General features: G+C 37.5%; 1 pseudogene; it reads right to left on the minus strand.

Annotated features, from left to right (window-relative positions):
- Positions 1-7,934: 7,934 nt before the first annotated feature.
- Positions 7,935-45,203, minus strand: LOC114047879 (annotated as a pseudogene).
- Positions 45,204-72,089: the final 26,886 nt, after the last annotated feature.

A 72,089-nucleotide genomic window follows, 5' to 3' on the forward strand; every position in this document is an offset into this window, starting at 1 on the left:
CTATCTATCTACCTACATATATATACATACATATAATTTTTTCCCTCCCACTACCCTAATACTGACAAAGGACTCATGAGTTACAAATATCATCTTTCCATGCAGGAATGTAAACAGTTCAACCTTAATAAGTCTCTTATGATTTCTCTTTCCTGTTTACCTCTTCATATTTCACTTGAGTCTTGTACTTGAAAGTCAAATTTTCTATTCAGCTCTGGTCTTTTCATCAAGAATGCTTGTTCCCTATTTCACTGAATGACCATTTTTTCCCCTGAAAGATTATACTCAGTTTTGCTGGGTAGGTGATTCTTGGTTGTAATCCTATCTCCTTTGCCCTCTGGAATATTATATTCCATGCCCTGTGGTCCCTTAATGTAGACACTGCTAAATCTTGTGTTATCCTGATTGTGTTTCCACAATACTTGAATTGTTCCTTTCTGGCTGCTTGCAATATTTTCTCTTTGACCTGGCAACTCTGGAATTTGGCTACAATATTCCTAGGAGTTTTCCTTTGGGGATCTCTTTCAGGAGGAGATCGGTGGATTCTTTCAATTTCTGTTTTGCCCTCTGGTTCTAAAATATCAGGGCAGTTTTCCTGTATCATTTCTTGAAAGATGATGTCTAGACTGTTTTTTTGATCATGGCTTTCAGATAGTCCAATAATTTTTAAATTCTCTCTCCTGGATCTATTTTCCAGGTCACTTGTTTTTTCCAGTGAGATATTTCATGTTCTCTTCTATTTTTTCATTCTTTTGGATTTGTTTTACAGTGTCTTGATTTCTCATAAAGTCACTAGCTGCCAATTGCTCCATTCTAATTTTTAAGGAAGTATTTTCTTCAGCAAACTTTTGGACTTTCTTTTCCATTTGGCCAATTTTGCTTTTTAGGGCATTCTTCTCCTCATTGGCTTTTTGGACCTCTTTTGCCATTTGGGTTAGGCTATTTTTTAAAGTGTTATTTTCTTCAGTATTTTTTGGGGTCTGCTTTAGCAAGCTGTTGACTTGTTTTTCAAGATTTTCTTGCATCACTCTCATTTCTCTTCCCAGTTTTTCCTCTACTTCTCTTATTTGCTTCTCAAAATCCCTTTTGAGCTCTTCTAAGGCCTGGGATTGATTCGTATTTTTCTTGGAGGCTTTGGATTTAGGAGCTTTGGCTTTGTTTTCTTCTTCTGGTTGTATGTTTTGATCTTCTTTGTCATCAAAGTAAGATAATATAGTCTCACTCTTTTTGCACTGCTTGCTCATGATCCCAGCCAATTACTTGAGTTATAAATTCTTCGTTAAGATATAAGTCTGTTTCCAGTGTGGAGAATGTACTGTCCCAAGCTTCAGGGGTTGTGTTCAGCTGTTTTCAGAGGTACTTCTAGAGAACTGTAAATTTTCAGTTCTTCCAAGGTGATATGATCAAGGGCGAGGTGTTTACTCCTTTCCTGGCCTGTGCTCTCATCTATGAATGACCACAAGCACTCTTTTCTGTCTTGGAACTGTGAGGAGAGTTTCCTCTCCACAGCCACTACAAGCTTCACCACGCCAGCACTCCTCCTCACCCCAGGACCGCCACCCAGAACTGTGACCTAGATCCAAGCCCAGGCAAAGCAAGAGAATCCTGCACCAGTAGAGAGATCCCTGCAATCCCCCTCTGATCAACCACTGGACTCCCCCTCAGTCTGTGGGCCAGAAGCTCTGGACGCAGCCACCACCCCAGGGCCACGCTTGGGGAATGAGGCTGGAACCCCACTCCCCTTCTCTCTCAGCACCCCAGAAACAGACTTTTCCCACTGACCTTCTAAGCCGTCTTTGGTGTTTGTGGGTTGCGAAGTCTGGAAACTGCCACAACTGCCTGTGATTCAGTCCTCTGAGGCCTGCGCGCCCATGCCGAACTGTGCTCCTATCCCCACCAGGCGTGATATACCTTTCTGATCAACCATCCACGCTGTCTTTGGCTGGAAATTTGTTTCACTCTGTCTTTTTGTGGGTTCTGCTGCTTTTGAATTTGTATAGAGACATTTTTTATAAGTATTTGGAAGGGTTTGGGAGGGAGGCTTAAGCAAGTCAATGCTTTTACTCCACCATCTTGGTTCCGCCCCCTCCAGCCTATTTCTTTACTTTGTATTTTATAATAGAGTTGTATTCTGCTCATGTCTTGTGGTTGGGGGTATCACAGTCTCAAGCTTCTTCACCATGCTTTTTTCACTGTTACTTAAAATGGTCTTTACTTTTTAATGCTTCTGAGATGGTGTGATCTGGTGAGAGGTGTGGTCACTGTGCCCCTAGTTTTTTTCCTGGTTCATACTGAAGAAGGGTTCCTGCTCCCTTGTAGCCTCAAATCTAACATCCGTCTCTCCATGCTGGAATTATGACCTGTGGACTTTGGCTAATTTGTACTCAATGCCAACACAGCAGTCCCCTGTAAACTCATGACTAGTTGTCCAATCTCCTTACCATCTCTGGGCAGTGAAAACTCCTAGAAAGGTTATTTCTGCTGTCCCAGCCACTGCAGCCTTGAAGACTCATAGTTTGTGTTGTTGTTGCCATATGCTCTAGGTAAGTCCTCACCCCCATATCAAAGACCTCTCTTGCCAATCTCTTAAGTTATCTTGGACTAGAAAAATGTCTAATTTTAACTTTTGGTTGGTTATGATACTCCAGAAATGCACTCAATATATTATCTTAAAGTTGTTTGGAGGGGGATGTTGGGAGTTGAATGTTTCCTCTCCTCCACAACCTTGGTTTCCATGATGGCATTGTCTATTTTTCACACGGTAAGTGAGCTAAAAATATTTTGTTTTGCTTTATTTTTCTAGGTGATGGGGTTAAGTGACTTGCCCAGGTTCACACAGCTAGTAAGTGTTGTGTGTCTGAGGCCAGATTTGAATTCAGGTCCTTCTGAATCCAGGGCCAGTGTTCTATCCACTGTGCCCCACCTAACTGCCCCTTACATGTTTTGTTTTATATTTTAAATTTGTTTCCATTAAAAACTGTGAAAAAAATTGTTAGTATTGGGGTCATACAGAAGGTGGTAGGCTGTATTTGGACCTTTAAATAATCCCTGATCTAGACCTATGCCAAACTGCTGAACTTTCCCTCTCACTCTCATTCTCTCTCTCTCTGTCTTTCTCTCTCTCTCTGTCTCTCTGTCTCTCTCTGTCTCTCTGTCTTTCTCTCTTTCTCTTTTCTCTATGTGTTACATAGCATGAGTTTGATAAATGTTTATTGACTAATTAACTTACTAACTCATTGTCAAAAGTTGACTAGGTAATAATTTCCTGACTTGACTTAAAGACAGTTTTAGCTCTTAAAAAGCAGATGAGAAACTTCCAGAGACAGTAAGTTAATATAGCAGAGAAAGTACTCAACTGATCTCTCCCAATGTTCCCCTCCAAACAATTTTAAAATAATGCTGCAAATCACAATCTGGTAGGCAGAGCCAGTCATAGTAAGACATTCTTCCAGGCCAACACAATTTAGGAAAATGAAAGAAGAGAGCTGTGGCAGTTGGAGGCTGACCCAGAACTGACATAGATTAAATACCGGTAGTGAGACTATGTGGTGAAAACAGAAGCAATAATAGCTTCAGGAGTTCTCAAGCCAGAGATAGTTAGGGAAACTGGCAACTGCTCAGACAGAGATTACAGAAATCCCCTGCTAGCATTAGATGAAGAATCAAATGATGCTGGGCATATCCATGGCCTATATCCACTGATGGGTCATTCTTCAATGACAGAAAGGAGAATTTTTGGTTAAGAGTGAGTGGGAACTCATGAGGAGTTCTTGGTCACAGGGGATCAGGGACCCTGAGGAATAATAACTCTTCTGGTCCCAAGGGAGCAACATCACCTATGGTTCCAAGGGATCAGGGGTCCCAAGGAGTAGCATTAATTACAAACTCAAGGAATCAGGGGCCCTTCCCATGTAAGAACCAGAGTGCTGACTGGGAAAACAGTGACAACAACTCTCTCCAGGTCCCACCTCCTTGGAAGCAATGAAAACTTCCAAAACCCCATAATTCAGAAAATAGCAGTGCAGAAAAAGCTGGAACATTGACCAGAGGTCCCCAAAGTTATTTGGCCTACTATCCCCTTTTCAAAAGAAATTATTCCATTTCCCCTGGAAATCTACTTTTTTTAACCCATTAATTTTTTTTAATTTGTCATTTCAAAAATTATACACATACACACATATACACATAATGACACATCTTGAATTTAATGATTTTTCATAAATTTGTGGGGGGTTTTTCCTGCATTGAAATTTTGATGACACAGTTTTGCATCATGTAATCATATAATATTGTATTATAAAGAAGTCATTACATGCACATATTCCTGTCAATGCATGCTGGACTTCTTGACAACGCGTGATGCACTTGCCTGCCAATACTTGGTTATTAAGACCTGTCAGTGTACTTGACCACTGAATGGTTATAACTTGTTCTTCAGAATGATTGAAGTAGTTCACAACTCCACCAGCAGTGCAATGGTGTCCCAATTTTTTCCACATTCACTCCAATGTTATTTTCCTCTTTTATCATATTAGCCAATCTCATAGGTATGATTTAGTAGTTCAGAGTTGTTTTAATTTGTATTTCTCTAATTAGTAGTGAGAGTATTTTTTCATGAATCTATGGTAAAGTTTGATTTCTTCTTCTGAAAACTGCCTGTTCATAACATTTGACCATTCATCAATGGAGGAATGATTCTTATTTTTATGAATTTGGCTCAGTTTCCTGCATATTTGAAAAATGATGTCTTTAAGAAAGAAAATGGTAAAATTTATTTCTTTTCTATTTTGCTTCTAATTCTGTCTGTATTAGTTTGTGCAAAAGCTTTTTACTTTCACGTAATCAGAATTATTTATTTTATTTGTATACTTCATTTACTTACTTTCTATACTTCATTTGCTGTATCTCATTTATTATATATAAACTCTTACCTTATCTACAGACCTAAACAGGTTGCAGTATAAAATTGTGATGGAATACTATTGAGCTATTTTTAAGAAAAAAGCAGAAAGCAGTTGAACTAATGAGGAGGAATGCTTATTTGTCATTTGATTCTCATTGGTAAGGAAGTATTCATTACTAGATTGGAAATTATGGGAACTTTGGAGGCAAAATGGCACATCCCTTCATAAAGTTGCTGATAAAGGAAAGGAAAACTGAGTATAGACTGACTTGTTCCCTGAATTTTCAGAGAGAAGATTTCAAAGGGTTCATGGTAAGCTCTAAGATATGATAGGATTCCATGGACTAATATTCTTCATGAAATGTCTTTCCAAGAGGGTAGAAACCTCAGAATTGAAATTTTGGAGATACAGAAAAATAACTTTCATAAGGAGGAAAAATGCTAGATCTCTCAAGAGACCAATATCACCAATCAAATTATCTGTTAAAAACAGAGAGAGAGGGGGAGAGAGAGAGAGAGAGAGAGAGAGAGAGAGAGAGAGAGAGAGAGAGAGAGAGAGAGAGAGAGAGAAAGAGAGAGAGAGAGAGAGAGAAATAGAAAACAAGATCAGATAAGGATTTACTACAAAAAGTGTGACATGCTCCTATTGGAACAAAAATGTCAAGTGTTAAGCCTTAGAATGAAATGAGTCTAGTGAAGTGTGCCAATATCAATTGAAAGCATTATTTAATGCTAAACTGGGAGAAAGGGAAAGATCAAAGAAATTATAGGATTCCTTTTTTTCCCTCACTGGTTCAGATAATAACTAACAATAGAGAGAAGTCAATACCTGAAAAACGGGTACTATAGTACATGTTATAGTTTTTTTTTTCTTTAGAAAGAAAATAGAATAGTGTCTTCAAATTACAGGGTAATGAATTTTACTTTGAACCTTAGAAAAATTCAAGAACAGATCATTATAAAGAGCTAGCAAGGCAATTAACTAAGAACAGATCATGCCAGATTAACATATTAATTTTTTGTAAAAAAAATCAACTAAATTGTTAGATCAAGAGTATGATATAGATATATGTTGCCTAGATTTTAGCAAAGCATTTAACAAAATCTCTCATAAAATACTTGTGGAGCAAACAGATATAGGCCAGAAGATAACAGTATGTGATGCATTTGGAAATACTTGAATAGACAAAATCAAAAAGTAGTCATTTACTGGTTCAAAGTTAATTTTGACAGGAGATCCCCATTGGAAGGCCTTAGAAATAATTTCTCAGCCCTGTGCTATTGAAAATTTTTGTCAATAACTCAGATAAAGGCATAGAGGAAAGTCTTGACAGTGTGTCTCAATATTCTCAGGTTTTAGCAGATTGTAGGCTCAATGTGAGTCAGCAATATAAAGTGGCATGAAGTGACCCAAAATGCTAATTCAAACTTAAACTGCTGTGAGAAAGGCACAGCTTCAAGGAATAAGAAAAGAGTAGTCCTAGTGTACCCTGCACTGGGCAGACCACTTCTAGGAAATGGCATTTAGTTCTAGGTCTTACAGTTTAGGAAATACATTGAAAAGTTAAAGAAAGTATCAGGGAGATCTAGTCCTAAGAACAGTATATCTTTTGAATGAAGAATACAAGACTCCAGAGCTATTAGAGATGTCTTCAAGCATTTGAAGGTTTGTCATATAGGAAAGGGAGTTTTCCTGACATCAGGGAACAATTAATGGAAGTGCAAAGAGACAAATTTAGGTTGGACTCATCCAAAAGTAGAATGGGTTGCCTCATTTTGAGGATTTCACATAAAAGTTGAATAAAACCATCAGTTGAGTATATTACATTCCTTTACAATCATACATTGGACGTGTTGGACATTGAGGTTCTTTCCCATCCCAAAATTCTAGGACTCTGTATATATTGTGAGAGAAGGTCAGGAGATCCCTGATTAATTATTTCTTCCTAAATCAGTTGATAAGAATAGAATGTAAAGTGACAGGTAAGAGAAATACCTAAATATTCCTTTCCTAAAAAATGCAAAAAAGTTACCCTAATTACAATTTATGAATAATCCTCTAATCAAGCAAATTTGATGTAATAAGAAGGGGGGCCTAGTAGACAATATAAAATACTTGGAAGTCTACCTGCCAAGACAAACCTAGGAACTATATGAATAAAATTACAAAGCACTTATTACACAAAGGTGATCTTTATTTTCATGTTTACTTGTTGTTGTCTGTGCTTTCTTTCACAACCTGACTAATAGGAAATGTTTTACATGACTGCACATGAATAACCTATATGCCTCCCCTAATCTGCCCTCTCTTTTAACCCCCCTTTTCTTATCACCCTCCCCTACTACTTCCATGTAAATTAAGATAGATTTATGTATCCAAATGAGTGTGTATGTTATTTCCTCTTTGAGCAAATTTTGATGACAGTAAGGTTTAAGCCTCACCTGCCACCTACCCCTAGCCATTTTCCCTTCCACTGCAAAAGTTCTTTTGGGCCTCTTTTAAAAAAAATTAAATAAGATTCAATTTATTCAAGTAATCTTAAATCATTCTACAATGGAAATTATTATTAGACATGTACCATATTATGAACCATGTATATTCTGACATGCTTTGTCCAAGAACAACTCAAAACACCATAAAATGCCATTGATATCTTTAAAATCATGTGCCTGCTGGACAGCCGAGGAAGATGAGATAATTTAATGTTTCATACAGATCCTAAGGTAAATGAAATTACTAGATCCATTAGCCAACAGGTATTAGTGATGAGTAGTCAAAAAATGCTTGGAAAATGGTCATAATGGAACAGTTCAGTAATGTTTTCAAAATAGGAATGGCTTGTTTAAAAGTTCCAAGACACGACACTGTTCGGTATAAAACACTGGTGACCAACACGCTGATTCTCAGTTTTGGAGCATGGGGCATCAGTCTCCTTCTGGATGAAATGCACCTGACCACTGGCACATTTCTAGTCTGTGATTAGAATGTCCTTTTGAATGAACAGTGCTAGCAGGTATGGACTATAGGCTGTCAGTGGTAGTGGATAGCAGTGTAAAAGATGATCCAAACAACCATAAACAGTGCAAAAGATGACATAAAACCTTCTTTTGTTAGCTGTCACGTCCCACCATAATCTTTCTCATCAATTTGTTGGGAGCTGCTGAAGTAGAGGTACAAGATTCCAGCATTGATCAGACAGAATACTGCTATTCCCACGAAGTCCTTCAGTGGCTCCACTCCCCAAATGACGCCCCGGATAACTGCAACGATCTGTCAGAACCAGTAGATCACATCTAAAAACTTATCCTTGTCCTCCCAGGCCACGTCGTTCTGCAGCGCTTTGCTCCAAGCCGAGCTCTTCGGGAGCAGTGGCTGCGGCAGCTCCTTCTTCCGCCTCCTGCCACTCAGTCTCCCTCACTCCATCCTTCCGTCAATCCATCGTTCTTTCAGTCCTACCCCTGGGCTGAGCCTCCCTCTCACAGCGCCCAACAACCCGCCCTCGACCAACTGGCTCCGGGTCCAGCCGCCCTTCAACTAAGCAGGCTGTGTGCCCGATCGTATCGGAGGTGTTTTTGAACCTTTTTTATGTGAGATAATTTATCCCATTCTACCTCTCCCCCTCTTTTTTTCTCCCAGTATATCCCTCTTTCTCACCCTTTAATTTTTTTTTTTTTTTGGATATTTTCCTATCATAGTCAACTCACCTCCCTGCCCTCTGTCCTCTTCTACCTTCCCTAATAATGACAAAGTTCTTCAGAGTTACTGTTATCATCTCCCCATGTAGGAATGTAAATACTCTATCCCTATCTAATCCCTTATGATTTTGCTTTCCTGTTTACCTTTTTATGCTTCTCTTGAGTTTTGTATTTGAAACCAAATTTTCTACTTACCTTTTGTCTTTTCAACAGGAATACTTGAAATTCCTCAATTTCATTTAATGTCTATTTTTTCCCCTGAAGAATTATATTCTGTTTTGCTGAGTAAGTGATTCTTGGTTGTAATCTTGGCCTAGCTCCTTTGCCACCTGCAATATCACATTACAAGACTTCCAATCTTTTAGTGGAGAAACTGATAAATCTTATGTTATTCCTCCAACCCCCTGCTCCCATGCCCTGAGAAGACAAGCACTATGATATCAATTATACACATGAAATCATGCAAAACACATTTCCATATTAGCCATATTTCCAAAAAAAAGCAAGAAAAAATTAAAAAGTGAGAAAAGTATACTACATTTTGCACTGAGTTGCATCAGTTCTCCCTGTGAAAGTGGATAGAACGTTTTTCATCATGAAACCTTTGGAATTGTCTTAAATCATTTTATTGATCAGAGTAACCAAGTCTTTCACAGTTGATCATCCTTTAATCTTTGTTGTTACTACAATGAGATCCCAATTCTTTTTACTTCACATTAGTTCATATAGGTCTTGCTATGTTGCTCTTTTTTCCCTGAAACCACCCTACCCATCATTTCTTATAGCATAATTGTACTCCATCATAATAGTACTCCATGCAATAATTTATTCAGCCATTCCCCAGCTGACAAGCATCCTCTCAATTTCCAATTCTTTCCCAGTACAAAAAGAGGTACTAAAAATATTTTTGTACATAGAGGTCCTTTTTTTAAATCTCTTTGTGATACAGATCTAGTTGTTCTATTGCTGGGTCAAAAGGGTATCCACAGCTTTATTGCTTTTTAGGCATAGTTCCAAATTGTTCTTCAGAACGGTTGAACCTGTTCACTAATCCCCCAGCAGTTCTTAAATGTATTTATTTTTTTTCCTCATCACCTCCAGCATTTGTCATTTCTGATAAGTATAATGTGGTATGTCAGAGCTGTTTTAATTTGTATTTTTACAATCAATAGTGATATTTTTTCATTTGACTAATAGAAAACTTTGATTTCTTTTTCTGAAAACTGTCTATATCCTTTAACCATTTATCAATTGGGAAATGGCTCTTATTTTTTATAAATTTGCTGCAGTTCTATACTCAGTATATATTTGAGGAATGAGGACTTTATCAGAGAAACTTGTTGTAATTTTTTATATTACTTCATAGTCATGATACTTTTAGCAGAATTATAGTTTCTCTGATTATCTTTTAAAATTAATTCTATTTTTGCTTTTGTTTTGTCTGAAATCATGATTGCTACTCCTGCCTTTTTTACTTCAGCTGAAGCATATTGGATTCTGCTCTAGCCCTTTATTTGATCTCAGTGTGTGTTTTTCTGTTTCAAGTGTCTCTTGTTTCTAATCTATTCTGCTATCTGCTTCCATTTTATGAGTGAGCTCATGCCATTCTAATTCACAGTTATGATTACTAAGTGTGTATTTCCCTCCATCCCAATTTCTTCTGTTTCTTCTTCTCTCTTTTCATCCTGTCCCTCCTCAGAACTTTGTTTTGTTTCTAACCACTGCCTCCTTTAATCCACCTTCCTTTTTATCATCTCCTCCTTTCCATTATTGCCTTCCCCTGCTATTTCACTATTAAGTCACCTTTCTATACCCAATTTAGTGTGTGTGTGTGTGTGTTTATTCTTTCCCCCGTTGAACCAATACAGATGAGAAGATTCAAGCATTGCTTGTCACACCCCCATTTCTCCCTCCATTGTATAAAACTTTTCCTTTTGCAAGTTTTTTTTTGTTTGTTTATTTTTATGGGAGAAAATTGGCCCTATTCTTCCTTTCCCTTTCCCCTTCTCCCAATGAGTCCTGATTTCTCACAGATTCATTGCGGGGGGGGGGGGATATAATTGACTGACACACACACACATACCCTCTGTCTATGTAAATTCTTTTTAACTGCCCTTAATAATGATAAAGTTCTTAGGAGTAACAGGTATAATCTTCCCATCTAGGAACATAAACAGTTTAACTTTATTGAGTCCCTTATGATTGCGCTGTCATGTTTACCTTTTTATGCTTTGTTTGAGTGTTTTGTTTGAATGTCAAATTTTCTATTCAACTCTGGTCTTCACATCAGGAATACTTGAAAGTCCTCTATTTCTTTAAATATCCATTTTCCCCCCAAAGAATTACGCACAGTTTTGCCGTATAGGTTATTCTTGGTTATAATCCTTGTTCCTTTGCCTTTGAGAATATCATATTTCAAGCCCTTCATTCCTTTATGTGGAAGCCACTATATTTTGTGTGATCCTGACTGGGGCTCCATGATATTTGAATTTTTGTTCTCTGGCTATTTGAAGTAATTTCTCTTTGACCTGGGATCTCTGGAATTTGGCTATAATATTCCTGGAAATTTTAATTTGGGGATCTCTTTCAGGAGATGATCAGTGAATTATTTAACTTCTCTTTTACCTTCTGGTTCTAGTATTTCAGGAAAGTTTACATTGATAATTTCTTGAAACACAATTTCTAGTCTCTTTCTTTGATCATGGCTTTCAGGTGGTCCAATAATTCTTAAACTATCTCTCTTTTATCTATTTTCTAGGTCAGTTGTTTTTCCAATGAGATATTTCACATTTTCTATTTTTTCCTTTTGAATTCTTCTCTTCAGTGTATTTTTGCCTCTTTTACAGTTAGACCAGTACTATTTTTAAAGGAGTTTTTTTCAGTATTTTTATGCCTCATTTACCAAGCTGTTAATTCTCTTTTTCATAATTTCCTTGTATCATTCTCATTTTTTCCCCAATTTTTCCTCTACCACATTTGTCTCTTTCTTAAATTCTTCCAGGACTTCTTGTTTGGTTTGGGCCCAATTAGCATTTTTCTTTGGGTCTTTTTTGGTAGATGTTTTCACATTATTTTCTTCTGATTTTTATGTTTTTGTCATCTTTGCCACCATAGTATTTTTTTGTCAATTTAATTTTTTTGTTTATTCATTTTCCAGACTATTTCTTGCCTTTGACCTAAATTTATGTTCAATTTGGGCTCCATTTACCTGGGAATGGGGAAGTACTTACCCAAGCTTCAGACTTTTTTGTGCTACTATTTTCAGAGCTAATTTGCAAATCTTTGAGATTACCCCTGAAAATTTTTGGTGCTTCCAAGGTTGTGGATCCTGGGAAGGATATGATCACTGTTCTTCTGGTCTGTGTTCTGGCCTTTACCCAAGAAGGGCTTCTGGTCCTCTGCAGCTGCAAATGCTAGCACTCCTCTTTACTTTGATGCTCTAATCAGGGCCCCTACTTCCTTGTGACCTACCACCAGTGCAGTTCTCTTTCCTGGAACTGTCACCCAGAACTTCTTATGCACAATAGAGTCATCAATCAGTGCCAGCTGTACCTAGTGCCAGGGAATGGTTCTCTATAATCTCTTTTAGACTAGTTTTCTGAACCTCTTACCCTCTCTGGGATGCGAGTTACTGAAACCACTGCTGCTGCTGTATATGTATGGGTTCCAGAAAAGCCTCTACCCTGGTGTCATAAACTTCTCTTGCCAACCTCTTATGATTTCTTATACCAGAAAAAAAAAGTTTCACCTTGACCCTTTGTTGACTCTGCTGCTCCAAAATGTAACGTGAGGCATTATTTTAAAGTTGTTTGAAGGGGAATGTTTGAAGAGTTCAGCTGGGATAGCTGCCCCTAATCTGCCTTCCCAGCTGAGATGGCTCACCTTTTCAAATCCTCTTGACAATGGAACACAATTCTAAGGCTCCAGGCCAATGATGCCTTTAGAGTGATTTGCTTTCAGTTGCCAGCAGCTTCTCACCACCACAGCCAAAGCCAGTCAATTCCAAGTAGATTTACAAGAGAACTAACTCAACAGCATCAATTTGCCTTTCCAGATTTTTTATTGGGTAGGAAGTTCCATTCCCTCAGATTCCCTTGAGTTTACTCTCTTCTGGGACTACAATTAAAAACAAAAGGATTCACTAATGTGAAAATGAGTTTAATAGAAATGTATATGTATAGCCTATATCAGATTGTGTGCCATCTTGGGGAGGGTGAGAAAAATTTTAAACTCAAAAGCATATGGAAGTGATTGCTGATAAATCAAAATAAATTAATTTTAAAAATCCATAAAAAAAGGTTGAATCTATAACTTTCTGGGATTCAGCCCTTTCATCTATAAAATGAGTGATTTGGACTAAAGAATCTGAAAGGGCTCTTTAATATAAATGATCAACTCCTTAGAAAAAGTAAGCTCAAATATTTGGCTTAAGAGATATCACAAAGATTTAAACTAAAGGGACTGGACCTCCACACTAAAATCCAACATGCCCCTGTATTTATTTTTCTTTTTCTCTTTCTTTCCTTCCTTCCTTCTTTCTTTCTCTCTCTGTTTCTCTCTTGTCTCTCTTCTCTTTGTTTCTTTTTCACAATCTAAAAAGTATAATTTACTACTCTATTCAAAGAATAAAAATACTTCTCCCCAAATGCTTTCTAGGTTTTAGCCTTGTATTGCATATAATTTCAATGCAACTGTTTTCATTATAACTCTAGAAGTTTGCATATTTGGCACCATGTATTTAATTCAAAGTGTTTCAGTGAGAGGATTCTTGAGAACCTTTATCAATGAGCTTGTTGACTTTTTGTCACAGACCATTACTTTTTGAATAATATTTAAATAGGAAATAAAACCTCATTTATTTTTTAAATATTTTCATTTTTTTGACAAAAAGGGAGATATATCAAATATCCTCAAGACAGATCATTCAGAATAGTTGTGAAACATTTGAAACGGATTATGGCTATACTGCAAAAGCCCAGAAAATTCCAGGATATTATGTTAAGATACTTGGAAGCCTGTAGAAAACTCTTAGGCTGCCAAATCAAAGATAAACTGGATTAAAATTATGAACTAGTAAGAGCAAAAGATAATTTAGTCAGGCCACCATATTAGCCTGACTCTAACATGTACAGTTCAGCCAATTTAGCATTGGTTAAGAGAATGAACCAACAGAGAAATCATTAATGTTTTAATATCAAGTTGGAAGGATCCCTTTAGTGGAATGTCCAGTGGACCTGCCCTTAACCCTGTGCTGTTTACCATTTTTATCAGTGTCCTAGATAAAGCACAAATTGAATTTACAGATGTCACAATGTTAAGAGGTAACACATGAGAAGCAAGAGTCAAGATCTAAAAGGATATCAACCAATTAGAATGTTAGACTGATAATAAGATAAAATTTAATAGTGAAAAATGTAAAATTTTGGCTTCACAAGGTCAACTTCACAAAAACAAGATTGGGAAAACTAGGCTAAACAGCAGTTTGTCTGAAAATAAATGTGAGGTTTTCATGCACTGCAAACTCAATATGAGTCCATGGCAATATGACAGTTGAAAAAAAGTGAATCTATGATTAGGCTGCGTTCCTAGAGTCATATTGTCTAGATCAGCAATAATCCTGATGGTCTTTTCTCTAGCCAAACTATATTTTGGTTTTTATGTCCAGATCTGGGCACAACATTTTAGGAAGGCTGTTGATAAGCTAGAAGTTTGTCGACGGCTACCAGGAAACCAAAATGCCTTCAAGAACATTTCCACGTTCAGTTGACTTAAGGGAGGGTTGTTTTGCCAGGAAAAGAGAAGAATTATGTGAGACAGAAAAACTATCTTTAAGAGTTTAAAGGACTGTAATATGGAAAAGGTACTTGACTTATAGTGTTTAGTTCAAAGGGAGCAGAGAATAAAATTAACAGTAAAGGGGGAGGGGGAGTTGCTGAAACAGATTTAGGTTAATTATAAAGAAAAATTATAATAAATAGAGTCAGCCAAAAGTGGAATGGGCTGCCTTGAGTGGTAGTGGAATTCCCCTCACTGTAGGACTTCAAGCAAAGGTCAAACAATAATTTTTCCAGCTTGTGGTTAGATTTATTTCTCAAACATCATTTGGACTAGATAGTCACTGAGTTCCCTTCCAATTCTGTAATTCTGAGTTGGAGGACCCAAAAGGAAACTAACATAGGAGAGTTTGGACAAAGCACATGAAACTTCAATCATGAGCCACAGAGAGAAATTCAGAATGTTAAGAATGGGGAGTTTCTTGAGCATTAAATACAATAGTAACATAAACAATATCATGTATCTATAACATAAAGCCAAACTTCAGATAATATCAACTGCATTTCCAAATTATCACATATAAAAATCATTAACCTTATTACCTTTGGCACTTTAAAACTAATGCAGAGTTACCAGGTATGGAACAATTATATTCAATCAAAGAAATAATAATAATGTAGTGCTTACCATATGCCAGTCACCATGTTAAGCACTTTACAATCATTATTTTAATCTAACAACAAAACTGGGAGGTGGGTACCATTATTATTTTTCTATTTACAGATCAGAAAACTGAAGCAAAGAGAGATAAGCCAACTTGACTAAGATAACATGGCCAATAAATTTCTGCAACTGGAACATAATTCAAGTTTTCCTGCATTTTTCCAGCATTTTTTTTTCAACATCTTTATTTGGGAACCTGATCTGAGATGATCAAGGAAGGGTTAATAAGAGGTGGCTATAAGATACCCATTTTCTTTCTTCACTCTTGAATTACTTCCAAACTAGGTGCATTCTTTCATTGCCCTAGAACAATAAAGCTATCAATCTTCAAGGGAAAATGTCATGTACTTCTAACCTGTATAAATTTAATTCTTATTTTTCCTTAAAACAAATTCTAGCATGGTACCTCAAAACTTACTAAAATTTTTCAGAAGGGAGTGAGTTCCAATTACCTAAAGTCTCAGGAGTTTTTCCCTACAGTCTTAAAGTGATTAATCTTCAACTCCTTAATTTGCTAAGATGTTTTTAGCAGTTCTACAAACTTTAATTACCTGACTTTTTTTTTCTTATTACCTAATCTCCCTTGGAAAGCCTAAAGTGGGAGTTAGTACTGATTACTGGGACAATTGCTTCAAGAATGAAAGTTCATTAATCTTTCACAGTATTCTAAACTCTTTGGCTACAGCCCTTAGAAGTTTTTCTGGCTCACTGTATTTTAAATCTTTCAAGGTAACAGAATCAACAAACCATAAAACATGACACAGATATTTTACAAAGACAAAACACAGACAAAACAACAAGACAGATGTAAATGGACAAAAAGAATTCTAACAAAGTGTACAATTACAATTTTAACTTTACAGAGGCACATACTTAAACTTGTGCAGTTTAAGAAACCACAGAGGCACACAGTATAACTTTAGAATCCTAATCCCCCTGGGCTTCAGTTACTCCTGTGTAAAGTGAGTAGGTTGGACCAGATTGCCTTTAAGATCAATTCCACCTCCAGATATCTCTTCCTATGAGCAAATATACCCTCTACCTCCTGTTTGATACCTGAAATCCCTTTAGCAGGAACAAAGCCTTTCAGTCCATTAGCCCTTAGAACATAAGTCATTATAGCACTATTTGGTGTTCCCACAAATGCTTCTGATGTTAGGGTATAAGTATGTCATTTGTGGATAGCAGTGACAACCTGTAAAGTATCTCAAGGAGGCTCCCCACCACCACTTCACACTTTTATGTTTTGAGGAACTTCCAGCTGAACAAACAGGAAAGAAGAACATCAGAGAGAAGAAGGGAGCAACTAAACATAGAGTTAAAAAGAAAAACTGACTTGTTTTCTGGAATTCATAGCCTTCTTCACAAGATTCAAAAGACTTGGTTCACCAAACCATACTTATTTTGTTAGCTTCCTTAAAACACAGGTCCAGGAGACAATCCTTCTGGAAGATTATTTTAATTCTGAATACTCCAAACATGAAATCCTCATTGCCTATTGTCTTATTCCCATGGAGAAGTTGAGCTGCTACTTTGTCAATATAAGGTGAATATTGCACAGAAACCTTGCAGATAACAAACAAGTAGGATTTCTAGGCCATTAATAATACCTTCTGCTCATTACTTTTTATAGTAGCAGAGAAGTGGATGCAATGAAAGTGTCCATTAATTGGAAGAAAGCTGAGACATTTGTGAAAGTTGAACATAGTGGAATATTACTGAGGTATGAGAAATAATGAATAAGATGTATATAGAGAAGCATGGGAATACTTCTATGAACTGATTTTTAAAATAAGTAAGAACTAGGGAAATGAAATACACATTGAATACTAAGTCACATTAATTCAAAGAACAAGCAATCAATTGAAATGGAATGCCAGGAAATTGCAATGATCAGTCTTACCTCCAAAGAAGAAATATGAGAATGCACTTCCTTCATGTCTTTGGAGATGTGAAAGACTATCCAATAAGGATTTTGGGTATAATGTCAAGTTTTGTGACATATTAATTAGTTTTGCCAAAAAATTTTGCCGTCTGGGAAGTGGGGACAGAGAGATGCACTGCAAACTATAGGTGATATAATAGCAAAAAGGTATCAGTAAAAAAAAATAATAATAACATTTAAAAATTAATGTCCCCTTACCTAAAATATCTTCCTCAGAGTTCTGCCCCAGGTCCTGAAATTTTGCCATCAGAAATTACTCCCTTTGGACCAAGACATTGTCAGACTCAGAAAATCCATTGATCCTTACAAAGATAACCTTCATTGGTTAATATTAAGAATCTTTGATTTCCTTGACATATGGAAATCTCTCCACCAGATCAGGTCAGAAATGTCAATCTATACCTTAGTGTATGAATGATAAAGAGTTGACAAAAGAACATAGAGATTTAATTACTTCTCCAGCACAGAGCCAGTAAATATCCAGACCTCAAATTCTGGTTCTAAGCTCGACTGACTACATCACTCTGCCTGTTGAAGGATTTGCATTCATACTTTTGTATAAATTTACTTATAGAGTTGTTTTTGCAGTGTGACAGATAGTTGAGAGCATGTTGTTACAGGAATGGGATGTGGAAAGTTGTGAAATACTGAAAGGCAAAGTTGGACCATCTAAAGGAATCCAGGTTTCTAGCTAAGAAAGACACTAAAGGACCCAGAGCCCAGATTGAGTAAAAGAAAGTGAGGGAAAAGTAGTTGCCAGAAAGAAAGTATATCTGCTCCACCTAAATCCAATTGGCATTTGATTTATACCCTGTAGGATTAAATTTGGATTTTTCTTTCCATGTGACATATGCTACTTCTCAAAGTCTGTCATTTGAAAGTAGGAATAAGAAGCAAAGGGACCTTTCAAAGCACAAGGAAATAAGAGATCTAAGAGGACAGGAAGGAATAACTGAAAGGAAGGGGGATTAAATTATTTAAGTCCAGAAGGTGATGCTATACATGAGATCATAGTTATCAGAGTTTACAAACTAAGACTGTCTTGGAAAATGCTGAGCTGAGGTTTTGTTTGTTTGCGTGATTTTTATTTTGTATTTTGACCCCATCGATGTAATAAAAAAGGAAGGGAAGAAATGAGAAAGAAAAAGACAAAGAGAAATACAAGACAAAACAGTGGATTAGTAAGCCAAAAACCAGTAAACTCCTCTGGTGTGCTTCCCTCTGTCCAGAGAATAATATCTACACCACATTCATTCTATTTATTGCTCCAAAGACCTTTTTGTCTTTCACAATCTCCTTTTCTATTATTTTTTCTTAAAAGTCGCAGAATACATGTATGTTAAAAATAGGCTGAATTCTAGGCACAAGTATAATTCTAATACAGAGGAATATTGGGTAAATACAAATCCTTGCCAAATGCACACAGTTCTAATAATATGGTGATAGGTCCTATGCACAGATTTCAGATGCTACCTATCTCTGTCTCTCTATCTGTCTCTGTCTCTGACTCTCTCTCTCTGTCTCTCTGTCTCTCTCTCTCTCACACACACACATACACATACACTTGCAAAGTGTCAGAATAATTTCCTTCTATCTGACCTCTAGCCCTTGTTCTTAGATTTTCTTTTCTTTTTTTTCTTCCTCATATTAACTACTATGCTGAAGTTTTAACAACTTTTTATAAAAGACAATAAAAGCTTATTGTATGTTTTCACAGAATTCCAAAAATCATATTCCTTTTAAAGAGTTTTCACTATATCTTGTAGATGACTCAAAATGCAAAGAAAAAAGGCATGGTGGTCATGCGTATGTGATCAGGAAAAAGAAGTAGCCCGGTCATATATTATATACAATGGTTAACAGATGGGTAGCACAAGTTCTGCACTCATGCCCATGGAACTCAGAAAGACCTGAAGCACATTGGGTATATCCTTTATGTACAGTCTATGAAAAGACATGAACATGAATTGCACAGAATGAGAAATCATAAAGGAGTATCTCTCCTATCTGTACTGATGGACAGAATGCTTACATCCATAACTGATCCATTGAGGTATAAGGCTATGTTTAAGTTCCTGGAGTTCAGAAACTGTTTTTGTGGGAGCTTTTTTGGTCTTCATATTACCAGTGAATAAAATATTATATAATATACATACATTATATTTTATATATGTATATAATTCAATTAATGAATTGAATTTTCTCAAAAATATTAAGCATTTAGTATGTGCTAGTCATTGTTCCAAATGGGATAAAAATTTTTAAAAAAAGATATTCCCTCCCTCAAGCTACTCTTTGTATCAAATACTGAAAAGCTAGATGCCACACTAGATAGAGAACCTGACCTGAAGTAAGGAAGACTTCAGTTCAAATCTGACATCAAATATCTACTACTTGTGTGACCCTAGACAAGTAACAACTTCTGTTTGCCTCAGTTTCTTCACCTCTAAAATGGGGATTAGAATAATACCTATTTCCCAGGATTGTTGTGAGGATCGAGCATGATAATAATTGTGAAGTACTTAGTACAGTGCCTGCCATATGTAAGTGCTATATAAATTATAGATATTATAATTACTATGCTGTAGTTATGGTTTATGGTTATATATTATACAGTATGGTTAATTTGATTATTATTCCCTAAGCAATATCTGAAAAGTAGGAGTGAGAGGAAGAAGCACAGTTCCTTGTTCCTAGGAGTTGAAACCAAGTTGGGCAGCAGATGAAAAGTAAAGATAAATACTATTATCATTCTTTTAAATTCACCCATCAGATTTAGTCCTTTGGCCTAGCCAGTTGAAATCTTTTGGGATCCTGATTATCACTGGACCTCACTTATAGCTCCTTGCCTCATGTAACCTAACAATTTATTAAGCATGTCATCAATATGATCATTTAAATCATAATAAAATATTGAACCACACTGGGCTGAGAAAATTCTACAAGGGTCTACTTTACCAGTTGATCTTGTCAAATCACTAAGACTTTAAGTTGCAGATAAGGTACTGAGCTGCATAATAAAGGCAGTTTCTTGAAGTGAGGAAATCACAGATCCAGTCCCTATCTCTACCTCCTGGGGCTTGGTCCATTAGTCACTTCCACATCTGGATACCTAGAAAATCTTCTTACTCACATCTTTCCTTCTTCTCCAGAAAGACAGTGTGGGAGACTATGAAATGATTTACTGCAATCCATTTATACTGTTCCTTTGTTATTTCCCTAATCTGCCAATCTACTCAGCCTATAAGAAAAAAAAATGTAATGAGAATAGTGTAAAATAAACTACTCTTGATGAAGTCATGCTGGATTTTGGTGATCAGTTGTTTTCCTTCTAAATGTTTACAATCTATTCCTAGTAATAAAAGTTTAGATTAGTAGCCTTTGGATTGAAGAGTCTTTTTTTTTCTTTCACTTAAAAATCAGTGCATTTGCCCTTTTACAGTTTCTACTTCTCCTTATCTACATGGTTTTTCTTTTCTTTTTAGTATATTTTGTAAATATCTTTTTTCTTTTATCACCTAATTTTCTTTGTATCTTTTCCCTTTCCACTTTCAGAGAGTCATTCCATATAACAAAGAACTTTTTTCATTATTTTTTTATTAATTTATTTTGAATTACCAACAATCACTTCCATAAGCTTTTGAGTTTTAAATTTTTCCTCCCTTCCCTCCCCATGACAGCAGGCAATCTGATATAGGCTATACATATACATTCCTATTAAACATATTTTCACATTAGTGATATTGTAAGTAAGCATTAGAACTAATAGGAGGAACCACCAGAAAAAGGAAACAAAACACAACAGAAGAAAAAAAATAGCAAATAGTATGCTTCAATCTGCATTCAAACTCCATAGTTCTTTCTTCTTTGTGCGTAGCATTTTCCATCATGAGGCCTTTGGAGATGTCTTAGATCCTTGTATTGCTGAGAAGGGTTAAGTTTATCGATATTAGTGATCGCACAATGTGGCCGTTATTGTGTACAAAGTTCTCTTGGTTCTTCACACTTCCCTCAGCATCAGACCATACAAGTCTTTCCAGGTTTTTCTGAAATCAGCCTAGAACAATTTTTTGTTTTTTGTTTTTTGGGTTTTTTTTAAAGAAAAAAGGAAGAAGGAGAAGAAGATAATCATGAAAAAGAAGAAGGAGGAGGAGGAGAACTTCTGTTTTAAAACTTGTTTTCACTGGTTTTGTTAGATCTTTTTTTCAGGAATAATTCTTGGCAGAAAAAAGAAAATTGAATCAAACTAAGAATTAAGTAGCTCTATCTTCCTGTTATCTATTAGCATTGCCCCATCCAGCATGAGAGCAGTCCCATCTTTTTTTTTCAATCTTCCTTTTGACCCCAATATAGTTGAAGAAAACTTTCTTCACTTTGTCATTCATTTCTAACCTCAGAGTATTCTGAACTTTAGCACTCCTGACCCAACCTTTGCAGGGTACCCCATCCTCACATATTTATCTGTCTAATTATCTATTAGTCCATGTATTTACCATGCTATCTATGGTTCAGCTTGCCAGAGAAGTGACTTTAGGCACCAAACTTCTATCCCCAGGTATTGTTTTCCAGGAGAGGAGACATGATCCAGACCTAACCAAGAGATGAGTTTAGATTTCACTTGTAGGGTATCTTCTGAGGATATCCTCTTTCCATCATTTTGGACTGAGGCCAAGGAATTGTCATGAAGTGTTAGTTAGTCAGACCACCAAGGGTCCAGACACTAGGAATTTAGTAATCCAGATGTAAAACCCCAGTTTTCTATCAATGTTGCTCCAGCTTATACTAGGATTTGTCACTATATAGCCTACGTTCAGCAAACTTTTATTTCTTCTCAAATAGTATCCTAGATAGCATTCATATAGTTTTTAAGGAAGAGATATAACTAGGGATTTTTCCTCTGTGGCAATAAGATTGGCAGGAAAGAGATGGTTCAGAGAACAGGCTGAACTGTGTGGGACATAGAGCACTCTATCTCTCAGAGTGTCTGACTTACAACTCCATGGAACTGCAGTGGTAGAGGAATAGCTGGATTGGAGGGAAAGAGTTAGACCTTAGACAAAGTTTGAGCCGGTAACAGGGCTCTGGCTGCAGTGACACAAATCAGGCAAGGAAGGAGGGTCATACCACATTACAGTGACAAAGAGAATCAACCCCTCAGATATAATACCAATGTCACAAAGTTCTAAGGAAAAACTCTACTTTAAGGTTTTAAAAATATTTTTACATGTGATATCACAAATATTTTTTTAATAAATCCCCATGATTCAGAGTAACCATATATTAAAGACCCTTTTTTCTGAATACCTTTTCCCAAACATTCATACCAATATAGATTAATTTTTCCACTCCTCAGTGCTTATCCTCCTCTATCTAGTCCTTCCAGTAGGCCCTTTGGAACCCCTACTATACCACTAATCTAATTTCCTTCATCTTATACATCTTACTCTTCCCAAATTCTTATATGCTTGAAAACTTAACTTGCTCTGATGGACACTGCATTATAATCACTCTCTAAACTACAAAGAGCTCCTCCTCTCAAGCCCCCTACAAAAATAGTGAGCAGTGAAAATAAGAATATTCATTGTTCCTCCCTGCTAATTTTGAATCTCTGTTGCCATCACTTAGAATTCTCTCCTCCTATGCATATCATTCCATCAAGAACACATAGCTGATGCCATCTATGATGCCCCAGGTTGTTCTTGCTCATTTTTCAAAGCAGTTCAGTACCTTACTCAAAATATTCCTTTTTATCTCAGCCATTTCCCTCATTCTAGGGGACTTCAATATTCACAATGATGACTTTGAAAATCATCAAGGACCTTAATTCCCATGACCTACATCTTGATTTAACCTCAGCCACCCAGAAGGATGCTCATGCCTTAAATCTCTCTCTTTCTCAGCTATGCCACCCCTTTAATCTGAGCTCTAAGATTCTCTTCTCTGCTCATTTCCTTTTCTGCCTTATCCATTGTAAATCCATTCTTCGTCTTCTCTATTACTTCTAGTCCTTCCACCACAACTCCATTTGTCTCCTGCTCAGGCCTCACTCTCATTGCTTTTCAGTCCTGTCCCTGTGTTTGGGCAGTTCAACTATCTATCATCTTTGAATCCTTTGCCCTCTTTTTCTGAACACAGCTTACTGAACCTCATAGCTCTTTCTGCACTCCTATTTACATGTTGCTGAATACTATCTACCACTTTACTAAGAAAATTGAGACCATCTACCATAATCCCACTATTCGTTCCTACTCCATACTTCAAAACTTCTATTAATCATCCCATTTGCTTTTGTCCCAGGCTCTGTTGAAGGAATAGCCCTTTTTCTTACCAAGGTCAACATTTCTTCTTGTGCCTTTTATGCTATAACCTCCCATGTACTTTGATAATTTTTACTTTTTATCATTCTTTAATCCTCCCTCCTCATCTACCTCTTTCAACCCTGTAATCTTCAATCACTGACTTCTTTTTCATTGCCTATAAGCATGTCCAGGCCCCATTCTTCTTTAAAAATCCTTCATGACCCTACCAGGCCCTTAAACTACTGTACTACAGTCATTCTCCCTTTTGCTTATAAACTCCTGAGGGGAGGGGAGGAACTGTCTATAGTGGCCACCTCTAATACTACAGATTCTACTAATTTCTCAGTCTTTTACAATCTGACTTTTGATCTCACAATCACTAAAATTGCTCTCTGAAAAGTTATCAATGTTCTCTTAACTGCTATATCATATGGTATTTTCTCAGTTGTTATCCTCCTTGACCTCTTTGAAGCTCCCCTGAATACTCTTTCTTCTTTTGCTCATTTGAAATTACCCTTTCTTGGTTCTCCTCTTCTATCTTTCCTCTGTTTCTTAGCTTTCCTCGCTAGATCACCATCCATTTTTCCATCTACTTACCATGGGTATGTCTCTAGTATTCTATCATAGGCTTTCCACTGGTCATTTTATCAGTTTCCATAAATGGTTTTAATGATGACTTCAATGCAGACATCTCCAAAATTGATTAAAAAATAACAGTTCTAATCTCTTTCCTAAACTTCATTCCCACCTTGCCAAATGCCTGCTACATCTCCACCCAGAAGTCCCATTAATATCTCAAACTTATTATTTCCAAAACAGAAATTATTATCTTCTCCTCTAAATTTGTGCTCCCTCCAAACTTTCCTACTTCTATCTAAGATGCCACCTCTCTCCAAGTACCTCAAGTTCTCAAAGTCAGAGTTATTTTAACTCCTCCCATTTCTCACACACCATATCAGTTATCATGTCTTGTCAATTCTACTTTCACAACATCTCTGACATCTATCCCCTTCTCTTCACTCATAGGTTCACCACTCTAGCTCAGTCCTTCCTCACCTATTGCCTGGATTATTGAAACTATCTCCCAATTGGTTTTCTTCTATCCTCTTTGTCTTCAATCTATACGCCACAGAGCAGCTGCCAAATCATCTCCCTAAAGGTACAGGTCTTATTGTGTTACTACAATGCTCAAAACTCTTCAAAGACTCCTTTTTGTCTCTAAAATAAAATCTGAACTCATTAACTTGGTATTTAAGGGTCTCCACAATATAGCTCCAATCTACCTTTCAAAGTTTATACCATGTTTCTCCCCTTCAAGCATTATATGTTCTAGCCAAATTGAACTACATGCTTGTCTCTGAAGTTGACAATCCACATCTTGTTTCTATGCTTTTGCACAGGGTACCTCTCATGCTTTCAATGATTTCTCTCCTCACCTCTAACTCTCAGAAGCCTTATTTTCCTTCCAAGTTTAGTTCAGGTTCTGCTTCCTTTCAAGAATCCTCCTAAGCCCAGTTGCTAGTGCCACCTTCCTCTAGAAATTCCCTTCAATTTAATGTATTTACTTATCTGTGCACATGGTGTGTTCCCCAAAGAAAGTCAAAATATTTGCTGTGGTTTTTGCCAGTTTCTATTAGAAAGCCTTGCTTTGGGGGGCTAGAAGCTGGAGATTGTTGGCTTATGCCCTAGTACATGATCAATTTTTGTGTATGTGCCATGTACCGCTGAGAAAAAAAAGTATATTCCTTTCTATCCCCATTCAATTTTCTCCAGAGGTCTATCATACCTAACTTTTCTAATATTCTATTCACCTTCTTAACTTCTTTCTTGTATATTTTGTGGTTATATTTATCTAGTTCAGAGACAGGGAGGTTGAGGTCCCCTACTAGTATAATTTTGTTGTCTATTTCTTCCTGTAACTCCCTGAACTCCTGTAATAATTTGGATACTATACCATTTGGCGCATATATGTTTAGTGATGATATTAGTTCATTGTCTATGGTGCCTTTTAGCAGGATGTAGTTTCCTTCTTTATCTCTTTTGATAAGATCTATTTTTGCTTTTGCTTTGTCTGAAATCAGGATTGCTACCCCTGCTTTTTTTACTTCAGCTGAAGCATAATATATTTTGCTCTAGCCTTTAACCTTTACCCTGTGTGTGTCGCTCTTTTTCAAATGTGTTTCCTGTAAACAACATATCATAGGATTATGGTTTTTAATCCATTCTGCTATCTGCTTCCATTTTATGGCAGAGTTCATCCCACTCACATTCACAGTTATGATTACTATCTGTGTCTTTCTCTCCATCTTCCCCCCTCCCCCATTTATGCTTTTCTTTCTCCTTTCTCCTTTCTCCTTTTCTCTGCTCACTAGTGTTTTGCTTTTGACCACCGCCTCCCTCAGTCCTACCTCCCTTCTATTAACCCCTTCCCTTTTCTTCCCCTTTACCCTTACTACTTCTTCCCTCCCTTCTATCATCCCTCCTTTTCCTTTACCCTTTTTTGTCCTACTTCCCATAGGGCTAGCTAGATTTCTATACCTAACTGATTATGTTATTCCCTTCTTGAGCCAAATCTGATGAGATTAAGGTTCAAACAATGCTCATCTCCTTCCCTTCTTTCTCTCTGCTGTGCATTATTTTCTGGGTTTTCAGAGGTTAATACAGGAGGATAAAAGTGACTTACCTCTTACTCCACCATCTTGGCTCCCGGAAGCAGAACTCAATTGTTGGCTTTGAAATTGAAATGAGGAACTCCTAGTAAGGAAAGTTTTTCTAAAGATTCAGATTTGTCTTTGACAAAAGACATAAATTTGTCTTTGAGAGCTGCCTTAAAACATCCTGGTGGTCCTCCATAATGGATAAAGAGATATCCCTGGAATTAGAAAGATTGGAGTTCAGGTCTCACCTAGGACATGTAATGATGGTTTGAGCATGAGAAGTCACATAATTCCTCAGAGGCCCAAACAATGCTAAAAACCATGGATATTTTAAATGCTTAATAAATGTTTTTGTTGTAACTTACCCACCATCACAGACCCAGGAGGTAACAGAGTTTAAATGAGGTTTTATGACTTCAAGGTCCATTCTCCTTCTATTCCATCATACTTCCTTTGCTATAACCATCAGATTTTTTTTTTTAAAGGCCAGCTAGATGGCCCAGTGTATAGAGCATCAGGCTGGGAGTCAGGAAGTCTTATCTTCCTGAGTTTTAATCTGGCCTCAGACACAGACTAGCTGTGTGACCCTGGGTAAGTTACTTAACCCAGTTTTCCTCAGTTTAATCATATAGCAAACCACTTCATTATTTTGCCAAGAAAACCCCAAATGGTATCACAAACAGTAGGACATGACTGAAAAACAACAAAATTCTTCAAGAAAATAACTATCCCTGTGTTTCCCAGTTCAGAAGGTTTGGCCCTCTTCTCTCAGTTCTACTTCAAATATGGAATAACATCTAATCAGATTCCCAATGATTTTGCTTTTATGAATTGAAAAATATGTTTTCAAATATGATTCATAGGAACACAGATTTTCAGTTGTAGGATGGTAGTTTTATAACTAGAGAGGACCTTAGAGACCTTCTGATCCAACTTCATTATTTTGCAGATGAGGAAACAGAGATCTACAATGTAAAAATTACTTTCCCAAGATCAAACAAGGAAAACTGGAAGTAGCAGGCACAAGGTTAGTCTTGTCTCTAATCGACTCTCCTGAAATCAGTTTCAGAGTGCCTAACACTACATCAATGTGAATCCTAAGAATAGCTATGATAATGATAACTATTACCCAATCCATCTTAATTCTAGTGACTTTTCTCTGTTGATTATTTTCTATTTATCCTGCTTATAGCTTATTTGTACATTATTGTTTATATTTTGTCTACCCATTAGACTGTGAGCTCACAAAGGGCTGGGATTGTTTTTTGCCTTTACTTATATCTCCAGAGTTTAGCACAGCATCTGACACATAATGGGCACTTAATAAATATGTATTGCCCGATTGAATGAACAAAGGACTTTATGATTGCTAAACAATTTACAGAAATTATCTCATTCATCTTTGAGTGTATGAAGTAGATAGGACAGGACTGTTATTTCCAATATTTATGTATGAAGAAACTGAGGCTTCTAGAGATTAAGTAACTTGTTTAACATCGATTAAAGAGTCAGTGGACTTGACTTGAACCCAGGGCTGCTGAGTCCCAATCCAGTATTATTTCAACCACTACAGACTCTCTCTGAATAAATGAGGTTTTACTCAATCAAAATTGCTTTCACACCAGAGTCATTTATTTGGTGATGAGGCTCAAAAGTCAATCATGGGTGCTCTGAGGGGAAATTCGCAGAAGGTGAGATTCATGTATCATGGACAGCAAGGCCACGGAGTCTTGCATTTCTGATGTTCGTATTGTTCCACAACGAGGTAGAGGCAAATGAGCTGTATAATGCCAGCCCCACCTCATTGGCTTTCATTATTGAACAATTCAAATGAGCGGACTTTTCTAGGGCAGCCTGCTTCTGGGGATGAGAAGAGGAACATTTCTAAGAGATATAGAAGATCAGGTTCGCCCATTTTCCCGTCTTTATCCAGCAAAGTGCTAAGCACTCAGCTTAAAATTGTTTGATGGTATATTAAAAAGCCTTAAAAATTTTATGACTTAGAATTTTTATCTACAAGGAGAGTGAATTGAAGAATTGAGTAATTATTCAGTTAACTGAATCAGTGTAGACAACTTATCCAGAAAATACAGCTTTCCTCTCACCCCACCCTCCAAAAAAATCAGTTGTATCAAAATTGAAAAAGTACTCATAATCTATATGGCTATTTATGAAGAACTTTAGAATTTATAATCCTACCAAATATATTCCCCTATGAATCCAAAAATCTTCATTTTGTGACCATTCTTGGAGGTGAGATCAGGCTATTTCTCTTTCTTGTCCCATTTCTTTGTGTGAAGGAGTTAAGAATGATGGGGTATAAAATTTTTGAGGACCTCTTAAGAACACTGAGAAATTGGGAACATGCTTTTACAAGGAAATCTATTTAATTTGAATTTGGCTCACCTATTAGCTGTGGTCCATTCAAAATTGACTGGAGTTCCTACAGTTCAGGTAGTTTGCTAACATTTCAAGTCATACCTAACATAAAAGAAGCAGCTAGGTAGTACAGGGGGTAGGGCATTAGACTAGGAGCCAGGAAGGCCTGAGTTCAAATCCAGCCTCAGACACTTACTATGTGACCCTGGGGCAAGTAAGTCCCTTAACCACTGTCTGCCTCAGCTTCCTATCTTGTAAAAAGAGGATAATAATAACACCTAATTCCTAGGGTTGTTGTGAGGATAAAATGCGATATCTAAAAAGCACTTTTTAAACCTTAAAACTCTTTGTAAATGCTATTATTATTAATTATTATTACATGTGCAGAGTAAATAAAACAATCAATTTAGAAGGTATTTCTGAAACATTAAGGCTTTGACAACATAGCTTTGCTGACTTGGAAAAAGAGAGAGAAAAAAAAAAACAACAGCGGAACTCTATGCAACTAAGTTGGTTTATTTTGCTTCACCTAAATCCAAGAAATTTGTAGATTTTTCCTAATTCTTATGCATTTCTCTGAGTCTAGATAGCTCTCACTTGTACCTGGACAGATTGCCTTTTACAAATAGTGCTCATCATTCTATAGCTTCAGCCATATCCCCTTTTAAGGGCTAAAACGTTTAGCCAGGGATGGCAGAGGTATTTCACCTATGTGATGCAGAATGCCAAGAGGGAAATAAGGATGAATTTTAGTCTGTTCTTTTGAAAACATCCTATCACTGTCACCACCATTATTATAATCACCATCATCACTGACCCAATACAGATCAGGAGCTCTTAACCTAGAGTCTATGAATATTGCTGCTAAAAAAAAAATAAAAAAACCTTATAACTGTATTTCAATATAATTGGTTTCCTTTGTAATTTTATGTATTTATTGGAGACATTTAAAAACATTATTCTGAAAAGGGGTCCATAGGCCTCACCTGACTGCCAAAGGGCTTCATGGAACAAAAAAAGGTTAAAAACCCTTCTAAAGCACTTAATAAGTGATTATTGATTGGTTGTCATCTTCATCTTTATCATCACCCTTAGTTCCTAGCAGAGTGCACTATAGACAGTAGTCATTTCTTGTAACTGATGTTTCAAAACAGCCTGGACTCTTGTCTCTGCAATTTCCTGGATCTTTTAGGTGCCAGACAGGGATAGGAACTGCAGGGCAGGAGTCAAATTGCCAGATCCATCATCATTAATACTTCTTTGTAGTCAGGACTTTTAAAACAAAAAAAATTGCCTACCTTACATCATGTAGGCCAAACAAACCGAGAGAGAAAGAAAGAAAGAAGGAAGGAAGGAAGGAAAGAAGGAAGGAAGGAAGGAAGGAAGGAAGGAAGGAAGGAAGGAAGGAAGGAAGAAAGAAAGAAAGGAAGAAAGAAAAAGAAAGAAAGAAAGAAAGAAAGAAAGAAAGAAAGAAAGAAAGAAAGAAAGAAAGAAAGGAAAGAAAGAAAGAAAGAAAGAAAGAAAGAAAGAAAGAAAGAAAGAAAAAGAGCTGGATCAGTGAACTTGCAGGGGTGTAGAACCTTCAGCCTCAAGGCCACATGTGGCCCTCTAGGTCCTCAAGTGCGGCCCTTTGAATCCAAACTTCACAAAACAAATCCCCTTAATAACAGGATTTGTTCTGTAAAACTTGTACTCAGTCAAAAGGCCACACCCAAGGACCTAGAAGGCCACATGTGACCTCTAGACCTCAGGTTCCCCAGCCCAATATAGGAGGAGGGTCACTCTACCAAAGGCCTTCCTTCCAGAGTATCTAAGGGTTGGAACTGTGAACTTGTGAAATGTTGATGAGGGCGTGGCTGAATAGAAAGCAAACTTACCAATGCAATCCAGCAAAAGCAGAACTGAGAGACTCTGAATAGCTGTACACTAAGCATATGATTTAGTAAGTACAACAGGGTGCATCTATTCCTGGGAGAAGACCCAAAGCAGCACCTAACCTTGAATGACCTGATGATCTGTTAAGGGAGATATTGGGATCAAGAGTATATGCCAGTGTGATGAGTCATTTCCTTCCCTACATTGGACTTTGATAGTATAAAAAAGGAATGCACTCTGCTAAAATGCACTTTTCTAAAAATATAGAGAGGGAAAGGGAAAATTTCAGAGTTTACTTAAACGGTACCATCTCTTGGATTTTTAATGCTGTATCACTTTATTTTCCATTACACTCAGTAATTGTACTTTGTTCTGTTATGCATGTGTATTTTCCTTTGAGTCATCTAAAGTTGGGAGGGAGACAAGAAACTTAGTGCCAAATAGGGTTAAGATAATTTTGATAATGTATGAAACATGTAAAAATGACCTTTACCCTAGATGGAGCCAAGGTAGAATCCAGGCATGCACTAGGAGATAGGAAGTGCCTCTTGGTTCTTGTGCTGAAATTTAAGCAAGCAGAATAGGCCTACACTTTTGTGAAGGAGATCTGGGCTGGTAGCACATCTTTGGACACCCCTGGTAGCATGTGTAATTATTGCACTCTCAGTGCATGCACCTCAAGGATACAAGTGGGCATGGTCTACCTTTCAACTTTCAGTGTTCACGTAAGGGCAAGTGCTTCTGCAAACAAAACTGTTGGTCTTCTTACATGAATAAATGTTGGTTGTACTACATCATGATTTTAGAAGACCCAACTTCAAGTCCTAGCTTATCCTCATGGCTATATTGTCTTGGCCATGCCACTTGACTTCTCTGTGCTTTAATTTCATCATCTTTAAAGTAAGGTCATGAAATTAAATGATCACTGAGATAATAAGTATGAAAAAACTTTGAAATTTTACAATCATCATTTTTGTAGCGGGGACTACAAATATCCCTTCTCTGTCAGAGTTTCCTGTGTTTTGAACAATGGAGGAACCACATCCACTTCTATACCCCTACCTTTGGGACATTTTTTTGCAAAGCAACCATAGTTTAATGTAAACAACCTTCTCCAGTTACTCCAGTAGAACACGGAAGGTGAAAAGAGAATTGGAAAGACAATGAATTGTTTGATTCTATGATTCAGAAACAAACAGGTTCTGGTACAAGTATTATAGGGAGACACAGCTGAAGAAAAAAAAAAAAAGAACAGGAATAGCACTGATGGTAAACCATTTAACTTGATAAGGCTATCGGCCAAGAATAAAGTGAAGAAAGAGTTGGTGCATGACTTTTTGTTTACAGATGATTGTGCACTCAGCGCAGCCTCTGAGGCTAAGATATAACAGAGCATCGATCAGTTGTCTACTGCTTGTGCTTTTGGTCTAACAATCAACACCAAAAAAAAAACAAAAACAAAACAAAACAGAAAAAAACAGCTAGAGTTTCTCCACCAGCCAGCACTATACCATTGATTAGAGCAAATGGAGAATTTTGAATGTTGTGGAGAAGTTCACTTATCTTAGAAGTGGTTGTTGTCTTTCATGCTTGAAGAGGACCAAAATGATATCACTATTTTAGGGTCAAGCTATGGTGTGTCTGACTATGACTGATCAGATTGATATGATATTGATAGAGCTCAGCAAGCTGTAAACCACAGGTTGGGTTCAAATAGTTCATATGAACATTTGGAGTGCAGATGTCTCAAGATTTGCACACCTCGTGTTCCCTTTGTGCTACTGTGATCTTGCTTTGCTCATAGAGCACAGTACCTTCTTTGATGAGGGTACAACATGAAGAGAGGTTCTGTGCCAGCATCTTTCATGTCTCACAATTGAAATTAAATTCTTTAGAGAGACCTTGAGATTGTCATTGTATCACTTCCTCTGACCTCCATGGGAATGTTTTGTGTGAATTCTCCGTAAAATAGTCTTTTAGGCAAATACATGCTTGGCGCTTGAACAATGTGGCCAGCCCATCAGAGTTATGCTTTCTGCAATAGGTTTTGAATTCTTGGCAGGTCAACTCAAGAAAGGACCTCAGTGTCATGTATCTTGTCTTGCAAAGTGATCTTCAGAATCTTCCTAAGACAATTCAAATGGAAGTGATTCAGTTCCCTTGCATAGTTCTGGTAGGTATGTTGTGCAAGTTTCACAGGCATACAACAATGAAGTCAGCACAATGCTTCTGTAGACCTTTAGCTTGACAGGCAGCCTAATAGCTCTTCTCTCCCACACTCTCTTTTGGTTCCTCCCAAACACTGAGCTAGCTCTGGCAATATGTGCATCAATCTCATCGTCTATGTGGACATCCCTGGAAAGTATACTGCCAACATGAGTGACCTTATCCACAGAATTCAATGTTTCTCCATTTGCTGTAACCAGTGGCTCCACACACGGAAGGCATGGTGCTCACTGTGAGAGAACCTCTGTTTTCTTGGTATTAATTATCAGGCTAAAAGTAGCACAAGCAGCAGAGAATCAATCAATACTCTGTTGCATCTCAGACTCAGAGGTTGCTTTGAATGCACAATCACCCAAGAGAACAAAAAGTTGGCACCAACTCTCCCTCCACTTTAGTCTTGGCTTGTAGACTTCTCAAGTTGAATAATTTACCATCATTTCAGTAGCTGACCTCAATACTGTTCTCATTCTCATTGAAGGCATTTGACAACATCACTGAAAACATCATGCTAAACAGCGTGGGCTAAACACGCACACTGCTTTGTTTCACTCCATTGGTGACTGGGAAAGGGTGAGAGAATTATCCATTATCTAGCACCTGGGCAGGAATGAGGTCATGTAATTGGCATACAATACTGATGAACTTCTCCAGGCAACCAAATTTTGCCATGATCTTCCACAAGCCCTCATGACTGACAGTACCAAAGGCCTTGATCAGATTGATGAATGTTGTGTACAGACCACTGTTCTGCTCCTGGCATTTCTCCTGGAGTTGTCAGGCAGAAAACACCAAATTGATCATTCCTCAGCCCTTTTTGAAGCCAAACTGACTCTCAGGTAGATGACCATGTTCCAAGTGAAGGATCAGCCTATTAAGGAGGACTCTGCCAATTATCTTGCCAGCAGTGACCAAGAGAGAGACCACCACAATCTCACCCCCTCTCTAAGCTTTGCCCGTATTTTACTTTTGATGGAGATAAACACTGCCTTCTTAGAGACAGATGAACTATCTTGCTGATAAATCCTATGGAGTTCTCATTTTTTTCATTTAGCAGCTTCTGAATTTCCCTATTATTTTTGACAAATCAATCTTGATGTTTGTGAGTGTTCTGGTCCAGATGAGTAAATGTAGTACTGTACACCAAATCTCTGAAAACTTCCCACTCCTTTTCTGCTCCATTATTGCCAACTATGTGTTGGCTCAGCTTTCCCTCCAAGTTAGCAACAAACTATTCGTTCATGGAGAAGTACTTTAATCTATTGACATTAAGTCTTCTGGTAGCAGTCTTGCCTTGGGCTGCTACTTTTATTGAATGAATATTTTCCAGAGATGTCCACATGGATAATGAAGTCGATGCACACATTACCAGGCTAGCTCAAGATTGGAGAGACTCTGAAAGAAAGTGTGGAAAAGAAGAGCTATTAGCCTACCTACAAAACTGAAGGACTACAGAGCCATTGTGCTGACTTCATTGTTGTATGCCTGTAAAACCTGGACAGTCTACCTGCACTATGCCAGAAAATTGAACCATTTCCATTTGAATTATCTTAGGAAGATTCTGAGGATTACTTGGCAAGATAAAGTACTAGACACTGAGATCCTCTCTTGAGTTGAACTGCCAAGCATTCAAACTCTACTGCAGAGAGAGCAATTTTGACGGGCTGGCCCAAATACGAAACATACATCTATCTAAAAGACTATTTTACAGAGAGCTTACGCCAAGGCAAGCACTCATGCCAAGACAAGCACTCACATGGAAGTCAGAAGGAATGGTACAAGGACAGTCTCAAAGTCTCTGAAGATTTTTATTATCAATTATGATTCATGAGTGACGCTGGCACAGAATAACTCAGCATGGTGCATCCATATCAAGAAGGCATTGTGCTGTACGAGCAAAGCAGAATAGCAGTAGCACAAAGAAAATGTGAGGTGTACAAATCTAGAGACATTCCCATCCCAAATGTACTATCTGTGTCCAACCTGTGGTAGATCTTTCTGAGCTCATATTGGATGGATTGGCCACAGTCAAAAGTACTGTACCTTGACCCCAACATTGTGATGTCATTTGTCCTCTTCAAATACAAAGGATGAGCAATAAATGTCAACTATGAAAATCCAAAGGATTCCAGGGCTGGGAACATCTTGTAAGATGAGGTTGGTGTGTTGGAACACTGATGAGGGAAGTGATCAGTAAAGAGATTCAAAAGACATGCAATATGGACCTGATAAAGGAAATAAAGAAGCAAGCACTGATGCTGGAGAACTAACCCTAACTACCTATCTTTCACTACAGTCCCACCAAAGTGGTGTTTTAAATTGTGACAATGATATGGGTTTCTGAGGGAGAGGTGCATGCTAGAGGGTATAATTATGTACATGGTCTCACATGTGAGTTCTCTTTTTATTAACTTATAAAAAACGTTTCACAATTTTCAAGTATCTTGAGTTTATGCATTCAAGGGTAAAATGGGCCTTTGACACATGCTCTGATCACTTAAAATTAAGGAATCCATGAAATAAATGCCAAGGACCTGCTATTCAGAGAATCCTGTATCCTCCTACCATGTGAGTGAAAACAGCCTCTTTCCATTAGTGGCATAACCAGAACAGTCAATGTCTTGAAAGTGGTCAGATTGGGACAGTCCCTCTCTCTTTTCATCTGGGTCTAGAGGGGATGAAATTCCTTTGAACCACAGCATAGTCATGAACTGAGTTGGTTATGAAAAAAGACTATTTCCTCCTTCCCCCTTTTAGGCCCTGTGGCCCCAGTGATCATATATATGGCTTTGTTCAGATTAATCTGTCCTTTACAATTCTAAGAGTAGTGGGCAGAGTTCCTATCAGACCCAGACTCAAGCCATAGAAACCTTGGAGACAGTATTCTATGCTGGATATTGTTGCCAGACCAGTAGGGAAGCCCTGAGAATCCAGGGTACCTGAGACTAGAGGACAAGGGTAGCTTTGGACTTGGATTTGGTGCGACAGTGCTACAAAAGAACTGAGTTAAACTATGAACCCCAGAGACTGAAATGGTGTGAAATTAGGGATTATGCCCCCATATACTGATGGAGGGGAACTATTTGTATGTTTGTTGTTATACGTTTGAAATAAATATTACTTTTCAAAAGCTAATCTGAGCGCTAAGTGGTTAAATGGAACTGGGGTACAAAAGGACTTCCTAACATTGGTAGAACACAATGAGTAGGGGCTAGAGACACTAGTAGAAACTAGACACCCCAAAGTCCACTTAAAAGTACTGGAGAACCCTGGGGAAAGGATGAAATATAATAAACCTGAACATTAGAGTCCAAGGCAGTCAGTGCTATATAAAGAAAAGTGGTTGCTACTATTGGGATGTACTGGAAACTAATATTCCCAAATTATCTAGGAAGAGACACAAAGTGAGTGGTTCTCCAAAGTGTACTAAACCCTTTTCTTGAAAGGATGAAGTTTCTGACATAAGAGACTCCTTAAATTGGAGACAAGGAGAGAGGTTTATCTGTGCCTCTGTGATGTATTTTAAGCATAGGCTGAGGGCAAAACCACTTCAATCAAGACAGGGTAAGAGACAGTCCCCGTACAATTGTGCTTTGTTTTGTATATTGGTAAAAGGACTAGGAAGATATTCAGAAGGCTAAGTAATGTGGGTCTACCATATGTTAACTACCTAAAATTAGAAAGCCTTCCCAAGTCCCAGGACAGATACTCAGGGTATATGGTCATCAGTTATTAACACCACCCCTTTCCAAACATGGAATGTCCAAGAAAGACTATATCTTTCAAAAAGAGGGAAAGGAGAACTATGGAGGATGTGGCAGAGATGCTCAGGTATAATACATGTCCCCCTTTAGTTTGTTATACAACATCAAAGGAAGTCCTGTACTTTGGAAATGGAACAAATTGTGAGACAAATCAGGCATCCTAAAAATACTTATTATAGGCAGTTATGGCTTATTGGTGGGTAGAGGTTATGGGCCACTGCCCAGTAACGTAGTGAGGAAACCATTTAACAATAGCTATCCAATATTGAAAAGATTTTAAAGGAATGGCAAGTAACCAATGGAGAAAAAAGGATTACTTAACAGTGATACTCTGGGGACCTGCATATAATATTCTGCATAGTTTATAGATGGAATATATCTGTTGCCATATTTGAACATATATGGGTGCTAGATAGCTCAGTTTAAGTAAAGATGCCACAGAAGGTATTTATTTTACATTCTTAACTAAATCCTATAAAAGGGTAAAAAAAAGTCTCAAAATGTCACTTTGTATACAGGTTGCAGAGAATACCACAAAAAGCAGCATTGGGACAATGGAGTCCATGAACCATGCCATGCTGATCCAGAAACTCAGGGAGACCCTAGTTGAGAAACTATTACACTTCAGATTACTCAAAGCCCCATCCTGAAGCATGCTTAGTGAGACAGAGAGGCAAAGTGGATAAAGCAGTGCTTCAGGAAAACATAAGTTCAAATCATGCCTCTGACACTTAGAAGATATGTGAGGCCATGAAAAAATAATCTCAGCTCTCTGGACCACATATTCTTCATCTATAAATTTCCATGTGCATGATTCACCTAACAGACTTTTTGTGAGGCTCAAATGAGATCCTGTATGTTTAACTACTGGGTAATATGATTAGCATTCACTTGATTTTGGTCCCAATAGGAACCAGGTTGTAGGAAGTTGTACTCTTATGTAAAATGGAAGTTGTGCCTTCTACCCAACATCAGAAAGAGTTCCAAGGAATTGTAAAGTTCTCTATGGTTCTCAGAGAGCAGGTGACTTCTTTCCCTGTGCTCCACCTCTAGATAACCACAATCATATAGTAATTTTAGGAGGTATGGTAAGGATAGTTTTGAATCCTTACTCATTGGAAACCTCGATTCCTTTTGTTTTCTCTATTTCACTGAGTTCTTGCCATATGACCCAAGCAACCAAGATCACTGTTTATCTGTAGAAATTTTTATTCATAGTTATAGGATCAACAAAAAAAATCAGATCTGAAATATACTTAGAAAATGTATATGTAATAATGCTCTCATAACTCCTCCCAGACTTCCCACAATCAGATTACATGCAAGCCATAAACCTGGGAATTTAGGATACACTTAAATCCCAGAAGTATTCTGAAATACAGGATAGATATGGATAAGTATGATAAGAGTAACCATAGAAGCAGCATTGGAGAGTTACACTTAAAGTATTCTAGTTGTCTGTATTTTTTTTTCCCAAAAGAGACAGGTAGACAGCAGTAGTATTACCTATGGCTCCTCATACACAAATGGATCTATGGGCTGGGGTTTGCCTTTATACATCAATTGAGAAGTCACTATTATCAACAAATATTTATTGAGTCATGATCACATTCAAAGAAGTCCACAGTCCAGAAAGTGGAGAGTGCTTGTATTTCAAGTTAGAGAATCTGCATTACAATACCAGCTTTCTCACTTTACTACCAGTGTGTGACCCTGAACAATGGACTTAACTTCTCTAGGTCCCAGTTTCTTCTTGTGTAAGATATGGGAAATATACCATGTAGATGCTACTGTGCATAGGAGATGAGGGAAAAGACAGTTTCAGAGAAACATGGAAAAACTTGAATGAACAAGATAGAGAATGAAGTGAGCAGACCCAGAAGAATTATTTATATTGTAACATCAATATTCTAAATGAGCAATTCTGAAAGACTTAAGAACCCTGATTAACTAAATGATCATGCATGATTCCAAAGGCCCAATGAAGAAGAATGCTGTTCACTTCATGACAGAGAGATGATGAACTAATATGCAGAATAAGAAATGTAATTGTGGACATTATCACTGTGGGAATGTTTTGCTTGACTGTATTTAGGTGATTCAGGGGGTCTCTACTTCTTTCTTCTGCTGTTCCCCTACCCTGTAGGTAGGAGGCAGTGGAGGGGGAAGTATGCCTGATAATGAAAATGGAAATGATAATGGAAAAAAACTAAATGAATGTACTAGATGACTTCTGACATCCCTTCTATCCTTAAATCTTGATCTCATGATTGCTCAAGTTACTGCAAAATTTACAAATATACAATCATATGTGAACTAATTGGAACAAGCAAAATTTTGGATATAGTTTCATTTTGGGACAGCAATGGATATGCACATGTATTTCTACCGACACTTGTTAACTTAGAAGGTCTGATGTTGACCAAATGCAACCATTTTGAGCTGGTTTCTCCCTATTGATTTAATTTTCTGTTAATTGAGTCCTAGATTTCATGCAAACATGTTTCATTTTTCTCTTTTGTGGTATTTTGAATTCTGTGGTTTTAAAGAAACTATATTACTCCAAGGATACATGTAAAAATTGTAACTTTTACAATGCATACTTCAGTGGCTATTAGAGACATTGCAGCCAACTGTTGGTATAGGGAAATTGGATCTAGACACTTGTCAGTTATTTCAGAGAGTTTGTTCAGGTTGCTCCTAAAGATTAAACCCCAAAATTAGTCAGATAGTATTTTTTAGTTTTTTATTCTATTCTTCGGGCACAATCTTTCTCCTAACCCTGACCAACAGTCTGGGAAACATATGTAATTGGTTTCAAAAGGGAATGGAGGGAAGAAAATAAATTAGCACACTAGAATAAACTCTACTTTTAGAGTCAGAAGATAAGTAGTTAAAGTTCAATCTATGGTCTTTATTAGCTGTGTGACAGTGGGCAAGTCACTGGGCTTTTCTGAGCTTTACTTTCTTCATCAGTTTTCATGATGTCATTGATGATAAATGTACTTGTGTTATACCTACCTCATAGGCAGTTGTGAGAAAATATTTTTCTTTTTTTAAATTTTTTTTTAATTTTTGGCAATTTGGGTTAAGTGACTTGCCCATGGTCACGCAGCTAGTAAGTGCCAAGCGTTTGGTCTGAGGCCGGATTTGAACTCAGGTACTCATTTTTTTTTTTTTTGGTTTTTGTTTTTCATTTTATTTATTTATTTTTTTGTTTTCAGCATTTACTTCCGCAAGATTTTGAGTTCCAAATTTTCACCCCATCTTGTCCCTCCCCCCACCCCAAGATGGCATGCATTCTGAATACCCCTTCCTCTAGTCTGCCTTCCCTTCTATCTCTCCCCGCCTTCTCTTATCCCCTTCCCCTTCAATTTTCCTGCAGGGCAGGATGGATTTCTGTACCCCATTTCCTGTATCTCTTATTTCCCAGTTGCATGTGAAAACATTTTTTTAAACATGTTTTTAAAACTTGGGGTTCCAAATTTTCTCCCTTCCTCCCTCCCCACTTACTCTAATTGATAAGGCAAGCAACTCAATATAGGTTATACATGTGCAGTTACGCAAAACACTTCCATAGTAGACATACTGTGAAAAACTAACTCTATTTCATTAGTCCTACCCCACCCCCCCATTTATTCTATTCTTTCTTTTGACCCTGTCGCTCCTCAGAAGTATTTGTTTCTGATTACCCCCTTTCCCAATCTGCCCTCCTCTCTATCATCCCCCTACTCTCTTGCCCCCTCCCCCATTTTCCTGTAGGGAAAGATAGATTTCCATACCCCACTGTGTATGTTATTCCCTCCTTAAGTCAAATCCTATGAGAATAAGATTCATTCATTTCCTCTCACCTTCCCCCATTTCCCCTCCACTGTAAAAGTCTTTTCTTTTCTGTTTTTTTGTGAGATAATTTACCTCATTCTACCTCTCCCTTTCTCCTTCTCTTAGTAAAATCCTCTCTCACCTCTTAATTTTATTCTCCAGATATGACTCCTTCATTTTCAACTTACCTTGTGCCCTCTATCTATCTATCTATATATCTATCTATACATACCTATAATTTTTTCCCTCCAACTACCCTAATACTGACAAAGGTCTCATGAGTTACAAATATCATCTTTCCATGCAGGAATGTAAACAGTTCAACCTTAATAAGTCTCCTATGATTTTTCTCTTTCCTGTTTACCTCTTCATGTTCCACTTAAGTCTTGTATTTGAAAATCAAATTTTCTATTCAGCTCTGGTCTTTTCATTAAGAATGCTTGAAAGTCCTCTATTTCACTGAATGGCCATTTTTTCCCCTGCAGGATTGTACTCAGTTTTGCTGGGTAGGTGATTCTTGGTTGTAATCCTATCTCCTTTGCCCTCTGGAATATTATATTCCATGCCCTGCTGTCCCTTAATGTAGAAGCTGCTAAATCTTGTGTTATCCTGATTGTGTTTCCACAATACTTGAATTGTTTCTTTCTTGCTGCTTGTAATATTTTCTCTTTGACCTGGGAACTCTGGTATTTGGCTACAACATTCCTAGGAGTTTTCCTTTGGGGATCTCTTTCAGGAGGAGATCAGTGGATTCTTTCAATTTCTATTTTGCCCTCTGGTTCTAAAATATCAGGACAGTTTTCCTTGATAATTTCTTGAAAGATGATGTCTAGGCTCTTTTTTTGATCATGGCTCTCAGATAGTCCAATAATTTTTAAATTCTCTCTCCTGGATCTATTTTCCAGGTCAGTTGCTTTTCCAATGAGATATTTCACATTGTTTTCTAATTTTTCATTCCTTTGGATTTGTTTTAAAGTGTCTTGATTTCTCATAAAGTCACTAGCTACCAATTGCTCCATTCTAATTTTTAAGGAAGTATTTTCTTCAGCAAACTTTTGGACTTTCTTTTCCATTTAGCCAATTTTGCTTTTTCGGGCATTCTCCTCATTGGCTTTTTGGACCTCTTTTGCCATTTGGGTTAGGCTATTTTTTAAGGTATTATTTTCTTTAGTATTTTTTTGGGTCTCCTTTAGCAAGCTGTTGACTTGTTTTTCATGATTTTCTTGCCTCACTCTCAGTTTTTCCTCTACTTCTCTTACTTGCTTCTCAAAATCCCTTTTGAGCTCTTCCAAGGCCTGGGAATGATTCATATTCTTCTTGGAAGCTTTGAATGTAGGAGCTTTGGCTTCGTTGTCTTCTTCTGGTCGTATATTTTGGTCTTCTTTGTCACCAAAGTAAGATAATATAGTCTGACTCTTTTTTTGCTGCTTACTCATGATCTCAGCCAATTACTTGAGTTTTAAACTCTTTGTTAAGGTAAAAGTCTGCTTCCAATGTGGAGAATGTACTGTCCCAAGTTTTGGGGGATTGTACAGCTGTTTTCAGAGATACTTCTAGGGACCTGAAAAGTGTCAGTTCTTCCAAGTTGCTATGATAAGGGGCTAGGTGTTTCCTCTTCACCACCACAACAAGCTTCACCACACCAGCATTCCTCCTCACCCCAAGACCACCCCTCAGAACTGTGACCCAGATCCAAGCACCGGTAAAGCAAGAGATTTCTGCCTCAGCACTATCAAAGAGAACCCTGAAATCCCCCTCTGATCAGCCACTCGATTCCCCCTCAGTCTGTGGGCCAGAAGCTCAGGAAACAGCTGTGGCCCTGGGCCTAGCTCAAGACTTGCTGCTGAGACCTAACTCCTCTCTCACCGCAGTCACAGACTTTTCCCACTGACCTTCCTAGTTATCTTTGGCATTCATGGGTTGAGAAGTCGGGAAACCTCTGCAACCGCCCGCGATTCAGTCCTCTGAGCCCTGCTCCAGGGGCCCTGTGGCCTGCGCCCCCACACCTTTCTGCACTCCTCTCCCAGACCGGCGCGATATACCTTTTCAATCAGCCATTCAGGCTATCTTGGGCTGGAAATTTGTTTCATTCTGTCTTTTCATGGGTTCTTCTGCTTTAGAATTTGTTTAGAGCCATTTTTTTATAGGTATTTGGAGGGGTTTGGAGGGAGGGCTCAAGCAAGTCACTGCTTTCCCTTCGCCATCTTGGCTCTGCCTCGAGAAAATATTTTTCTAAACTCTAAAGAGCCGGACAAATGTTGGTGATGATTATGATGACAATGATAACAATGAAGTCTACATGATGATAACGATACTGACAATGATGATGATGATGTTTTCATGGAGCAGGGAAGTCCATCCATGTGCTTGGGAAAACAACTAAAGTATATGACCTGCTATTGGAGGGTCAGGAACATTATCATATTATCTTTGTTTATGAAGGAAGGTGGATAAATAGACCACTCACTAGAGCCATTCCGATTCAGTTAGCAATGCATATTTCAGAATACGAAAACTTTTTGTACTACATCTCTGTGATCCTTTAGTTCCAGTAACCACACCTCAGGAAGGCAATCATTAAAATCTGATGTAGGAACAAAGACATGAGAGGTTTTCTGTAGGAGGTAGGTTTTGCCTCAATTTCCAGTCACCATTGTCTCTGGCATATCAAGTCTAATTCTGCTACTCTGACTGCTTGCTAAGCTTGGATCCACTGTTCTATCTTCCACCCACTGCCTAGAATACTGAAAAAGTCTCCTAACTGCAATCTTTCTCCTGTCCAATCTATTCTTAACATGGCTGACAGAATAATCTTCCTAAAATACTGCTCTGCACACATCATGCCCCTGTGAAAAAAGCTTTTAGTGACCCCCCGTTGCCACCGAATGAAGTCCAAATTCTTTAGCCTGGCATTTAACTCCCTCAAAAACTGTTTGCTACTTGCTTCACCAACTTCCTGCAGCACTTCTACCCTGCAGAAGACCTCCCCTCTGCCAAAATGCTTTACCCATTTTCCCTAAATACTTTTCCCACTGGAGTAATGGTTATAATATTGGCTGTATTTATTTTGCTCTTTTCCTTCCCCCTCCCATATGATTGAAGGCTCTCTGAATGTGAGGACAGAGCCTTCTGCTTCCTGTGTGGCCCCCAGAACACTTAGCATAGGAATGGCTCTGAAATAGAGGTTTGACAATACTTCTTGAATTGAATTTTTCATTATATAGATTACAGGGAAAAAAAAAAAAACAATCTCTTTTCTTTTCTCCCTCTTTTTTGTTCCCTGTTTCTGGGACTACATTTGAGAGTCTTTGAAAGTTCAGATGCCTTAAAGGACTTCACAGTGTTCTAACAGCATTAAAATAAGAAGGAAAAAGAAGGAGTGGAGGGAAGACAAAAGCCCAAAGAAAAACATGAAAGACAACCCAACGTGGCAGCTAAACACTTCGACTGCTCCAGCTTGAGCCTCTGCAGGCAGCAATTACATTTCGAAGGAAAATGTTTTACAATTGTAATTACACATAATAGGAGGAATGCATTTTTTTCCTTCATCCTACTCCCTTGGCAAGTCAATTTAATTTTTAAATACAAGAGACATAATTGATTTTAGCCCTAGATTAGTGCTGAAAATGATCTATATGTGTTCTCACTAATGGAACAAGAGAATTGGTCCTCCTTGGAGACTTTAACCCAAACCTGTTCAAGGCAACAATTATTAGAGCCTGACAGGTTAGCATGCAAGGAGAGGGAGGAGGGAGGGGAAATACCCCCACTGATTAACAATCAAGCACAATAATTAATGTTATGCTCTTTTCAGTTAATTATGGATTATTCACAAATATATTAGTATTAAAGAGGCCACAAAGGGATGAGACTGTGTAGAGAACCCCAGCCCCATAAGCCAGGCAAAAGGACTCCTATGAGGGTTTCTAGGTAATAATGTGACTCTCCTAGAGATTAGGTTTAGTTAGTCTATTCCTGATATTTTGCTGTGGGTAGACACTCAGTTTTTAGGAGGAGCAGGACATTCTCACTGCCCTTCATCTTTTCCAGCCAAATATTTGGTCATGAAGAAAGATGGATGAAATGTGCATAAGTCTGGTTTGTCATTGTTTAGTCATTTTCAGTTGTGTCTGACTCTTCAATGACCTCATTTGGGGTTTTCTTGGAAAAGATCCTGGAATGGTTTGCCATTTCCTTCTCCAGGTCATTTCACAGATGAAGAATCTGAGGCAAACAGGGTGAAGTGACTTGCCCAGGGTCACGTAGTTAGTAAGTGTCTGAGGCCAGATTTGAACATAGGAAGATGAATCTTCCCACCTCTAGAACTGGCACTCTATCCATTCTGCTACCTAGCTGTCCAAAACTGAAAAGATCAAAGCTCAAATAGTAGACTATCAGGCAGTGGGCTTGGTATCTGGGAACAAACAGTTCCTATTCAAAATGTTCACTTGCCATACACTGCATATATGATATGTCATAAAGATGTCATAAAGATGTCATAAAGATAAGTAATCTCTCTTTACATAGCCTTATGTCCCAAAATTAATAAAATTAATAAATTTAATGTTCCAAAATTAATAAAAGTTACATGTTTTGGGAAACAAGCCATTAGTAACTAGTACTAACTGCAACAAGATGATGTAACAGCTTGCTTTGTCCTAGTCACTAACTGCCTCAGAGCTGGTGTTTGCTTTAAGGAGTGGGCAAAGATTTATTCTTTCACTCAGCAAGACTACTGTGTGTCCGTCTTAGGGCAAGATATATGAGAGAGATTGTGTAGTATTAGTAAACTTCTGGAATGAGAATCCGAAGGCTTCTTAGTTTCAGATATAATACTTAGAAGTTATATGACTTTGGGCAAGTTACTTTTCTTCTCTGAGTCTCAGTTTCCTCATTTGTAAAACAGGGATAACACTCATAGTGTTAGCACAGGGCCTGCCACGTACCATGTGCTTAGTAAGTGCAGTTGACAGAGTATGTACTTCCTGGGCCTGCTTCTCTTTCCAGTTTCCGGACTCTCAACTGCCACTTCTCTACCCCCCCTCCCCCCCCGCAGCAGCCTTTACCACAAGACACTATGACTGATGGAGGTGGGGTAGGGGTGGATAAGATAACAGGAATCCTCCAGCTGCCTGCTGCCATCTGGTAGAGCTTCTGGGGTTACACTCCACAGCTCTCTTGTGACTCCCTGACTGCCTCAACTGTCTCTAAGAACTGGCAGGATTAATTTTTAAGTGCCACCAGGAGAATGGCAAATCTTCGGCCTGTCGAGGGCAACCTGCCCCTCCAGTTCAATTAAGTAGAACTTCTGCACACATTCCAAAGGAAGTGACAAGTTAAAGACTCACCTTTGCACTTCATTTATCATGTTAAAACCTCGTTATCTCCTGTGATTTCATCCACTAGGCTAGGGAGAAGGTCATAGACATACCTATGCATGGGCAGATTATCTCTCTGGAAAGAATGTAAGCTTCTTGTGTACAGGGACTATTTACTCTTATCTTCTTATTCTTATTGCCTAGCGCTGTACTTGACACATAGCAGGTGTTCATTAACTGCTTGTTGATCAATTGAGTGATTCAGTTTCTCATGTTCAAATTTGTTGTTCTGTCATTTTGATCGCATCTGACTCTTTATGAGTCCTTTTGGAGTTTTCTTCGTAAAGATGCTGGAGTGGTTTGCCATTTCCTTCTCCAGCACATTTTACACATGAGGAACTGAGGCAAACAGGGTTAAATGACTTTCCCAAGGTCACACAGCTAGTAAGTATCTGAGGCCAGATTTGGATTCAGCCATATGAGTATTCCTGATTCCAAGTCCAGCACTCTATCCACTGTGCCATGTTGGGGTTATTTTTGAATTAGAGAAGCAGCTATCAGATACTAAATACAGTTGATTCCATGTCTTCAACATCACTCTCAAATCCATTATCTCCTCGCTAGTTCTACTGCCACTTTGCTAACAAAAAACCCTTCTTATCACCCATTACAATTATTTTCTAGAAAAAAAGAATCTTCCTACCTGTATTTTCTACCACCTTGAATGCTTTCTTCAAATCACTGATAGAACAGTTATTATTATTGTTGTTGTTGTTGTTGTTGTTGTTGTTGTTGTTGTTGAATTCCCTAGCACCTGTCATGTCACTCCTTTGTTCCAGAGTCTTCATTAGCTCCCTATTATCTAGCAAGTAAAGTCCAGATTTCTTTGTTCAGCATTCAAGGCCTTCTGCTACCTGATGACACCCTATCCTTCTAGCCTTATTCTATATTATTGCTGTACCACATACTCTCTGTTCTAGTAGAAATGGACTTCTGAGCTTACTTTGAACACGTCCTACGTTGTTCCACCCCTGTGTCTTTGCGCATAGCATTCTCCTACTATCTCTCACTTTTTTCATCTATTTAAATATCTCAAAGCCCAACCCAGAAGTTCCCTCAGGTGAGTAGTCTCCTCTCATTCCCCTTATTTGTAATGGCTTTCTCCTCTGGATATTATGTAGCACTTTGCTTTGTGACTCTAACTTGCTACCTTCTATCTGAAACTTTTCATAATCTCTCGTCCCCAATAGTTAGTGACTTGTTTCCCAAAACATGTAATTTTTATTAATTTTGCCTATAGTTTTTGTATGCAGATATACACAACATGTATATATACAAAATCATATATGGATATAAACAATTTTATACGTGTGTTTGTGTGTGTGTGTGTACAAAAACACACACAAACACATCATTTCCCCTGATAGAATGTAAGCTCTCTGAGGACAAGGAATATTTCATTTTTATTTTCCTATCCATTTTTATCTTTGTATCCTGCTGTATGCAAAGAATAGTATTTAGCATAAAGTAGACATTTAATAAATGCTTGCTGACTAATTGATAAGTATAGTATTTGAATTATTGCTGTATCTTATCCCATACTAGAATGTAAGCTTCATTAGGACAGGGTTTGTAGTTTATCTAAATTAGGTTTGGCCATAGCTAACACAAAAAAAACTAGGGTTTATAATAGCAAGCACAAAATAAATTTTTAGTCAATTGAGTCAATCAATCAAAGGAGTCCCTGTCTCAATTAAATCATGAATCTCTAAAGATTTAGAGTTTATGTTTATGTTTCTATATAATGTGTATGTGTGTATATATGCACAAATATATACATAATAGACGTGTATATATATATATATATATCTGTACATATGTGTATATGTATACATACATACCTAAGTGTGTGTGTGTTTATGGCACAGCTAGGTGGCTCAGTGGATAGAATGCTGGGTCTGGAATCAGGAAGACCTGAGTGCTAACTCAACCTTACTTACTAGTTGTGTAACTCTGGCTGGGCAAGTCACTTAACCCTCTGATTGCCATAATCCACTGAGAAGGAAATAATAAACTACTTCAGCATCTTTGTCAAGAAAACCCCATGGACAATATTGGTGTACTATAGTCCCTGGGGTCATGAAGAGTCATATATGACTGAACAATAGCTATCCATTTGTCTATCTATATTCAATCCTCAACATTCTTGTATTTAACTTTTGAAGCTTCAAGCATTTCCATTATTTTATTAGTAACCTCATTTTAACTTTCATGTTGGAAACCGCACACATTCTGGGCTATAGGAGAGAAAAAAATGAGAGATGCAATGTGGGCAAGTTTGTGGAGCAATGGTATCCTACCAGGTGCTCCACTAGTCTTGTTCACCCTACCATTTTAGAGCAAAGAGCTCCGCATGCATTCATTGCATTATTTTCATTGTTTGCCTTTAAAACTCAAATTTTGTGTTGCGGTTATGCACCCCCCCCCAAAGCTTAGTGCAAGTCCTTAGAGTTCTAAGACCAAGTGTGTAGTCAGTGATGTGACTTAGTGAGAAAATAAAAGTGTTAAATAAATTCATGCTGGAATCTCTGCAGCTGCTATCCCTGGAGAGTTCGGTGTTAACAAATCAGTGCTGATGGATTATTTCAAGCGTCCTTCCTGATCTCCAACACCATCCACCAGCTGTGAAGGACAGAGTATCAGAGGTAATGTCAAGATCTCTCCAATATCCACATCTTCCGGCAGTAGTTACTAAAGTCCCAGAAACCTCTTCCTTGGTTTTCAGAGGGCAGCAAGGTAGAGAGGTTTGCAGCAGTGTAGTATACAGTACAATGCACTCACACCACCATCTGACACAGTGAAACATAAGAGTCAGATGCAAAAAAAAAAGTTTTAGTTTTAAGAATTTTATTTTCTCTATAGTATTTATGATACTGTAGATTTCATGTGTTATGAAAAGTGAATATTGTCTGAAATCAAGGGGTATTTATTATTGTTAAGATGTTAGCACGAAAGATTACAGAATTCTAGGGAATTACTAGTGAGAAAAAATGTTTTACATATTACCGATTTGATTTTGTGTACTGCATTTTATGAGTTATTTCATGGTTAAAGTGTTAGGGAAAATGCATATTATCAGAATTAATGTCTTGTCATAAAGAATTGTATGCATAGAAGTATATTTATAGCAATCTCTAGTCAAAGATTATAGTTTTTGGTGGTCGCAGGAGCCTAACCCTCTATTTCCCATGGGTTCGATGAATCAGCCTTCATGTTTTTTTTTTTTTATTTTCACACTATCTTCTAGAAACATTACCCCTGAAAAAAGTTGAAGATTAACTGTATATATGACATGCTTTCAAAAATCCTTTGAAGTATTAAAATATATATATGTATAATATGCTTCTATAATATATGCCTTCAAACATGTTTCAAAATATGTATATGTATATACTGTATACAAAAAATACCTTCAAGTTTATTTGTGTATGTATAAGCATATTATGTGAATGCATATAAATGCATGAAATATATGTATATACATACATGTTACATACATATTTATGTATATAAAAAGTTTAGGGACATACAACTATGGATTTTTTGGTCAGGGTTAGTCTGATAGCTATACAGACAGAATAACTAGCTACCTATGTAGAATGACTTGGGCTTAAACTCCCTATGCCCTCATTTGAATAAGAGAGCTCAAGAAAGACAGTGAGATGCAGTATTTTTTGAAGCTAAGTAGTATGTCATCATCATCAATGCTTTTACTTTGGAATTTAAAGTTTAAACATCATATGTATTATATATATTATATATATACACACATATATATGTAAATTATTTCTTTTTACAGAACCAACCTACAAACTAAGTGGTGATCTATTATTATCTCCATATTACAGATGCAGAAGCTGAGACTGAAAGAGGCTAACTCGAACCTAGTCACACAAATAGAAAACATCTAAGTCAGCATTGGAAACTAAGACTTCCTGACTTCAAGTTCAGCCCTCTGTCCAGATACACCAGGATATCCAGTAATCAAGAACATACCAGATGGCCTGTGCAGTTCATGGTTACTCATTCTTATTATGGGACACCTGAGAGGTACCACAATCCAGGAGGCAAAACAGTTGATCTATGGGAACTTGGAAGTAGCAACTGCTACCCACAGTCCTAACAAGGACACTAGCCTCTTTCATTATGAGATTGTCTATAGATAGCTTATTAAAGCTCTTATTTGTTTTAAGTTTCTCATGACATTGTGATTACGGGGCAACTTTTCTTGAAATAAAGGAGAGGAGGAGCAAGAGGAAAAGTACCCCATGAAGCCTCTGCATAATACATGATTCCAGGTGCAGGTATCTGGTGTTCTCAGGGACTATTCCATTTGTATCTCTGTGTCTTTCCTTCATTCTGTGACTTCCTGGAGGAGCCCAGTGTAGCAAATTGCCTGAGGTCTTTGGAATAGAAAACAATAAAGTATTTGAGCAGGAATGATTGTCACGAGGTCAGCAGCTCCTGCAACTACACTTAAAAACAACTTCCAAGTCATTTCCTAGCCTCTGAGAACTTGATGCAGAAGACTAGTGGAAGTGAACATGTGTCAAGCTAAAAGGGGGCAAAGTAATGACCCACATTGACTCTCAGAAGATAGTCACTTGCCACAACAGAAGAAGATCTACTCATGTATTGGAGAGGATGTTTGGGGTTATGACACTATAAGCAAGAGGGAAGACCACCTCAATTCCAACTCCACAATGAACCTTGTACATGAGTTCATTGTTAATGTTTAATTGTCTCTTTGCCTCAAGCAGAGATGGCAAGATAGAAGATAAAGGGGAGAGGGCACTATTGAATTCTAAATTTAGAAAAGGGAAATCTGAGAATTTGGGTGTATCTGCTACACATGCTGGGCAATGTGTTCTCCCTCATACATAAAGATGATCTACCAGAAAAAGGAAGCATAGTGTTGTAGAGAGGCCAATAGCCTTGGAATTAGGATGATCCGGGTTTGAATCCTACCTTAGACATGTACTAACTATGCAACCCTAAACTAGTCACTTAGATCTTGAGCTTCAGTTTTCTAATCTGTAAAATTAAGGGGTTGGCCCCCAGGACCTCTAAGTTATCTTCAATCTGTAAACATACGGCCTTATGGCAATTGATTGGTAAGAAAGAGATATTAAGTTGAATTTTCCATACTGCTGATTGAGTTTGTAATGGGTTCTCCACACTCTTTCTCATCTTATTTTTTATGGTACACATTTGGAAAAAGGTCATGACTGGGTTCTTGGAGATCATCTAGTACAACCCCCATTTTACAGAAAAGTAAACCAAGACCCAAAGAATTGAAATGACTTGCTCAAGGTCCAGAGATGATAGGAAGTGAAACATGGATGTTAATCCAGGTCCTCAAACACTAAATCCAAAACTAACCCCACTGTACCATATCCAACACAATTTCTTTCTGAGGTATAATACAGATTACTGAATTTGGAATCAGGAGACCTGGGTTCAAATCCAACGTTTGATGCTCTCTACAAATTTAGAAAAGCCATGTCTCCTGTGAGGTCTCAGTTTCATCATCTGTAAAGCCCTACATTTCTGAATTCAGAAAACTTCTTATTTTTCATTTTTAGAGTTTATCTTATCTTGTCTTATTTTATCTGCCTTAATAGTGTTATTTTGAACTGATTTTTTTTAACATTTTACATATATGTATCTTTACTCCCATTCTCCTGTATCTAGACTGCAAACTCCTCGAGGGAAGGAACTGTGCCTTACTTTTTTTGTGTGTGTCCCTTTTACAGAGTTTAGCACAGGAATCATTATTTTCCAATCAAACTGAACTTCTTGTATCTCCCCACAGTTAATATTCTTTTTCCCACCTCTGTACCTCTACCTTGGCTGTCCCCTACATTTTACTCCTCATGTTCACTTTCAAATGCCCTTGCTTCCTCCAAATCACACCTCAGGTCTCATATCCTCTAGGAACCTTTTCTTGATCAAACCAGTTGTTAACACTCCACATCATATCCCTGCAATGATATGCAAATTACTTAGCAAACGCAATCATTTTTATCTGGGTTTGTGTTAGCAACGGTCATGCATGCATGCCTCTATGACTTCGTCTAACTCAGAATGTATGATTTTAACCAGAAAAAATTTATCTGGTTTTCCTCATGTTTTGTTAGTTCTCCATTAGTTGAATTGCTAGCCATACACATGTATTTCATTGCTATCTTTTGTTGTGTTTTTAATTATGTAGATTTTAAGAAAGGATATTATTCCAAGGAGATGTGCAAAATAAGGCAGAGTACTTGATCATTCTGAAATAACTGTTAGAGATATTGCATCAGTTATTGTATGAGGAAAGCAAGGATTTCAAATATCATTCAAGCCCTCAATGACCATTATTCACAAAAGTGTACAGTCAAAAATGAAAAACAATACCAAAAATTGACAAATGATTGCAGTAAAATAGCTTTTAATTAATCCTTAGAAAGGAGCAAAGATCTTTAAAAGGAGTTGGCAGTTGAATGGAATGATTATTGATTCCTCTACAAAGCCCTGTAAAATTCTTAAAAATAGAATCGCAAGATGACTATAATTTTTAAGCTTCTAACCATCGCAATGAAGAAAAAATATCTTTATCATGGGCAAAACAATGCAAAGACTGGAGTACTGAAGATTGGAAAAAAGAATTTTTTTTTTCCCTGATGGACTTTTTTTTCTTTTTTTTCATTTAAGGCTATGCCAAAATTGCTGTCACAAGTCCAGGTGAAGCCATAAGAGCTAGACATAAGCCTAAAAGATCTGGGTATCTTTTTCAGATTATAAAACAACCACCCTCAAAATGCTTTGGGGGAGATTTATTTCTAGATGCCTTAGAAGTCTTGTCACAGTTGTGGGAATTGTGTTCTCTAACAACTATATTGATTTCTGAGAAGAAAAATTATTCTAGAATTATAGAAATTTCTTAATGGAAATTGAATATATAAAATATGACCTTGTGTCGTGCCAAATTCCCCTATGGGTTAAGAAATTTATATAAGAGGTGGGGATAAACATGCTTCAGTATCTTTTGAATTTTCCTGATTTAAACCTCATTGAAAACCTATCTAAGGGTGGGGAATCTGAGGCCTCGAGGCCACATGCAGCCCTCTAGGTCCTCAAGTGTGGCCCTTTGACTGAATCTGGATTTTTTTCTGTGAAGTTTGTTGAGGATCCAGAGGGTCATATGTGGCTTAGAGGCCTCAGATTCCCATGCTGCTATAGGCCATATAAGGCTATCCTTAAAAAATGCCCCCAAAAGTTTGCCAAATGTGACAAAAATCTGATTTCATGATGATGAATTAAAGAATTTTTGTTAAAATCTTGGGAATCCAAAATCAAATCATGTGAAACAAGTGATTGCAGGAACAGCAGGACATATTGCATATTAAAAGCTTGTTTTTAACTCATAAAAATGGTAACATATTTATATTTTTACTATATTATTATATTTATTATAAAAGTCAATACACTTAACTCTTTTGCTTCACCCAGTAAATTTGCAAACCATTCCACAGATATTCTAATGAAGGAAATCCCAACTTTCAGGCTTCTCTTTCCTATTGGACTCAGTGTATTACCTCTCTGAGCTCCCAAAGTGGGGCAGAGCCTTCACCTCATCAGTCTCAAACCCTGTGAACCCATAATCTCCTAGGCAAGCCTGTGACTGGGATAGGGCTGTCTCCTGTATGTGTCTTCTTTCATTTGTTACAGCGCCTTGTGAGATCCCCAAAGGCAGCTGGCATCTTTCCCCTCTTTGTGAGCACCTGAACAGTGGGGTAACAGCAGCAAGAGCAGTTGCAACATGGCAGCTGAGGAGTGAGAGAGAAAGCAACAGAAGAAAAGAGTGATTCTTTACTGATTGGCATTCTTTTTCCTTGTTGGAATAAAACTGCCTGTTCTTTACCACAGTTGTGTTTGTACTCTGGATACCTTTCTCATCTCCTCTCCCTCTGCTGAGACTAACTCCTTAGACTAGGACTAAAATTAGAATGTTGCTCAGAGATCTAAGGTGTAGGTCCTAGAGAAGCACCGGGAGCCTCATTCTCCTAGTGAGGGAACAAGCAATGCCAGAGCAATGAACCCAAGACCAACTGTGAAGTCAGGCAAAGGACAAAGGTTGGCAAAGATCACCTGGCCTAGGGCTACTTGGCCAGCCAATATGAGAGACTTCCCTCATCAGTCTAGGGCTGCTTGAAGTCATCCCACTGGTAATGAAAATGGCTCACATTTACATCGTGTCTAAAGTTTCCAACAAGAACAGAAAATGCCAGTCATTTTGAATTTTGTTTTGCCACTGGATTTCAATGATCCTGGAATCTGACGACTTTGTGAAGCTCTGCCTCACTTAAGCTCAATTCTCATGCAAGTCAAGACATCACCCTGGTGATATCATTGATCCTCTTCAAAAACTCAGAACCAGCAGCAGCAGTAATAACCACAACAACAAAAACAAGGTTTCTAGTAGCTAGATGGCACAGTGGATGGAGTGCTGCGCCTGGAGTAAGGGATAGTCACATTCCTGAGTTCAAATCTGGCCCCAGGCATCTATTAGTTGTGGAAACCTGGGCAAGTCATCAATCCTTTTTGCTTCAGTTTCATCGTATGTAAACCGAGCTGGCAAAAAAAAAAAAAAAAAGGCAAATCACTGCAGCGTCTTCACCCAAGAAAATCCCGAATGGGGTCAAAAAGAGTTAGACATGACTGAAACCACTGAATAACAACAATCAGATGTACAATTGCTTTCCTCCTAACAATTCTAATCTATTCAATGAATTTAGAGTCTACACTGTTTAACGTGACATATATGGGATCATGAATTTAGACTTAGAAAGTACTTTAGATATCATCTAGTCTTACCTCCTCATTTTAAAGACAGGGAAACTGAGCCCCAGAGAGGTGTGTTAACTTGTTCAAGGTCACACAGGTGACACAAATGGCAGAGCATATGATCATATGATATTTCAAATTATCTCTATCTCATATGTATATGAATCTTGACTCCCTAGCTGAACTTTGAGATGTTCAAGGGTAGGAACCATGTCTCTTTCTACTCGATAATTTTTAATAAAGAGTCATTACTCAATGAAAACTACTGATTGATTAACCAGGGCAATAACAGCTATCATATGCCACTTTAAGAATGAGTTTATCCTCCATAATAAAAAAAAAAACCTGAACTGTAGGTACCAAAATTATCCATTAATCTATATTAGCTCAAGTTATGATATAAATTGGGAAGCCATTTTTAATTTGGCTCTTGGAGTGACAATCAATATTAACCCTGATTATAATAACATTGTTCATTATTATAATCACAACGTTGTGATATGCCCTGTTGGAAGGATAAGGAGTGACCATCAAAAGTTCTGGTCAATTCACTATAAATCTACAGATGGAGTATCACTGCTTTTATTGATTGCCAAAGGGCAACTGGAAAGTTCTAGTTAAAACCTTGAGGCTTAGAGAGATTGTGGGGGGGGGGGTGGAATGCAAATCTGACTTCTTATCTGGATCACTTAAAGAGTGACAGACGGAGTAAAAGGAAGAAGCCAAGAACAGACAAGGGAAAGGGGCCAGGAAGGGCAAGTTAACACATTAAGAGTTTCAGCCCATTTACGTGTCATTTCCAAAGAATGTCTGAGGCTTTCTCTTCCTATAGAAGCTTTCAACCAAGATACAAACCATAGGTTTTGATCTAAAAGAAAGAAAATTGATGCAGCCCCATAGGTTTTATCTTGCTAGTTAAGCAAAGCTAAGGCAACCTCAGACTTTTATTCCTATCACTAGTTCTCCAAACTGCAGGGTTTTAGAAAAAAATGTTCTCCAGTTGTCCCATTGTTTCTCACAACCCCATGTAGATCTTTACATTTTAATCAAATTTCACTCTTTAAAATACTTTAATTTCTTAGCAATTTATGAAGACCTAGAATGATTCTATTTGTTTGATATATTTGTTTGGTTACAGAGGGAATCTTGTTCAGCCAGGGATTGAACTACATGTCCTTTGAGGTCTCTTCAAAGTTTGAGGTTCTCTTTTTCTGTATTTGTAACTTCTGTATGAAATATTTTCTATCATCTCTTGCTAGTTCTTGTTAATAATTTCCCCCCCAAATGAACAACAGCTGACATAGACACTGCCATCACCCCCAACAATGCAATTGAGTGGTTATAATGACTACTTATGTCTCTCACAGCAGGGCCTGGGCTACTGCTATAATGTAGAAAAAGTATCAATCTACTTCCTTAGAGTGGACTAAGTACATAGGCTTATAGTCCACTTCCTGGAGATGAGAATGACAGGGGTTCTAAATGACCTACAGATCAAAATACAGAATTCCGTATCACCAGATTCCAAGATGACAACAGTCTTGAATAATAAAATCTATTAAGCACTTAATAACTACTATCCTGTATTTAGAGAGATTTAAGATTTGCAAAGCACTTTCTTCACAGAAATCTTGTGAGGTCAATAATGCAAGTGATGTTAATGCCCATTTTAAAGGTGAGGAAATTCAAACTCAGAGAAGCTAATTAAATTATTTATAAATAGTGAGTGTTAAAATCAGTTCTCCTGACTCCACATCCAGCAAAGTATCTACTAAACCACACTTTACCTACTATGTTAGGCACTTAATAAATATTTGTTTTTTGATTGACTGATAAAGCATTACTAAATACCATTCTGCTACACCTTAAGGACCATGAGACATTTCCTCTGACTTGAAGTTGAAGCTTACTATATGTATTATCTCTACCTACACTCTGTGCTGTCTTTACCTACTTTGCATGTTCCTTCTCTACCTACACTCTATGTGTTGTCTCTACCTATTAGAATATGTTCTACTTGAGAACAGAAATTATCTCTTTTTACTTTTTGTATCACCAAGGCTTAGTACAATGCTTGGAACATAGTAAGTGCCTATTCAATTTTCTCATTCATTCATTTATTCATTCATTCACTGTAAAATCTGAAAGAAACAGAAGTCATGTTTCTGAAATCTAAGCACTTATGTTTTAATTTCAGAGAAAAGAACACACATGAAATAACTAGAGACTATAAAACAGAATATCATCAAATGTTAATTTACATAGTCAGACCATGTACCATAAGAATGCAGAGAAAGGAAATATAAATGTGCACTGCAGGATTCATAGAAGGTTCCATAGAGAAACTGAGGAGGAGGGTCTCACGCTGGCCTTGATTTGGATACATGGTGATGGAGGTAGGGGGGAGTTAGGGAGGGTGCACAAATAAAAACAGAGGCCGAAGTCATGCGCACATAGCATTTCAGGGCTGGAATAGACCTTAGAGATCATCTAATCCAATTCTCTTATTTTATAAATGAAGAGACAAAGTGGAATGGAGATGAGTGAAGTCACCTGCGTAGTGTCACACTACTAGTTAGTGGCAAAAAAAACCAGGCCTTTTGCCTCTGTCGGGGACTTTTTCTTTTCTTTTTAAACCATGATTTATTGATGTCCTTTGGGATTTTTAAACATCATAAGCATTTTGGGATATATCTCATATACATGTCTAATGAGCACTCTTCTTATACCAAAAAAAATTATTAACCATAGCAAGCTGACTTGATGACGACGCCTGTATGATACTCTATGCAGTATTTTACACTCATAATTTCTCACCTCATTAATGAAAGAATGGAGATGCTCCGTCACCTGTTCTGGAGCCAAGATCGGTTATGATAATCATTCAGAATTCAGCTTTGTTTTAATGTTCTTTTCGTTTACCTTATTTTTGTCATCTTGTATACTGTATTTTCAGTGCAATTAGGTGGTATATCAAATAGAGTTCTGAGCCTGGAGTCAAGAAGACCTGGATTCAAAACCAGCTTCAGATATTTCCCAGCTATATGAGCCTGGGCAAGTCACTTAACTGCTATGTGCCCCAAGCTCCTTGATTGTAAAATGAGCATAACAATAGCACTTCAGGGTTGTTGTGAGTATCAAATGAGTCAATATTTGAAAAATTACTTAGTGCAATGGCAGTCACATAAGTCACTTAATAAATGATTATTCCCCTATTCTCTTTTTATTGTATTTACTTGTATTCTACTTCTTTCTCTCTATCAATTTGTGCAAGTCTTCTAATGTTTCCCTGAATTCTTCATCTTATTCATTTCTTATGGTACAATAATATTCCAGTATTTTCATATAATACAATTTATTTAGCCATTTCCCCAGTAGAAGTGATGGGGTTGGGATTTAGACCCAGAAAGGAAAAACCCTGGACTTTCCCACATGGTCAAATCTCTGGTGTTCTCCTGAGGCTATAATCCCATCAACTGGCCTTTCACTGTGGCTACACCCAATCTCCCAATTCTCTGTTACCCTTAACCTAGCCTAGCCCTCCATCATTTTACCTCCTTATGGCCCCTAGCCATTTCCTAACCTTAATCCTAGCTAGGCTCCGTTCTCTCTTTGCCATGTGGTCCAGGTCCCAGGAGTTCTATTCACCCCAGCTTACTGATTACTCCCATTCAGAACCTCCTTAGACCCCTCTTCTAATCACCCCAAACTACTTGGCCACTCCTAGATCCCTCCCACAGTCTTTCTGTATATAAGGTCCATCTTGTCTCCATTAAAGTGCTCAGATTCCTGTAATCTAGCCAATACCTAACAGATGCTCTGATTCTTATAATCTAGCCACTGCTCAGATTTTTACCATCTAGCCAATAGCTCATAGATGCTCAGATCCCTTAAGAGCCTGGCTAATATGGCAGATTTTTAATAAACCGTATCTTTGACTGAAAAAAGGCTTGGGTCAAATTCTTTAGGCAGGACCCATGTCCTGTGATTTTGTGATCCCAGCACCTCTAAACCTCTAGACCTCATCAGAAGGACATCCATTTTGTTTCTAGGTTTTTGTTACCACAAAAAAAGTGCTGCTATTCATGAAATCAATACAAACACAGAAGACCGAGAGACATTCACCAATAGATTATTGGTCAAAGGATATAAACAGTTTTAAAAAAAATTACAAACCATCAGCAACTTTATGAAAGATGACTCCAACTCCAATAATAAAAGAAATAAAAATTGATACAACTGTGAGGTATCACCTCACACGGAACAAATAGCCAGAATTTGAAAGAGTTGATATTGGATGGGCCATGGGAAGAGATGTATACTAATAAACTGCTAAAGAAATTACAAATTGGCCCAACCATTCTGGACAATGATTTAAAACCATGTGAAAAAAAAAAGGTCACTAAACTATTCATTGCCTTTGACTCATAGAATTGATTCTTGGCCATAAACTCTAAGGTAATAAAAGAGAAAAAGAAGGCCTTCGTATGAACCAAAATATTCAGCAGTCATATCTGCACATAAGGAAATTATTTTGGCAGCTGTGTAGAGAATAGGTAAGAGGGGAGAGAGATTTGAGGCAGGGAGATAAAATAGGAGGCCATAACAGTCATAGGAAGACAGGTGATAGCTAACCAAGGTGGTAGTTGTACGAGTTGAGAGAAGGATTGGGGACCCAATGATATAAATTTGAAATAACAAGATTTAACAACTCCTTGGATCATTTCAATGAGGGAAGGTGAGGAATCAAGGATAACACCAAGGTCACAAACCTGGGAGACCAGAAGACAGCCAATGATAGCTAATGGTTTGCATGGCCATACAACCCCTGGTTGATTTTCTTACGGCAAAACCAGAAAGAAAGAAAAAAAGTTTGAAGGCATTTATTTTTACAACATTTCAAATGCCACAAATGGAAATATATCAATCTGTTTTGGGCCCAGAGCAAGGCCTGTCCTAACAAAATGATGAAATGGATAACAAACTTGTCTTAGTTATGATTGTTTTTCCTACATGCACCATCCCCCCAGCCTTTCACTCCTTGACTAATGCTCTTGTACTATGCTTGATACCCACTAATTGCCATGAATCTGGTTGTTCAGCCAACTCCACGAAAAATACCTGTCATTTATTTTATTCATTCAGGGCCAAAGATGTTACTAAACTAAAATGATAAATTGATTTATGCTAATAAGAAAACAAGACAATTTTAGAAATTTAAGAAAGAGATTTAGGGGCAGAAGGGCCTTTCTGAATAGCCCTAAAATCATTCCTCAGAGGTAGTCTATGAAAAAGAGACTTAGGTCACATCTGATTGAGGAGCCAAATGGTTTCAGGGATAGAGTACTAGACTTGGTGTGAAGAAGACCTAAATTCTTGATCCCCGTATAGATATTTATCTGTGTGATACTAGAGTCACTGTCCTTTCTCTTTCTCAGTTTCCTTGTCTATAAAATTGGGATAATAATATCTGTGGTACAAACCTCACAATGATTTTTTTTTGAGATTTCTGTGAGATAATCTGTACAAAGCATGTTACAAGCTTTAAAAATATTGTATACATGTCAGTGATTAGTATCTTCCCATCTCATAATTACCTGGCTCCTAACTCTTCTGTATTCATCTGTGAGGACATAGGAAAACAGCACATAGTTCCCCAAGCGTCAGACAGAGTTCATAAGCAGGAAATCCAAACATTCAGTTCTCCACATGGATTGATTGGGGATTCAGGTTACAAGGCAGCATCTCCAAGTGCTGACTTCTGCTAATATGTGTTCTTAGTGGTAAGAAGCAGAGTCATTCCCCAAGACCTAGAGCACTGTATACTATGTGTCCACTTGTCCTCCAAACATTATCTGTGAACATCTGTTTCCAGAAGGCATTTGGGGAAGGCTTCAAAAGGGGTAAAAAGTGGCTACTCTCCCCAAAGGGCACCATTCAGTCTAAAAGGATAGAGTGAGGGTTATTGATGGGAAGTCAGGCCTAGGATTTCCTTGGGTATATGACTGTTAGCCTCAAGCCTTTCTGTTTCTTTGTTAGTACCATGGTAGCAGCTGTCCCCATGACTGCTGCTTCCCTTACTGGCTGTTTCTATGCAGCAACTGCTGCCTGGTTCCCATAGCAGTGAAAGGGAATCACTTGGGAAATATTGAGATTTTACTCCAGACTGGCCTTATGCATAGACCAGGGGAGCTTTTGAGGTATACTTTACATCATACCATGTAGGCCATCTCCTAGTTTGCCCAAAGTGACCTGCCTTGCCCCCTGACAATGATAACTAAATGGTTAATTGCTAATTAACTCTTCAGTTGTGGTGCCCTTCCTAAGGGCATTTGCATGTTAATATATGAATTTTTTTTTTTTTTTTGCTTTTCGGTGAGGGAACCAGGATTAAGTGACTTGCCCAGGGTCACACAGCTAGTGAGCATCAAGTGTTTGAGGTTGGATCTCATATATATAAATATATATATATATATATGTGTGTGTGTGTGTGTGTGTGTGTGTGTATATGTGTGTGTGTGTGTGTATATATATATATATATGTGTGTGTGTGTGTGTGTGTGTGTATTTTTTTTGTGAGGCAATTGGGGTTAAGTAAATTGCCCAGAGTCACACAGCTAGGAAGTATTACGTGTCTGAGGCCAGAACTCAGGTCCTCCTGACTCCAGGGCCAGTGCTCTATCCACTGCACCACCTAGCAGCCCTTAATATATGTATTTAAATGACTTAGTCCATCATGGTAATTAAGCCCCACCTTGAATTGGAAAATAAAAAGCAGGAACTCCATGAGGGCATCTTTCATTTTTTTTTCTGATTCCCATTATCTTAATAATATTGCACACATAGTAGACACTTTGTAAATGCTTTTGCTATGTTGTTGTTGTTGTTGTTGAATTGCAGATCACAGTTGCACAAAATGTCCCTGATGTCATTGTCCAGTCTGAGTAAATAAGTCCTAAAAGAGTAACTTACTTCCTCCCTTCGTGGATCCCTTCATTGTCCCCCAGACTCATCCTATATATATGTTGCCACAATCAAAAAGTGAAAAACGTACTGTGGGGTCTTTCTTTCTCTCTTTTACTTCCTTGTGCTAGATGCAAAGTTGTGGTATCTAAGGGACAAAGGCTATGAAGGGTTTAGGGATTTTTCTTATACAATTTCAATCTGTTTTCCTTCCAGATAGTTGTTGTTGTACTGGATAGAACACTGAACAGGGTGTCAGGAAGATTTGAATTCAAATTCAGCCTTATATATTTACTAGATGTGTGACCCTGGGCAGGTCTGTGCCTCACCTGTTTTTTTTGCCTCAGTTTCCTCACCTGTAAAATGGGATAATAATAGCACCTACCAAAGAGGATTGTAGTGAGAACCAAATGAGACAGTATTTGTAAAAAGAACTTAGCACAGTACCTATATAGTAGATATTTTATAAATGATTATTCTCTTTGCCTTCCCCTTTTATATACAGCACTCCCCACATTCCGTTTCCATACCTTTGCACTAACAATCACCTATACCTGGAATACACTCCCTCTTGACCTCCATCTCAAAAAATTTCTACCTTCCTTCAAGACATAGTTGAAGTGCCATCTCTTAATTGAATTTTTTCCTGATTGTCCATGGTTACTAGAATCCTTTCTCCCTATCCCCCCTCATATGTATTTTTTTTAATCTGTGTCTGTATATAGAGATACATGAGCATATTTATTCAGGTTATCTCTCTAGAAAGAACATCTATTTCTTGGGAGTAGAAATTGTTTCACTCTTTGTTTTTTATATCTCTTCCACTGGGCACAGTGCTTAGGATATTGTAGGCATTTAATAAATGCATGTTGATTAACTAATTGATTCTGCTTATGGAACTGGATCATGTTAAAATATAACTACACCTGAAGGAATAACATGTTTGTCCATCCTATTAGTCATTAACATGTTAACAAAAGTAGTTTATTAGTAACTACCTAATGTTTAATCAGCTAATTAATGATCATTAGTTTATCAGATCCTTTTTGGGTGACAGCTAGCTATGATAAAGTAGACAGTAGAGAGGTCTATTGGATGCCAGAAGGCACTGATCACCATAACATAAGAAAGAAATCCTGAAATGGGAGATGGGGAGAAAATAATCCAATTGGATTTGGGGTAGGAGGAACAGAAGGCAGTCCAAATCCTATACAGTCAAATGAGGGGGATGATGAGGAAGAGTCTTCCCCGAGATTCAAACCTTTCCTCTAGATGGTTTGGAAGGAAATGGGGCCTAAGAAAGGGAGACAATAGCAAAAGGACTCTTAGGAACAGTCCTGCACCACAAATAAAGGTCCAGATGTGACAGGCCCTGCATGGTAAAAATTCAGCCTGCAAGGAAGGAACAACACCCCTTCTTTGAGTTCAGCATTTTGGAATAAACTCCCGTTGGCCCTATGCTTGTGAGGACTCTTAGACAGTAAGTCTCATAAATGAATATTAATGTCATAGAGACCTATTAGAACTCTGATAGCACATTTTGTGTTTTTATTCAGTGAAAGCAAATGTAAGAATTATTTTCAAACAAATAAATAATCAATCAACAAGTACTAATTAAGCCTCGACAATGTAGGCATTGTATAAACAAAAACAAAAATTAACCAGTCCCTGCTCTAAATTAGATTACATTCTTTAGGAGGAAAAAACTATGTATAAAAGTTCATACAGAATAAACACAATAAAAATACAAGATAGTTTAGGGAGGGAGGGCATTAGCAGTCTGGTGGAGGGGAGTCAAAAAAGGCATCCTGTAGAACAATGGTGTCAAACTCAAATAGAAACAGGGGCCACTAAACTGTAAAGATTTCACATATGCCAACTTAGAAAAACACATATTAACATGTTTCATTATATTTTTATTCATTTTGCTAAATATTTCCAAATTACATTTTAATCTGGTTCTGGCCACACTTAGAAATATTGTCTCTGCTACAGAAGGTGGTGATTGAGCTGAGTCTTAAAGGAAATAAGGAACTCTGACCTAGAAGAGCAGAGGGAACGCATTCCAGGTATTGGGAGGGGGGAACAGATACTGCAAGACATAGAGATGGAAGGTGGAGGGTTGTGTGTGTGAAAAATAACACAAAGGCCAGTAGAGCCAGACCACAGAGCGTGAAAAGAGTGATAGAGAACAAGCTTGGGTAGCTAGATTGGAGCCAGCCTGTGAAGGATTTTAAAAGCAAAAGAAATTTATACTTGACCCTAAAGGCAATAGGAAACCACTAGAGTTCATGGAATAATGATGTGTTATATGGTAAGATCTGTACCCTGGAAAATCATATTAGCAATTGTATACAGAATAGACTAAAGTGGAGAAAGACTTGAGACAGGAAGGCTAATCAAGAGGCATCTGGGTGGTGCAGTAGATAAGAGTGCTAGCCCTGGAGTCAAGAAGATCTGAGTTCAAATTTGGTTCTAGAATTTTCCTAACTATGACAGCCTAGGCAAGTCACTTAACTTCTGCTTGCCTCAGTTTTCCCATCTGTAGAATGTAGGTTAAGGGGTAATAATAGCACAGGGTTGTTGAGAGGATTGAATGAAATAATATTTGTAAATACAGTTTACACAATTTGTAAACACTGCTAAACACAGTGCATGGCACATAATAGACACTATATAATTGCAAAAGTTTATGAAGGTCTGAATTAGAACAGTTGCTACATAAGAATATTTGTGAGAGAGATTTTATGAAGGTAGAAGTGATAAGATTTGGCAACTAATTAAATATATGGCATGAGGGAGAATAAGATATAGAAGGTAAAACCAAGTTTGAGAACCCAAGGGACTGGAAAGATGGTGATGTACTTGACTGAAAAAGGGAACTAAAGAAGGGTAGTTTGGGAGTAAAGGAAATGAGATCAGTTTTTGACATGATGAGTTGGAGTTGTTTATAGGTCATCCAGTTTGAAATGTTCTGTAAGTCAATGTTAATGAATAATTAGGGATCAGGAGAGAGACTGAGACAGGTTATATAAATTTGAGAGTGTTCTGCATGGAGATGACAACTAAACACATGAAAGACTTTCAAGTAAGAGAGAGAGAAGAAAATAGAATCCAGGATAGATTCTTGGAGTTATATGGATGATGAACCAGCAAAAGAGAATAAGGAATTTGGATGCAGATAGGAAAAGAACCAAGAAAGAGGAGTCACCTAAAAATCCAAACAGGAGAGGATATCCAGGCAGACAAAAATGGTGGCTAATAATGCCAAACGCTACATAGAAGTTGAAAAGGATGAAGACTGAAGAAAGGTCACTGATTAAGCAATCACTAGCAACTATGAAGAAGTTCAAGTTGAGCAATGAAATTAGATGCCAGATTGTAAATGGTTTGAAAAATGATGGAAGGGAAAAAAGTCAAGGCAAACAAGTGTACATGACTATATACAATTTTTTCTACAAGTTTGACTATGAAAGGGAGCAGAGATATAAAATGATAGTGTGAGGGTTTGATAAAGTCTAATTAGTTTTTTGTTTTGTTTTGTTTTAAGGATGGGGATGGCTTGATCTTATTTATATGCAACAGGGAAGGAATTAGTAGATATGTAGAGATTAAAGATTATAGAGAAAGGGGATGATTGAGGTGACAGTCTTCTGGAGAAAATCAGAGACGATGGGACCAAAGACATATATAAAGTAGATGCCCTAAACAGGTAAAAGTGCCATCTCATTAACAGACACTAAAGTATAATAGAATAGAGTGGGGTGTATCGTAATAGGGTTTTGAAAAAATAAAGAGAAAGGAAGAAAAGAGAGCTGGAGTGAAGGTGGAATTCTTCTTCAGAAGAAGCCAAAAGGAATTTAGACTTACATCTGGTGACCAAAGTGAATGATAGAGCTGAGGAATACAGTGTTTCATAAAAAATGAGCTGTGATTATCTAGTAAAGAGACTAATTTTCCTCCATTGTTCAGGAAACTAACTCTGAAGGTGATTCCCAAAGGGAAGTTTCAGGTCTATTTGTTTAAAAAAAAAAAACCTCAAATATTCAAATAAATTTTAAAAAATGAATAAAAAGTGATATAAAAGAAATTCTTTCCATCCTCTAAGTAGCTTACAATATACTATGATATGTTGGGCTTAATTAATTATAAAGAGAAAATTAAATGGCACAAGACAACATTGTGGTAAGTGCCCTAAGTTGGTGTTTCATGAAAGTCAATACTACAGGAGTTCAGAGGCAGTAGTGTTTGTTCTGATGTGGTCACAGAAGGTTTCATGGGGGATAGGTCTTTATCAGGGATTCAGAGATGGGTAGCGTTTGAATTGGTAGAGAGGGTGAGAAAGTATTAATCACTACATGCATAATGAATTCAAGGATTAAAACAACAAGTATTTATGAAGCTCAGGCTATGTGCAAAATATTCCTCTCTTTACATTTGTAGACAAAGTCAAAAGCACCCAAAATGGTCATCTTTCTCCTAAATCAGGAAATTCCCTTTCCTTGGAGACTTAGATGGGACAAGTATGACAAAGCATATATGTGTAATAGTTCCTGTAGCTGTCATTAGCAGTTTTTATCCCTAGAGCAATCAACACAAAGCAAACCTTCAGTTTAATCTTGGGGGGTAAGGGGAATGGAGGGTGGATTCCAATAGGATTCCAATGGGCTTTGGCTGGGGCTGGGGGATGGCTTCTACTGAGATCAGGGCAGTAAGGATAATCGGGTAATTGCTTATCTGATTATTGCTTATTTTGGACAAATTTTCCTACTAACTAGGTGCTAAGCTTCTTTGTTCCTATGCTGCTGGTGAAGGACTGAAAGTATCTCCTCTAAATTTTGGCATGCTAGAATAAAACCCAAATCACACCATCCTAGTAATGGCTCTAGTGGCTCCTGAACACTGATCCATTCTAATTCCAAAAAAAAGACTATTACACTCATGGGTTTAAGAAGATTAAAACATTTTAGAGAAAAATAATAGGCTCCAGTAGGGAAAAGACTGACTAGAAATTATGCTTCAATATTTTCAGGTAGTCCTGGCATTAAAAGGCTTCATAAGGAACCATTAAAATGTAGAGCTAGAAGACTAGTCTAATGATTGCCAAAAGAATCACGCTGTGGCTGCAGAATGAAACCGCCTGAATTTCCAGCAGCTCATAATGGATCGTACAGTTATGGCTTCACATGAAAAAGTAATGTATGGTACAAAAGATAACGAAGAAGAGTGCAATACGGTCTGCACGCATTCCTGGGTTTATAGCCAATCAACTCCAGTATTAAAATCCCAGCACACTTAATTAAATGTCTCATTTTGAGGAGCGTGATGAATAAGGGTCATGAAATGGTTAGCGCTGGGAAGTGAAAGTCAAGTGTCCTCAGTTCTGTTCAGAGCTTGGTCTCTGACTCAGGGTTGGGATGGGCCAGGCATGGAACAGAACCACTTACCCACCCAGGCTAATGACCTTGGCTTAGAACTTAGAGATCTCTCTGTAAAGAAATAGCTGCATGCCTTGAAAATGAAGAGGGAGAAAACTGTGGATCATTGGGGCCTCCAGGGGGGTGGGGCCTGTTCTCTCCTGGTTTATTTTATCGACTTGTGGGAACACAGTTTGCTTAACCTAATGTTGGCTTCTCTCAGTAGGCACATTCTATATTTTTGAATCTAGTTTGCAAGGAGAGTGGGGAATCGTCCATTAAGTTGTACTGTGGCACTTGTGTAATATTGTGTTTGTCCTCAGAAGGAGAATTAAGGGAAAATGGAGGATATAAACCTTCAGGGGCCTGTCAAGCCTAGTTCTTTTTACTAGCTCTGCAAATGTTACTTATTTTGCATGTTTTAGCACTCTTACCACTTCCATAGTTTCTGCTATTCTCCATCCTATCACTTACCTTGCCACTTCTTACTCCATAGAGTTCTCCATTTAAGACTGCCTTCATTTTGTAGGGCCCCATACTCCAGAGCTTTATCTTCTCTTCTGGCACTATCAAATTTTATCTTCCTTATATCTCATTACCTCAAGGGCTGACTAAGTGACTACCTTACTCATCTCTGATGAACTAATTAATACTTAAGTGTTCCTCTTTTATTACCCTTTAATTTATCGTATGGCTCCTCCCAGGTATATTTGAATTTTAACAGGGACTCCTGATTTTACAAGGCCTCAACCCAAAGGAATTACTATCTAAAAGCAGAAATGTCAAATTCTGGGTCAGACTAAGAGGAGAGGAGTTTGGGTACAAAAGGACCCTATGATTGCATGTAATAAATCCCACCACATTACTACTCTGCCTTTATATGGGAAAAGAAAATTTCCTTTGTAATGAGTGTCTGGACCCCCAACTGAGCATCTGGAGATTTCAATCTAGCTGAATCTTATATCATAGATTTATAGGACTGATAGTTGAAAGGGAATTTAGAAATCAACTAATCCAACTCCTTTATATTCAAAATAATAAAAGACTGTCAATAGCAAAGCTAAGATTAGATTGTAGGTTTTGTGACTATAGATATGGGAAAATTCTTTACTCAGATTCTAAAAATTCTGGTCTAGGCTACAACAACGCGTTCAGCTTCCTGAGTGAAGACTCAACTCTGGCAACCAAACCCTGTTCTCTGGTGGGCTCAAACCCTTCCTTCATTTTTTTTTTTTGCATGTAAGACAATTGATTGTGCTATTCCCACACCAGCAAACCATTAGATTGGCTGTTTTTGTTTGTTTTGTTTCATTTTGATGGGATTGATTGAGTCATCCAGTTGTTTTGGAGTTGGGGAATGAGAAGTGGGGAATGAGGCAGAGCTCAAGACTGTTCAGATTGTCTTCTACTTAGAACATGCCTTTTTCTTGGCTACACCCCAAAGGCCAATCCTACCATCTAGTGATGATCATTTCACTGTATGGCTAAGTGAAACAGCTCTCCATGTACCCAATGATGCTTTTTAATTATAAGCATAAGTGTCTGCCAAGTCTCAATCAATAGTGGCCTTAGATATTCAAAGGACTACAGAGGAAAACAGAGAATCTCCAAGAAACTGAACAGGAGAAATAATCATTAGATGTTATTAAACAGATGACCAATGGAAGCATGTCTTTTGTATAAAAGCCAATGTTTCAAGCACTTTATTGATTCATTCTTATAACAATTATGCTACATGCAGGAGGGAAAGCAAGCAAAAGAACAGAGGAACAACAAATCTCAGACAGCTCTTCATGCCTCAAAAGACACATAAGTGCCAAATGTTCACACTCGGATGGGCAATCTGTTCAGAAAGTGGCTCGACAGGGAGTTGTGCTTTGATATATCCTGTCGAACTGCGTTTTGTTTAATCATTCATGGTAAAGGATTTGATGTTAATGCTTCTGTTGCTTACCCTGGGCTCCAAGAATTAATATTGGCCATGCTGCCTGGCCTCCCTTTCTTCGTATGCTCGGCCTCTTCAGACAAGATTGCCATCTTTTGTACATTATTTATTAAAGTGTGATAAGGTGAAGTAATTACATTATCAGATATCCCTGTCGAATTTGAGCAATAAGGCACCTTAATAATAGCTTAAGACATCTTGGAAGGAGGGTATAATTACCACAAGACAATCACACTCCTGGGGATTATAGGAGCTTGGATACATGTCTTCCCTCATAATGCCCTAAGGATGTGATTATCTCAAAAAAAAAGGAAAAAAAAAAGGAAAAAGAAAGAGAGTATGCATGAGAAGGGAAAGAAAGAAATCCACTGAATAATGTTGTATGCTGTTATACAAAATTTATAGGAAAGGGCAAAAGTGTATTTCATATAAGGATGTGATGTGACAGTTCAGAATATTTGAACAGCAATTTCAAATGAGCTGAGCTATTCATGTAAGTTAACCTGTTCCTTCAGAAAGCTCCTCAGCCACTCAAAGCCATTTTGTAAAACCAGATTGAGCTTGGAAATGCATTAAATTTGTAGCATAGTTTCAGGACTGAGAAAATGGTCTGATGGAGCTATTCATTTTTAGTTGGCTTGCTTGACACATGAAGTCTTCCATTCTTCAGCCAGCTCTCAAAGAGACTTACATGATGGACATTTGTGCTCAAGAGCTGACCAGAGTCTTCCAGGAAGCTATTGCAATTCTAAGCCAAACAGCATCTGAATGACAATGGAAACCCACTTGGAGTTGTCCAGCCAAATTTGATGGATAAAAGAGATAGAATGTGAAGATAAAGGGGATAGAATGAATAAGAAGCATGACTGCTATTGATACTGCTACTACTATTACTACCACTACTATGACTATGACTACGACTACGACTATTACCAGTATTATTAATAATAATAATAATAATAGCTAGCATTTATGCAACACTAAGGTTTGTAAAGCACTTTACATGTGCTACCTTGTTTGAGCCTCACAACAACTCTTTGAGATAGGTGCTTTTTTATCCCCATTCTCCACATGAGAAAATTGAGGCTGAGAGAGCTTAAGTGACTTGTCTAGGATCACACATATAATAAGTATCTAAGGAAAAATTCAGATTCAGGTCTTCCTGATTTCAAGTCACATATTCTATCCACTATATCACCTACCTTGCAATTTAGTTGTGATTGAATAATTTACTGGATTCAGAATATTTCAGGAAGATAAAGTTTCAATGAATTCCCACCAAGACAATCTTCTGAGCAAAATTCTTCAGATTTTGAATCTAGGTTTCATAGGTCAAAGGTGAAGATAGATATCTAGGGAAAATCTAACTCAACATGTCCAAAGCTCAATTTATTATCTTGCCACCTAAATCTTTTCCTCTTCCAAATGTTTTTATTTCTGTCAGTTCTATTATCATTGTACCTGTCGCCCAGCTTCCTAATCTCAGTACTAACCCAAATTCTCACTTTCTTTCACCTCATATATTCATCAGTTGTCAAATCTCACTATCTTACTCACCTCCACAATATCTCTCACATCTGACTCCTCTCCACCCACACAGCTCCCTCCTTAGTTCAGGACCTCATCACCTCACATCAGGATTGTTTCAATCACTTGCTGATTTGTGTCTCTACTTCAAGTCTCTCACCACTTCAAACCATCCTGATCTCATATGTAAAAATAATTTTTCCTTAAACACGAATCTGACCATGTTAGTCACCTACTCAGACAATTCTAGCACCTCCATACTGTACCTAGAAGATAAAAAAATCCTCCATTTATAAATTTTAATGTCTTTTATAAACTGTCCCCTAATCTTCCCAACTTCATTGGACATAATCCTTTATTCCCTGTATTTTTCAATCCAGTTAAAATGGCCTTCTTAATTCTTCACACATGATAGTCCATCTCTTATCTTTATATCTTTGGACTGGCTATTCCCATGTAAGGAATGTACTCCCTCATCACCTCCTCCTAAATTGTTCTCTAGACTCCACCTATTATCCTTCAGACTTTTCTATCATATCACAGCATCCTTCTTACCATGAGTTCACTCTGCCCCTGTGGGCTCCTCCCCTGGGAAATTCTCTATATCTTGTCCCACTGAAAGATACTCTGCTATTGAGGCATCTTTCTCTGACTAGTCATTTCCAGCCAGAACCTCCATTTTAAGGAAAATCCCAGGACAGCCATTCCTTCATTCCCCTTTGGATTCTACTTTTGACTCCCCATACTTTATCTACCATGCCCTCATATGAGGACCTTCTATCATCACCCACTTTAGGGAATCCTTTTAGTTTTCTTCTTCCTTCATTAGTACACTTCCTTCATTAGTACAGTTAGTTCCTTGAGTAAAGGAACTATCATTCTATTTGTATTTTTATTGCAAGCACTTAGCACAGTGCCTGGCACATAGTAAATTTAATAATTATTAGTTGACCTAATTCAATTTCACAGAACCCCCCTCTTCCTTCAAGACTCAGCTCAAGTTCCATTTTCTATTTGTTTCATGATCCTTTCCAACTGATATTGCTCTACTTCCCAAAATCTTTCATATAACTACTTTTTATATAAATATTTGTTTTCTTTATTCTGCACATATATATATTACAATATATATTATGTATAACTGGTTTCATTATGTATATATATAATGAAACCAGTTGTCAGTCAATATAAAAACAAAATTATATGATATTGTTATATGTAATATATAATATAATACAACAATATATAACAACAAAAAAGCATAAAGACAAAAGGTACAGATTTATGTAAGATGAGTCATCATTATGAATCCAAATATTTAAGTATGTAGAAAAAATTAAAAGTAGCTAATATTTTGTAGGTTATGATATGACATCAAAACATCAGGGAGCTGACATACATACACATATATTTATACATATTAATATACATATATGCACATATATACTATAATTTGTATGATAAACATGATATAGCATATAGCATAATATAACATAACATAACATAATGTAATATAATATTATGATATAAGAAGGGAATAATAATGTATATAACCCCTACTATATGCCAGGCACTGTGCTAAGCACTTTATAAATGGTCTCACAACCTCTTTGATCCTCACAACAACCCTAGGAGATAGATGCTATTATTATCCCTCTTTTACAGTTAAGGAAACTATATGTATGTGTATGCATGTGTGTGTGTGTATATATATATATATGTTATATATATATATATACACACACACATATATATGTATATATATGTGTATATATATATTTGTGTATGTGTGTATATATATAGTTAAAAACATATTTGTGCATATGTATATGTATGTATTTATGTGCATTTACGTATTTATGTATGTATATCTTAGCTATTGTGTCAGGAATCTGGCGTATTCCCAAAAACTGATTTGCGCATCGTAAAAAGATCAGAGTAGGTAAGTTGGTCTTGTTTATTTTGGTAT

Source organism: Vombatus ursinus, unplaced genomic scaffold, assembly GCF_900497805.2.
Source record: "Vombatus ursinus unplaced genomic scaffold, bare-nosed wombat genome assembly UNPS02014791.1, whole genome shotgun sequence".
NCBI classification, from domain to species: domain Eukaryota; kingdom Metazoa; phylum Chordata; class Mammalia; order Diprotodontia; family Vombatidae; genus Vombatus; species Vombatus ursinus.